This window comes from Pteropus medius, unplaced genomic scaffold (assembly GCF_902729225.1).
Source record: "Pteropus medius unplaced genomic scaffold, Ma_sr-lr_union100, whole genome shotgun sequence".
Lineage (NCBI taxonomy): Eukaryota > Metazoa > Chordata > Mammalia > Chiroptera > Pteropodidae > Pteropus > Pteropus medius.
Genome location: NW_024342474.1, coordinates 974,555 through 1,046,643, shown reverse-complemented (window position 1 = coordinate 1,046,643; position 72,089 = coordinate 974,555). Strand labels below are relative to the sequence as shown.

Here is a 72,089-nt window from a genome sequence, read left to right as displayed (position 1 = left end):
TCCTACTATGTATCAGGCATAGCTCTAGATGCTGGAGTTATAGTGGTGGATAAGACAGGGTCCACCACTGCCCTCAAAAATTTGATAGTCTGGCAGGAGGAGTTGAACAACAGACATATAAAGAAATAAATGAATTAATTTTGTATACTGATAAATGTCACGGAGAAGAGAAAATATAGTAATGTAATAGATGACCAGGGAGGCTGCTTACCTTTAAAAAATATTCTTGAGGTAAAATTTATATAAAACAAAATGCATCCTTTTAACCATAAAGTGTGATGAGTTTTGATGAATACACCTATGTAACCACCACCTGTCAAGATACAGATCATTTCTCTCCTCCCAGAAAGTTCCCAGGTGCTCCTTTGCGGTTCACCCTCCCTCATCTCTGCTACAGACATCCACTGATGTGCTTGCTGTCACTATAGGTTCGTTTTCAGGCTACTTACTTTTAGAAAAGATCATTCTTGCTGCCATTGGGGAATGAGTTGGAATAAACTGAATTGGAGGGGTACAAGAGAAGCTAGTCTAGAGATGAAGAGAGAAATGTAATAATAATAGAAGTAATAATAACTAGCATATTGAACATTTACTCAGTCCCAAGCACTGTCCTTAGTGTTTTCTATGTCAAGCCCTTCTTGGGCCTCTCTTCAAGCTCCTTCTCCTCGAAGACAGAGGAGCCTCTGCCCTCTGTGGGCCTACTTTTTTCCTGTGGGACATCCCTATCTTTCCCCTGAGCCTCAGCAAATTCTCCAATCTCCAGTGGACTTCAACCTTAAAATGAGGGGAGGTGAAAGGAGAGAGCAATATCCAGAGTAATATGGCTAGTCACTGAACTATTGCCTGGCTAGACTGTTTGAGACATTCTTGAACAACAGCAATTAAATCAATGGGGGCTTGGACAGGGCGAGATCTCTGAAATGATGGCATCTTCCATTTAAAGCATGTAATAAGAGCATTTCCCAGGAAAGGAGATGGATAGGTACATGAATGCTATTTTAGACCAGTAAGATAAATATCTCCTACAACAAGGTGAAAAAGGCAGTTTATAAAATCATTTTATGGGAAAATTTAAATTCTGTTTAAATGTAATTCAAAAATTAAAAAGTTAAAAATAAAACATTTATATATAATAGTATGTATGTATATTTTATTGTACTAAATATTTATGATATGTATTTTTATTATATTAATTTATAATTTATAAATGATATATTATACATATTTAGAAAACTGGAAAGTTATGGAACATAAAATTAACCACTAACAGTGTTTTTCCTGGGTAATAGAAATGAGGCTAATTCTCCAGGATAGATCATATGGTAGGTCATAAAACAAGTCTTAGCAAATTTAAGAAGATCAAAATCATACCAAGTATCTCTTTGATCACATTTTTATGAAATTAGAAATCAATAACAGGAAGAAAGCTGGAAAATTCATAAATATATGGAAATTAAACAACAAACTCCTGAACAACCAGTGTCAGAGAGGAAGTCAAAATGGAATTTAAAAAATACCTTGAAACAAACAAAAATGGAAAATTGGAAAATTCCACATCAGAGTATATATCCAAAGAAAACGAAGACAGGATCTTGAAGACAGATCTCCACCCCCGTAGTCATTGCAGCGTTATTCACAATAGCCAAGATATGCAAACAACGTAAGTGTCCATCAGTGAAGGAAAGGGTAAAGAAGATGTGGTCTATACAATGGAATATTATTCAGCATAAGAAAGAAGGAAATCCTGCCTGGATAGACTTGAGAGAAATGGAAAGATGTTGGTCAAAGAGTATAGAGTTCCAGTTTTAAGATTAATAGTTCTGGGGATCTAACATACAGCATAATGATTATAATACTGTATTATATACTTGAAAGTTTCTAAAAGAGTAGATCTTAAATGTTCTCACCACCCAAAGGAAACGGTAATTACATAACTTGGTGGAGGTGTTAGCTAACACTACGCGGTCATAATTTTGCAATATATAAATGTATCAAATAAACACATTTGACAGCTTCTGGTGAAGATGGTGAAGTAGGTAAACTCTGTTCCTGCCTCTTCCCACAACCACATCAAAATTACTAAACTAAAGAACAACCATCATTGAGAACCACCCAAAGTCTTGCTGAACAGAACTCCTATAACTAAGGATATAGAGAAAAAGCCATGAAGAGACTGGTAGAAGGGGTGGTTAAAATCCACGTGTGGTGGTTAAAAAGCAGAAGAGATATCTCAGCTGTGGAGTTCCCCACCTGAGGAGCTAGGGGTTCCAGCCTCACACCTGCCTCCCCAGCTCAGGGTTCCAGTGCCAGGAAGAGAGCACAGGCAGCTGCCTATTCTAAGGGCCCATTCTAAGAAGCCTGAGACCCAACACACCTGGTAACTAGCTTCAGACCACACCAGAAAACCAGCCAACCACCTCTGCAAATGACATACCCAAAGGTACCAGAGTCTTGCTAAAGCAAATCCTGCTCCTTGGGATAGCCCATGCACAGCAGCTTGTCTGCTGTGGTCATGGCCAGTTCTCGCAGTAAATCAGCCTAAGGATTAGTCTCTCTCATTGATGTGCCAACAGCAATCAAGGCTCAACTACAACAGGAGAGTACACACAGCCCACACAAGGGACACACCTGAAGCACCTGGCTCAGGTGACCAGGGACTCCATACCACTGAACTCCATAGGATATCTACTACATAAGGCCACTCTACCAAGACCAGAAGACATGGTAGATCTATCTAATACACAGAAACAGACACAGGGAGGCAGCCAAAATGGGGAGACAAAGAAATGTCCCAAATGAAAGAACAGACCAAAACTCTGGGAAACAAACAAAATGGACACAAGCAATCTACCAAATATAGAGTTCAAAACACTGAACTTATAAGTTATAAGATGTTCAATAAACTTAGGGGAAGAGTAGATGAACTCAGTGAGAACTTTACAAAGATATGGGAAATGTAAAAATGGAAATAAAGAATAAAAATGAACTAGTCAGAAATGAAGAATACAATAACTGTAATAAAGAATACATTAGAGAAAATTAACAGTGGATTAGATGAAGCAGAGGATCGAATTAGTGATCTGGAAGATAAGGTAGCATAAAACACCCAGTCAGAACAGTAAAAAGAAAAAAGAATCAGAAAAAAATGAGGATAGTTTAAGGGGCCTCTGGGACAACATCAAGCATATCAACATTCACACTGTAGAGGTACCAGAAAGAGAAGAGAGAGAGCAAGGAATTGAAAACCTGTTTGAGGAAAACTTCCCTAACCTGGTGAGGAAAATAGACATACAATTCCAGGAAGCACAGGTAGTCCCTAACAAGATGAACCCTAACAGGCCCACATCAGTACACATACACATCATAATTAAAATGCCAAAGGTTAAAGGCAAAGAGAGATTCTTAAAAGCAGCAAGAGAAAAGCATCTAGCTACTTTCAAAGGAGCTTCCATAAGACTGTCAGCTGATTTCTCAAAAGAAACTTTGCGGGCCAAAAAAGACTGGCACAAAATATTCAAAGTGATGAAAAGCAAGGACCTACAACCAAGATTACTCTACCCAGCAAAGCTATCATTTAGACTTGAAGGACAGATAAGGAGCTTCTCAGACAAGAAAAATCTAAAAGAGTCCATCATCACCAAACTAGTATGACAAAGAGTGTTAAAAGTACTTCTCGAAGAAAGAGAAGGAGAAGGAGAAGAAAAAGAAGAAGAAAAAAAGATCAAAAATATAACTATCAGAATGGCAGTAACTACATACTTATCAATAATTGCTTTAAATGTAAATGGATTAAATGCACCAATCAAAAGATATAAGGTGGCTAACTAGATAAGAAAATAAGACCTTACACATACTGTCTACAAGAGACCCACTCAGATCAAAAGACACACACAGACTGAAAGTAAGGGGACGAAAAAAGATGTTTCATGCAAATGGAAACAAAAAAAAGCTTGAGTAGCAATATTTATATCAGATGAAATAGACTTTAAAACAAAGTCTACCAAGAGACAAAGAAGGACTCAGTAATTCTACTTCTGAATATTTACCCGAATAAACCCAAAACACAAATTCAAACAGATATATGCATCCCTATGTTCATTGCAGCATTATTTACAATAGCCAAAATATGGAAGCAACTTAAACGTCCATCAATAGATAAATAGATAAAGAAGAGGTGATACATACATACAATGGAATATTGCTCAGCTGTAAAAAGGAATGAAATCTTGCCATTTGCAACACATGGATGGCACTAGAGGGTATTGTGCTAAGTGAAATAAGTCGGACAGAGAAAAACAAATATCATGATTTCACCCACAAGTGGAATCTAAAGAACAAAATGAAAGAACAAACAAAACAGAAACAAACTCATAGATATAGAGAACATTTTGATAGTTTCCAGATAGAAAAAATGTTGGGAGATTGGCTGAAAAAGGGAAGGGATTAAGATGTGCAAATTGCCAGTTATAGATATTGATAAAACTCCCTCTAAACCCAGCTTTAGCTGCATCTTATAAATTTTGTTTTTATTTTTATTTAAGATATTTATTTTTTAATTTCCCACGTGATTTTTTCTTTGATTCAAGGATTATATAGACATATTTTAATTTCCAAATATTGGGGAGGGGAGAGAGAGGCTTTTAAATTTCTTCTTATTGTTGAATTCTACTTTAATTTTTCTATGGTTATAGAACCATCTTTATATGATTTTCATTTTACAAATTTTATTGAAACTTGTTCTATGGCCTAGCATATTATTTATTCTAGAGAATGTTTTTGTTGTGCTTGAAAATAAAATGTATTCTGCTGTTGGGTAGAGTTTTTTGTAACTATCAGGTCAAAGTGGTTAATGATATTGTTCAAGTTTCCTTATCACATTAATTTTCTGTCTAAATGCTTTATCAATACTCAAAGGTGGAACATTGAAATCTACAACTATAGTTGTTGAGTTGTCTATTTTTCCTTTTAATTCTGTTTATTTTGCTTCATGTTATTTTGAGGTTCTGTTATAAGTACATAAACATTATAACTTTTATACCTTCCAGGTGTAATGACATTATAGAATGTCCTTATCTGTCTCTAGTAATATTTCTTTCTTAAAGTAGATTAAAGTAGATTAATATAGCTGTTCAAGTTTTATAATTACTATTTGCATGGTATATATATATTTTGATCTTCTTACTTTCATTCTGGTTGTGCCTTTAGATCTAAAGTATGTCTCTTATAGACTACATATAATTGGATCTTGCTTCTATATCCAGCTCCACAATTTTTATCTTTGACAGGAAAGTTTACTTTATTTACAATAATGTAATTATTGATGTCATTAGATTTATATCTGTCAGTTTGCTATTTATTTTCTTTAAGTCTTATGTCATTTTTGTTCTGTTCCTCATTTACTGCCATTTTTTGTTTAAAAAAATTTAGTATACCATTTTAATTTCTCTCCTGATTAAAAAAAATTTTTTAATGTTGTTTTCTTAATAGTTTCTCTAGAGCAGTGGTTCTCAGCTGATATTGCTCCCCTATACCTGCTAGAGGACTTTTGGAAATGTCTGGAGAGAGTTTTGCTTGTCCCACTCTGGGAGGGCATTCAGGGTTCAGCTAGTTCTCAAATTAGTATTGGCTTTAGCTTTTAGTTTGGCTTCCACAGGTATCCCCATGCATGTAAGTAGTGTTGCGGTCCACTGGCTATGGATAGAGAGCTTATTCCAGCCCTTTGATGGTTATCTCATTTCCAGGATCTCGCTGCTTAATTTCTGATTGGTCTGCTGCTTGCTCCAAGTAGGGCTACAAACTCAGACTAGAAGAACTGTGAGTTTTCCCTGTTCATGTCCTACCAAATTTGCTGTGATGTGTTTTCGCCTTCTGCCTGAAATCAAGCCTACCCGCTTTGGCAGCAAAGCTGCTGCTTTTCTGGCCAGCTCTGCCCTTCTTATCTGTTGAGCTCAGGTGAAGGTGGGGAATGGCCCGAACAAGGAGATCACAGATTCCTGCTGAAGAGATAGCAGTTTTTCATAAATAATGATTCTCAATTTGTTGTCTAAAGTCTCAATTTCCAGAGACTTTAAACTATTGTTTTTGACAGGTTTTTTTTCCAATTTTACACTTGTTTTTGGAAGAGAGGATTTGCCGACCTCTTCACTTCATAGTTGGAAGTCTCTCCCTTACTTTGGAGTTAAAGTTTGCATCATAAAACCTGGCAACTTTAGGATAGCCATTTTCACCCCTGAAAGGGTAAACAGTATCCTTGAGAAAATATGCGTCCACATTTCTCTGTTAAGCAAAGAAAAGTAAAGGTAAAGATTCTCTGAAAACTGTCGGCCAGCAGTCAAGCAAGTATTTTTGACTTTTAATTCAGAACAACTGGTTCTGAGCCACAAACAGGACTCTGATCCATGGCAGACAAGTCCCTCAAAGCTGGCCAGTTTGACTCCAAGAGAATTAGCTTCCTAAGGGCTTACACTGTGGTATTTGCATTCCCTAGCATGTTAGCCCTCTCCATTCTCCCATCTTCCCCACTACACATGTGTGCACATGCATGCATGCACAAGCGCATACACACACACTCATGTATACATAGATATACTGGCAATTTGCTTTCTAGAACAATTCGACTCTGGCTTCAGTGAGACCAGTGAGCTATATCTGAGGTGCCTCAATGTAGGCGCTGGATGGGGCTGAGGTAATACCTTATTTATTCATTCAATTGATTTGTGTAAGCACCTACTGTGGAGCCCAGCACTGTGCCAGGGGCTGGGAATGTGATGGTGAACATGCCGCAGTTCCTGCCCTAGAGGAACTTTCAGTACCAAGGAACAGACACAAATAAATAAGCATTTATAATAAAGTGTGGTGAGCATAATAGCAGGAGAGGTACAGGCTGTTAATAGGAACTCATAACACAGGAGCACTTAGTCTAGACTTGGGGGATCAAAGAAGACTTCTTGGAAGATGTAATGTCTGAACTAAGACTAAAGAATGAGTCAAAGTTAGGCAGGAAACTATTTTACATTGTGTATTATTCACAAATGTTCAAACCAAGGCAAGTTTAGCTCAGCCTCTCACGCTCTTACCATACTTCTTGATCATCCTCTACTTTACCTCTTTGCCTCATCTTACTTATGTAATTTGGCTTGTGATCTTCCAGGAGTGCCAGCTTATTTTAATATTTATTTAAACCATATAGATTTAGAAAGGGAAGTATGCAGCAATAAAAATAATCCTTGACCTGAAGATTGAGAAACAAAATCCTAAATTTTCTGGTAGGGTCTGAGCATGATGTATAAAACCAGTTGACAGGGCATCTCTAGAAGAGATTCATGGCCCCGATGGGGATTGGACTAGATAACCTTGAAATTCTACTCCTGGTTTACTATTGAGTTACTGGGTGATATTGGGCAAGTTTCTTACTATCTCTAAGCTCCCTTGGTTTTTTATTAGTAAAAAGAGAGGGGTCAGACAGTCCCAGGTTGCTTTCCACCTCTATTATGAAATGAATCAAGTTATTTAGCAAAGCTAAACAGAAATGATCTAAGATGAGTGGTGTCATAGAAAGCAAGCTGAGTGCCCTGCTAAAATGAGAAAGATTTTACCTACAGTGCCAGGGTAGAATTTAGGACTAGAATTAGAGGGCTTGCAATCTACCCCAGCAGCTTTCTCAGGCTTACCCTGCACTTCTCTCATAGATCCCTCTCCCTACATGAGGCTGAAGAAGGCTTCCATTGTGTCCCTATAGATTGTGCCTATTTATAAATGTTATGGATTGAAGCAAGTCGATCTGCCTCTAGGTACAGACAGCAAGAGGCACACAGTGACTGTTTCATATGCCCGCACTTAATCCTCTGACAAGTTACATTATATTCCTCTCTCTTACTAACTTTCTTGGAATAATTTCTGCTTCTAACTGGTACTAAGTAAAAATCTGTAGTAAATGAGGGAGACCCACTCTCAGGCCAACACAGGGGTCCAGATGCTTTGGAAGTTTAAACCAAACACACTGGTACCACAGTAATGCCTGATAAATCTCACAATGAATATGATTCAGTAGACTTGGCCGAATATGCAGGTCTTGAGTACACTTGAAGAGTCAACCCAACATTTCTGCTTTCTGATTTCCAGTTTTAGAATAAATGGCTTCCATTTTAACATTCCTGCTGGGAGTAGAAAATGGTAGACTAAACCTTTCATTCAGTGTAAGTTCAAGGTTCTTGTATGACCCAAGGAGCAGGGAATGGATGTCTCAAGGTTATGAGACATGCACAGCCAATAGAGTGTGTGTAGCAGGGCAGTGAATGTCAGATTGGTTTTCATATCATTTGTGGAAAATTAAATGTGAGTGACTGAGCTGTAACATAAGTGACAAAGGCACAAGGGAAATGTTTACTGCAGACTCAGTCTAACCTGCCAATGGTGATATCTTTTTGACTCTCCAGTAGAAGAGAAGAATACCTTAAAGTAAGTGTCATGTCACTAACTTTTTCACTGTCCTAGGTTTGAAAGGCTACAATAAAATACAAAAAAAAAAAAAATAGAAGCTCTTTCTATGTGCCAAGCCCTTACATACATATATTTATATACATTATCTCCTTTAAAGCTTACAAGGTATCATTTCTTATGTTTTGTAAAAGAGGAAGTAGACTCAGAGAGGTTAAATAACTTGTCCAAAGTCACACAGCCAATAGCCCTGATCTGAGCCAAATTTGTCTCAAGCATGTCATTGAACATTTGTCTCTGGATGACATTCTATACTTTGATCATGAACAAATAAATACAAGGGTCACTGCCATCAGTCAAGGAGGACTGGTCCCTCAACATTGCCTGCTCATGTTACAACTCCGCGGCCACTTGTGCCATTTCATGAGGGCTCATGACATTTCCTCTCCCCAGATTGTCAGCTGGATGTCACTGTATGTAATGGCAAGATAAGGATAATTATATCTTGCTTCTTAGAGTTGTTTTGAGAATTAAAAAGACAATGTCAGTGAAGAGTTTTCCTCAGAGCAAGGCATCATGATAAACTTGGGATAAATGACAGTTTTAAATAGAACAGTCCTTGTGTCCTCCACCTTTTATATTTCTAGCTCTACTTTTTTTCTCTAAGTCAATTCCTCATCAAAGTATAATCCCCAAATTTTTAAAATTGACCCTTGGGGTATGCTTTTAAAAATCCAGGTAATTTTATCTACTTGATTATTATATATGCACATCGTCTAACCGCTGCACTCTTCTAATTCCAGTTAAACCAGAGTTATTTACAAATCCACAAACATGACTAGATGTTTGTTGTTTCTGTATTATTTATTTGTTTTTAAAAACATTGTAGATGGGAACTTGAGGAGACTAGCTCAGGTTAGAATCAACCTCAACTTTCTGTTTCTGTTTTAGAGCTTGAAACCTATCCTAGACATTTCTAAAAGGGGAAAGCACAACCTGGAATGTCCTCCACATCTTCTCTCCACAAACAATTCTTATTAGTTATTCAAGGCTCCCCTTAAGCATTGTGCCCTCCAGGAAGCCTTCTCTGAATCCCTTCCATGTGAGATGCCTGTCCTCAACTCCCAAAGCTTGCATGCTTACCATCCTTTAATATCATTTATGCCTGATGATCTTTCTCCACACACTCTGTGCTCCTTAAAGGCAGGCACACTGTTTTCATTTCTGTATCTCACCCTTTTGCACTATGCCCTGCTCATTGGAATGTTCAATAATGTTACGAATTATTTGCTTCCTGAGAGAAAGGTCCATTTGTCAGGCATATTTGCCCCTTATATCAATGTTGTTTATGTTGTTTCTGCACAGATATCAAAGAGAGTGCTCAATTATACATTTAGTAAACCTAACCTGCTAGATGAGACCCTGAGGTCTCATCTTTCCTTAAACAATGAACAAACAAGCAAACACACACACACACACACACACACACGCACGCACGCACGCATGACTGTACCCTTTTATTGTTTTTCCTTATTATATAAGCAATATATGCTCATTGTAAGACATTAGAACACATGCATAACAAAAAAGGAAATAATAATGAGCATAATTCTACCACTCAGCGATGACTACTGTTAATGTTTTTTTGACCATACATGCAGACTTTTCTTTATGCATGTATATGCTTTAAAAATGGGTCACAGTGTTCATATGATATTTTTTCTCTTTATACAATTTAATTACTAAATATATTTTATGTCATATTTAGATTAAATAGTTTATTGTATCAATATGCCACATTTTATTTATTCTTGGCTGGCTTCTTTCTTTCCAATTTTTAGCAATTTTTATCCACATTACTGCAAGGTGGTTAAATGCTTATGTTGTTATTTCATTATTACCTTAGGATAAAATTTTGAGACTAAAAATGCTGGTCCAATGGCTATGCATAATTTACGTGGGCTTAATAATTTTTATGAGCTACCAAATTGCCCTTAGCCACCACTGTCAGTGTATGAGTGCCCAGGTCCCTGAGTTCTTGCTAACCCTTGGACACTTGCATTAAAACAAAACCAAGCAAACAATACACTTGGTCATTGCAGAGTCATTCTTCTTCTACTTGGCATTTCTTTAACCACACTGAGAAGACCGTATTTCCTTTCATATGTTTATTGATGCTTTTCTCTTTTGTAAAGTGAGTATTCTCACCGTTTGCTTAATTTTCTGTTGAGTTACGTTTCACGTGGGAGTTAGATCAGTATCCAGAATCGCTTGGAACTCAAGGCCCATTTCATAAGATAGATGTTAAAGGAGGTTTGCATGTGTGTATGTAAGTATGTGTGTGTTCCTGAGCAAGGCATTTATGAGTAGAAAAGATTTCTCAGTCTACTTTGATTATTAAAATTAATGTTTGATTTACTACAGTTGCAATTAAAACATATTTTCTTTAATAATTTGTTCATTTTATAGACCTTATTTTATCCATAAAAGTTACCCAATTTTATCAGTTTTTAAGGGGAAGTTTGATTAATAGTTGCTTCAACTAATTAAACTCCCTTGAAAAATTTAAACTGCATTAGAAATTTAACATATTTAACTTTTAACTTTTTAAAAGTACATTTATTGTGACTGATAAACAAACCTTATAGGCTTAAATAAGCCTATAAAGATGCCAAAATCAAGTTACCTTAAACTTTCTAGTACAATTTTTGAATTTAGCGCAATTCTTGAATTTAGCACAATTTTCTTTTTCTTTTATCTTAAAATCACGTATCTAACAAATACTCATTAAATATTTTAAAACTGGAACTATAAGGTAGATTCGTTAGTCTATTACGCTAAATTGTTCTTTAATATGCCAAATTTTCTTACATATTTTAAGTATTTAAAATACTATTTAGCTATAGAGGATTTCCAAATTTAATTCAAAATAACATTAATTCAGGGTTTAGTTTACTTGGCCATCTCTATACTTAATTGTAAATCTCCCCAGACATTTACCCACACAGGAGGAAATTATTTTCTCTCAAATAATTTGTCATTAGCCATTAGGGTAAGTGAGGTTGTACATAGACCTGAGAATTTGGTTGGGATAAAAATATTTATAGCTGTAGATCTTGTCAAATGACAAAACTAAAAAAATTTAGTAATGAGTTTGATGCTATATATTCAGAGAAAACAATCCATAGATTGGGAGAATACGGTGTCTCACAAGCAGTGGAGCACTCTTCTGAGGGATTTAGGGAAAAGGTGAGTTTTGTAGAATGTTAGGAGTTCCAAAGCCAAAACAAGGTATAGTTGACTGGGGTTGCATATCTAATTTAACTTGGAAAGATTGAGAAACAAGGAAATCAATGTAAAGTCCAGAGTTGGCATGATGTTTGGGGATTGGCTGGCTGGATACACTGTGTTTCTAGTCAAGCAGAACATTTACAGGAATTCAAAAGTTCGGTTTGCTGACATGACACCACAGGTAGTAGCGGCTCCACTTTGGGCCTAGAAGTTTATTTCAACAACATCTAGGATGAGTTTTCTCACAAAGATGGAGGACAAGTATTACTAGAAGACTCTTTCAATGTCCCTATCCCTATCTTACACAATCCCTTTGACCCTGAATTTATTTGAGTGTGTGACCTCTAATGTTCATGTCTGATTGAAGCCTGCAACCCTCATCCACACTGCTTCATCAACTGATTGAATCCAAGAAATCATTTCCAGTTATAGTCAAAACTGAATTGTTTTCATATTCTTCCTTTTAAGTCTTACAGATATTTAAATGACAACTGTTTAGGTTCTGTCAAATCTATGTCTGTCTGATTCAAGGGTCACAATTCTAAGGTCATTCTTGTGACAAAAGATTATACTTTTTTTCTTTGTCAAAGCAAATAAAACAAGATAAGTACAAAGTTTTAAAGTTGCTTGAATAAATAATCAGTGGCAATTAGCCAGATTTAATTCAACCATAGAGACCTCCCTTCCTTCTTTTCTTTCTTCTTTGGCAAATCACCGCAATCATATATTATCACTTCATTCATAAATGTTGAAATCTCCAGTTGGTGCATAAGGCAGCCTATTGATTGGCTCTAAGTGGGGAGATGATCTCAGAATCTGAGAATAATATTAGAAGTTGTATTACTGTCTGAATGTGAGGTAAGTCATCTTAGAAGTAACCCTACCCAAGAGATGGTTTACTAGTGTCATGCTGACGTGTTTTGAGAAAATCCTGAGTTTCTTCAGGGCAAGAAAGCAGTCCTGAAATGCGATGTGTGTACAATTTTTGCATGCACTTGACACACTGCAACAAACATGAGTATGACAGGGTTCTGACAGAGGGGTGGTGAATTACATGGCGCCTAGGAGAAGGTAGCCACAGAAGAGGTAGCCTGGAACCAGCTTGTCTAGGACTGAACCCAGGCTCCACCACTTACTAACTATGTAACCTTGGGCAAGTAACTTAATTTCTCAGTGCCTTGGTTTCCTTAACTGTAAAATGGGTTGTTGTGATGATTAAATGAGATGATTCACAAAATGATTAAAACTGTGTCTGAAATATAGGAAGATAATAATTGTGGAGTAGCTTCTCAAGAATTAGGTAGGAAAGAAAACCAACCAGTAGCTTGTTAAGAAGATTACATGAAGAATGGAAGAAATGCTTAGCTAACTCTTAAGTCTATAATCTTTTGTGAGTGGTAAAGGCACAGACATTTATTTAAGCCCATTCAGACAGAATTTATTCATATTAATCAGGAAATGCTTACATAGCACTTATTAGGTGCTGGACATACTGGTCTATGTACATTACAAATACTAACTCATTTATTTAATCTTCCTTAACAACACTTTGCTGTTATTAATATTCCCATTCTACAAATAAGAAACTGAGTGAGAGGCAAGCTGAGGTTGGAACACCAGAGACGTGTCCTGAACCACTGTGGAAAGCTGCCCATCTCCTGGCTTGAGACAGGATTGCAACTGCAGCATAAGTAAACTGAAGAGACGGGAGCGCAACACTAACAAACATCTCTCAAAGGTGCAAAACATTTCTCACCTGTTTGTTTTGTTTAATTTTTTTCCTTCATCAAATTGGTATAAAAGAAGAAATTATGGCTTTTTTTTTTTTACTCAAATTGCTTTAAAGTGTGCAGAATTTAATTTTCTTATTAGGATTATAAAATTGGAAGAAATAAACCATCTGAGGTCACCAAGTCACTGAGTTTCCCCAGCTTTATAATGAAGTCACACCAGGGATGACTAGGTCACTCTTGTTATATTAGCCAAAGTAAGGTCTGGAAGCACTTATTATACTTCACTTTTTTTTTTTTTTGCTGGTAGCAAGTATACAATAAGAATTAAATTTGATCAATTCCTGATTTGCCTGTAATGTGTTTCATTTTAAATGTGTATTACTGGCCTTGGCAAAGTTTCTTCTCTTTCTAGAACTTCTGGAGCTACAAAGATTGTTTCATAACTGCAGTGTTAGTCTGTTAATAAGAAAGGAAGGAGGGAGACTTCTCTAGGCAATTAAAACTCCATGTTGCTTTAACCTCTGTCAGCGCCAAGTCGATCGAGAAAGGAAGGTTTTGGTTGTGAGACACCCAGTTGGAAGAATGCACAAGGGGCTGACATGAGAATGAAAAGGCAGACACTGACTTTATTGTGGGGAGCGCGTTTCTATTGCCAGGAGTGCAGTTCTATTTCAGGGAGTGTGCTTCTGCTCTTCTTCTCCCCTTCTTGTGCTCCCCTTCTGCTCATCAGGGGACCACATGGGCTCCACACATATCAGAGTACAATAGTGGCATTCAGCCACACAGGCATGATACAATAAGCTGAATTATGTTTACATATTTTAGGCGCAGGTGCCCTACTACACTAATGTAACATTCTAAATCCAAGGTCCTATTCCAAGCCAAGAGCCTGGAACGCAGCCAGATCTGGGACCTGCCAGGCCTGGGACCCACAATTTCTACTAGAGTAAGTCTAACCTGTAATAGAATTAAAGGGCAGGGACTGTATCTTTGCCTCTATGTTCTTAGCATCTTAGCATAATACCTGGCACATAGCAGGTTCTCAGCTCATGCTTGTTCCATTCGATTGAATCTTGGGATGCAACAATGTTTTAGGTTAAATGCTTGGCTGGGAGAAAATACACTGAATCTTAACAGCTGATATCTTAACAGCAATTATCTTTGGGTGGTGAAATTCTTGTACCTTTTATTTTCTTCTTTATACTTTTCATATTTTCCCCAAACCACAGCTTTAGTCTTTGCAACAGATGATTGCTTATAGAAATAAGAGAATTCTTCTCTTTTTCTCATTCCTTTTTAAATCGTGGGTTTTTATTTTTATAAAATTGTCATTTTTACAAAAATTATATGTGCACACGGACAGTAAGTTCATAGTTGCCATGAAAACCAACAGGATCCCCTTTACCTTCTCTCCTTCCGTTTCCCAGTCCACTGAGGATACCACTTTGGATTCTTTGAGTCGATTATTTTGGTCTTTACTTCCACGAATGCAAACAATATGCTTATGCTGCTTGATTTTGATTTGGGTATTTTCTATTCATTCTTATTGTGGAGGATGAGACTTGAACCTGTTTTGTCACTACTCCCACCCCACCTACCAAGTACATCCTAATTGCCCCCCACCCTTTCAACTTAGTTGTGTGGTAAGTTAGCTGGATTGATACTCAGTGCTTACATTATGCTGACTATGCAAATAATTACTTTCGATTTTCTGCAGAACATGTTATTTTCTCTAGAGTGAATTACTCTTTTTCAAGTTAACTCTGTTTTTTATGTCCTTATCGCTAAATTGACCTTTCCCCTTCTTACCCCCAATTTTATAAATCACTTCTCAGTATGTTCAAATACCTTAGGTATTCTATAATTTCATCTTCTGAAACAATTTCTTGGACCTCTAGAAGCCTCCTCCAATCTGGACCGATTTCTCTAGGCATGCTGCACAGCTGTCAGTTTGGGATTTCCTTTGACTGTGAGATTCCTTTTTCCTTTTTCCTATGGTTTAATCCACTATTGCCTGGATCCTTGTGTCTTTCTCTTTTTTGGTTTATCCCTCATTTTGGAGTAGCTTCTTAACAATGGTTGGACGGGAGATATTTTCGAGAATTGCTATGCCTAAAAATGTCTTTAGTTATTTTATGTTTATGTTTAGTTGATACTGGCTGGGTGTAGAACCCCAAGATGGAAAGTCCTTACGTTCTGAAATTGTGAGGCATAGCTGTCTGCAATTCTAGCTTCCATCATTGCTTTTGAGGACTCCGTTGCCATTCTGATCATTTGCAAGAATCATGCTTTTCTCTCTGGAAGTCTGTAGGCTTCTTTTTGTCCCCATTGCTCTTTACTTCCACTCTAATATGTGCCACAGTGAGGGGCCTGCTTTCACCCATCATAGCAGGTACCCCATGAGCCCTATCAATCTGAAAATTCATGTCTTTCATTTCTAGAAAATTTACTGAGTTTTTCTTTGATAATTTTACCCCCTCAAGTATTTTTGTGCCCTATTTCTAGAATTATTATTTGGAGATTGAGCTTCTTATATTTTTCACATCTGCATTCCGTGTCTTTGCTTTTTGTTTTAAGGAAGATTTCTTGTCACTTAATATTCTAGCCCTTCCATTGAGTTTTCATTTGTGCTATTCAAATTTCCAAAGCTCTTTTTTTGTTCTCTGAGTGTTCCTTTGTAAATAACAACCTCTTCTTGTTTCACGTATACAATATTTTCTCTTATCTCTCTGAAGATATTGAGATTGCTTTGTGTCTGTTTCCCCCTTGCATTTTCTGCTTCCTTTGTTCTATCAGCTGATTTTGGTCTCTAAATTTCATATGTAAGGTATTCTCTGCTGATCCTTAACTATTTGCCCAAATTTAAGAGTGAGTAACTAATGAACCGCAAATTGCTGGCACTTGTCAATTATGATCTTCACTGTTTTGCTCTGACTGGACTCTTTCAATGGATCTTTGGTATCAGTGCTTAGACCTTTTTATCTCTTGGATTTGTCAAATTCCCCAGAGAAGCTTTTCCAGTCTCTCACCTGGAGAATGTCTGGCGGCCATCGTTCTGATTGCCAAATACAGGAAGAAGGCTGAGCCCAGGGTTTCAGCCTTTGTTATGTACATTTTCACTCCATCCCATTTTCAGTACAACATACATGCCATCAATTCTGCCAAATGCCTCCCCTCACCCCCCGCCCCATGTAGATACTCATTGTTTTATGCCCTCTTCCCAGGTGTAAGAGGGATAGTTGCTGTACATATTTGGGAGGGGTCTGATGGTCTATTTCTTAAGGAGGCTTTCAAACAATTCTCCTTTTCTCAGATACCCCCTTTCTAAAGATATCTAGTGCCCTAATTCTTAAGCTTTTCAATTAAATTGAGTTGCTTCTCAGGTTCCTTACTGTTGGCTTGTTATTCAATATTTCCAGTTCTGTTAAATCATTTGCCACTTGTCTATTTGCTTTCTATCTCTTAAAATTTCTTTGCTGTAAGTTTCTCTTTTTCCTTCTAGGTTTATTGTCTTATTTTAAAAGGTATTTACTATCATTCTAGTAGATTTTAAGAAGAGAGTAGACACAAATTATGTGCTAAAGCTGCAATTATTTATTGCTTTTCTTACTAGACAATCTCAAAAATCACAACGCGTGCACAAAAGGTTCTGGAAATCTGCCTTTGAAAGTGTTCGTGACATCTGCTCTGAGCATGTGAAAAAGCAGGGAGGTGCTGCTTATAGACTCTAGTACCTTGCTGTTCAAAATATGTTCTGTAGACTATTATCACAGGTATTACCTGGGAATCTATTTTAAAATGCAGAATCTCAGGGCCTGCGCCAGACTTACTGAATCAGAATCAACATTTTTAACAACATCTCAGCTAATTCATAGCCAAATGAAAAGTTGAGACGCATTGGTTCATAACAATAGCCCTAACGTTCCATTCAACAGTATTAAATTATGTTTGGAAATCAATTGGCCAGGATCTTTGATCTTAAATCCACACAACTATCCTTAGGGATGTGACCTAAGGGAAACAATGGTTAGTCACACAAGTTGAGTGATGATCAAGAACAGGTCCTGAGACTTCAAGTTCTGTGAATAATTATGCCAATTATCAGGGTAAAGACTGTCTAAATAACTCAAAAGAATGCCAAATACAGACATAGTTTATTTTAGTGGAAAGAGTGTAAAGTGATATATGTCTTACTCAGCTTATTGGTAACCATATTTTTAAAAGCAAGAATTGATTCTTGTATAAGAGCCTAGGGAATGACTGATATTGACAAAGATTAGAACAGTCAATTCGCCTTTGCCTTTGTCAGCACTTCGACTTCAAAGAACTAGAAAGAAGCACCTGCTGCCTTGAAAATAAGGTCATCTATTTTCTCAAATCTAGGTCCATTCCAAATCTAAGATATTACACTTCAGAAGAAATGCTCACAGATTACAATTTGATCATTCAGTGCAAAGAGTAGCAGGGAATATGCTCTGGGAATTTCCTGGGACTGGAAGGACACAGCTATTGGCTTTATGCCATTTAGGATTAAGGGATTATGGCTACCAATTTAGTGAATTGACTTTAAATGAGCAAGCCTGGCACCTGTGGGCCAAAGGCTAAATAAGATAAGCCAATTGTCTGGGAAAAGGGAGTTTGTCAGGTTTGCAGAACAAGTTAATGCCACAGGGGCAGAATTCATAAGAGAGTCAACTAGCTCAGGTGAATTACTGTAAATCAGGGCTGCAGTAGAGAGCAGAGTTAAGCATTCATGTAGAGTCAGCCTGGAAAATACAAGCAGGGAGAATGTGTGAGCAGGAGTGTCATCATATAACTACATAGGGACATCGTCAATGTCCAATTCTGCCAGATCAGCTGGATGAGTCCTGAGCTGACCTTGGCAAAAGGAGCTTTGGTTTGAGATGTCAGAGTTTGCACGAACAGAAAAAGAACCATGTCATTTGTAGGAGAGTGCTAAGGCCGGTGCTAACATCAAGTATTAAGTCAAAAAAGTAATGCCTCGGTGCAACTGAGTAGATAAGGCAAAGATAAGCATTAAAAGTCAGTGTTCAAGGAATGTCAGAGGAGTGTTGGGTCAGGTTTCAGGAGCAGAAAGAAGAGATGTACAGAACAAAGACCAGGAATGATTTCTCTTGTATACCCTTTAGTAGCTGCTTCAAAGAGTTGCACAGGGTCAGATAGTTAGCTGGTAGGCATTTCAACCAGACAAGCTCCAGGGAAAGAAGGAGTGCTTTCTTAGACAGGGTGTGTAATTAGAATAGACAGAAGTTTGGTAAACACAGCTCTGAACTAGCACCTGAAGTTCAATAAAGATATTTTTCAGAGTTAGCAACTTGTTCAAAATAGAATCTTTTTCTCTCTTGGAAAATGAAAACAAAAAAAATGAGTTCAGTTCTCACTCAAATGAGACATAGGATAGTTTAAGAGACTTCTGGGATAACATCAAACATACCAACATTTGCATCATAGGAGAATCAGAAAGAGAAGAAAAGAAAGCAAGGAATTGAAACCCTATATGAAGAAAGAATGATGGAAAACTTCTCAAAGAAAATAAACATATAAGCCCAGAAGCACAGAGTATCAAACAAGATGAACCCAAACAGGCCCACACCAAGACACATCATAATTAAAATGCCAGAGGTTAAAGACAAAGAGAGATTCTTAAAAGCAGCAAGAGAAAACCATCTAGCTACCTACAAAGATAAAAAAGGAAAACCATCTAGCTACCTACAAAGGTAGCTGACAGTCTAGCTACCCATAAGACTGTCAGCTGATTTATCAAGAGAAACTTTGCAGGCCACAAGAGATTGCACAAAATATCCAAAGTGATGAAAACCTACAACCAAGATTACTCTACCCAGCAAAGCTACCATTTAGAATCAAAGGGCAGATAAAGTGTTTCCTAGACAAGAAAAAGCTAAAGAAATGCATCAACACCACACCAGTATTACAAGAAATGTTAGAGAGACATCTTTAAGAAAAAGAAGATAAAAAATTAAAAATATAAATAATAAAAAGGCAATAACTACATACTATCAACAATTACTTTCAATGTAAATGGATTAAATGCTCCAATCAAAAGACAGAATAGCTGAATGGATAAGAATACAAGAACCTTATGTATGCTGCCTACGAGAGACTCACTGCAGATCGAAAAACACGCAGAGACTGAAAGTAAAGGAATGGAAAAATATTTTATGAAAATGGAAACAATAAAGAAAGCTGGGGTAGCAATACTTACACCAGATAATATAGACTTTAAAACAAAGGCTATAACAAGAAACAAAGAAGAACCCAATAATTCCATTTCTGGGTATTTACCTGAAGATACTCCAAACACTAATTCGAAAAGACATATGCAACCACATGTTCAGTGCATTATTTACAGTAGCTATGATATAGAAGCAACCTATGTTCATTGATAGATGAATAGATAAGGGAAAGGTGGTACATACAATAGAACATTACTCAGCCATAAAAAAAAAAATCTTGCCATTTGAGAAACATAGATGGACCTAGAGGGTATTATGCTAAGTGAGATAAGTCAGACACAGAAAGATAAACATCTTATGATTTCATTGATATGTGGAATCTTAAAAAAAAAAATAAGTGAACAAATAAAACAGAAACAAACTCATACATACAGAGAAATTTTTCATGGTTGCCAGATCGTAGCAGGTTTGGGGATATGGGGAAGCAGGGGAAGGAATTAAGAGACATAAATTGGTAGTTTCAAAATAGTCATGAAGATGTAAAGTATTGCACAGGGAATATAGTCAGTAATATTTTAATGACTATGTACGGTGTCAGATAGGTACTAGATTTTTGGGGGTGACCACGTCATAAGTTATATAAATGTCTAATAACTATGTTGTATACCTGAAACTAATACCATATTGTATGTAACTGAAAAATATTTAAATATTTAAATAAAATATTTTTAAAAACAGGGAAAAAGCTTTTTGACATTGGTCTTGGCAATGATGTTTTTGGATATGACACCAAAAGAAACAAAAGCAAAAGCAAAAAAAGCAAAAATAAACAAACTAAAACATCAACTAAAAATTTTCTATACAGCAAAAAAAAAAAAAAAAAAAAGAACGAAATGAAAAGGCACTCTACCAAATTGGAGAGAATATTTGCAAACCATATTTCTGTAAGGGATTAATATCCAAAATATAAGGAACTCATACAACTCAATAGGAAAAAAAACAAACAATCCGATTTAAAAATGGACAGAAGATCTGAACAAACATTTTTCCAAAGAGGACATACAGATGGCCCATTGACATGAAAAGACAGTTAATATTACTAATTATCAGGGAGAATCAAATAAAAACCACAATGCGATATTACCTCATACCCGTTAGAATGGCTATTATCAAAAAGACAAGAGATAACAAGTGTTAGTAAAGATGTAGAGAAAAGGGAACTCTTGTTGTATTATTGGTGAGAATGTAAATTGGTGCAGCCACTTTGGAAAACAGTATGAAATTTCCTCAGAAATTAAAAATAAAACTATCATATGATCCAGCAATGCCACTTCTGGGAATATATCTAAAGGAAATTAAATCGCTATCTTGTAAAGACATCTGCACCCCTATATTCACAGTAGCCAAGAGATGGAAACAAATTGTCTATCAATGGATGAATGGACAAATGAAATGTTTTACACACACGCGCGCGCGCGCACACACACACACACACACACACTCTGGAATATTGTTTAGCTATAAAAAAGAAGGAAATCCTACCATTTATAAGATAGATGGACCTTGAGGGTATTATGCTAAGTGAAATAAACCCGACAGAGACAAATACAGTATGATCTCACTTATATGTGGAATCTAAAAAGGGAAAATTCACATAAACAGAGAGTAGAATGTGGTTGTCAGGGGATGGGGAAAATGGGGATATATCGGTCAAAGGGTACAAATTAACATTATTGTAATCATTTCACACTGTATATAAATATCAAATCATCACATGTACTCCTTAAACCTACATAATGTCATATGTCAATTATATCTCAATAAAGCTGGGGACGAAATAAAAAACAGAACTACTGCTTAACAATAAATAATATGGTTAATTAAAAATAAAAGATTTCTTAACAAAAACAGCTAAAAGATTAAGAAATTATAAAATTTATAAAGTAAAGCAAATGTCCTAAACAATAAAGATAAAAGGAAAGAAAATTAAAAGATAATTAAATGATGGAATTACTTTTTAAGTTAGAGGGAAAATAAAACATAAAAGATGATATAAAAGTCAAAGTTTAGCATGCTGATACAGTTATAAAAATAAAATTAAAAGAGAAACAAGATGATTAAATTCAGAAAAAAAATTTTAAATAGTGGAATAAAAGTTAAAACAAGAGAAATGATTTATAATAAGCTGATTAGACATAAAATATACAATACAATAAAAAAGGTAAAATTTAGACAAAAATTTAAATTCCAGCTGATTAGACATAAAATATACAATACAATAAAAAAGGTAAAATTTAGACAAAAAGACAAAATAAGTTTGAATAATGCAGAAAACAGATGAACAATTTTAGAGTCTAAGAAATATAAAATATAAAATTTCACCAAATTAAAAGAGATAGAAGGTTATGTGCTTTAAGTTAACATCTCGTTTCAGGGTAAGCAGGGTTTCTGGGAAAGTCAGTTTCCTTAGTTGGAGCTAAGTAAAGAAATCTTGACCATTCGCCTTGCCTTTAAGGGCAGCTCACAATGCCTACACCTCAAAGACACTAAAATACCTGTGGAAGAAGGATGAATATTCACTGCCAAAACCCCTGGCAGAAAGGTTGAAATCAGAGGTAAACCTGCCTGAGCAGGCTGCCTACCAGGCTGTAATTGATAGTCAAGGCTCCAGGTTGGCTAGGAGACTAGCTTGAAAAGATATCTCTGCTCTTTATCACCTCCAGAAAAAAGTCCAAAAGTTGCTTAGGTAATAATCAGTTACAGAAAAAATATTATAATGATTATATTTAAGTGTTTCATGTTGACATGGAAAAATACGTAGTTTAGACATACTATTTTATAAACATGTTAAAAGAAAAGTGAATTTAAAGTCCACTATAGAAACTGCATAACTGAATGGAGAGAGTAAACAACTATAAAATGGAAGGCAGTAAAATGTCTCTCAAGTAGAGCATTAAATGTAAATGAATTAACTCTCATATAAAAAGAAGAGTTGTCAGGGATATTTTTAAGATATCCAATCATTAGCCAGAAATGTGATACATTTAAAAAGACATTAACAAGAATTAGGAGATCTAAGATCTATCATGAATATAATTTAGGAAAGTCAAGTGTTATCACCGTAATATTAAATCTCAGAGCAAAATCATTAAGGAGAAAAACAGGATCACTCAATAATGATAAAAATAACAACAAAAAGTTAATAATTCTAAACAACTAGATACAAAATACAGTTTATAAAGAGGAGAGGAACAAACAGAAAGCAGGTAGAATTATAATTAAAGATTTCAATGTTTATCTATCAAAACATGATATTTAATAAGAAAAAATTTTAACGAAAAATCTAGTATAAACTATAGGGTTCTTGTTTTATGACCACGAGTTATATATTACAATAAATAACTGACAAATAGGATAAAGAAATGCCATTTCTTTTCAAGAAGATATGAATGTCACAAATTTGATCATATACTGGGACACAAAGATGCACTCCAAAAAACTTAAAGGCAGGGTGTTTTATTTGTACAATGTGTTAAAATGAACGGCAAAGTGTTACTGTGCAAAGGCTCACTGCCTAATGTGCATAGAAGCCAACACTATGACATAGGCTTTTGAGAAAAAAAAAAAGCTTTAATTGTGGGTTGACTGGCAAGGAGACAGGAGGCAGGATCAAATCTGTCTCTCTGATCCCCAACTCAGGGTGGGACTTTAACGAGATTCAGCACTGGATCTTGCACAATGGACCCTTAGCTTCTGAAAGGGTTCGGGGTCTTATGTTTAGGTCATGTCCCAGTCCTTTGGTTCCGTTGGAGGGGAGCTGTTAAGGGTTCACAAGTGTTACGCCTGAGTGGTATAAATTTTGGTTCTGGGTTTTGTTGGAAACAGGATAGGACCAGTTTGAGCTGGTTCTGTGGTTACGAGAGCAGAATAGAAAAATGCCAAACGACAGAATATATATTAAATATTATCTAACTCAGGGATGAAATCCAAAGCCAAATAATGATTTAGCTTCCAAGAATATTAAATACCTCAAACATATGCACTTTTAGGAAATTTGGCCCAAACAGAACATAAAGTTGATTACACCAAATGGTGCAACTTCTTTGGAAACCAGTTGGACAGTTTCCCCAAAAGTTTTACATAAGGTTACCATACGACCCAGCAATTGCACTCCTAGGTATATATCCAAGAGAACTGAAAACATGTTCACACAACACTTGCACATAAATGTTCATGTAAGCATTTTTCATAATAGCTAAAAAAGTAGAAACAACCCAAATGTCTATCAATTGATGAATGATTTTTAAAATGTGGTATATCCATACAATGAAATATTATTCAGCTATAAAAGGAATGAACTACTGATATATGCTACAACATGGGTGCTAAGTGAAAGAAACCAGACACAAAATGTCACACATTGTATGATCCCATTTTTAGGAAATGTTCACAATAGGCAAATCTATAGTGATAAAAAGTAGATTAATGATTGCCAGGGACTATGGAAGGAGAGAATGAGGCAAGTGACTGCTGATGGGTATAAGGTTTCTTCTAGGGGAGATGAAATATTCTGGAGTTGGTGGTAATGGTTGCATAACCTAAAAACCACTGAAATGTACACTTTAAAAGGGCAAATTTTATGGTATGTGAACTAAATCTCAATAAAAAGTTTAATCATAAAGTTTCATAAAATAGCTACTTTAGAAATAAAAATAGAAAAATAATGAATAAAGAATTGAAAATCTATGCCTATAATATAAGAGAGAATCCAAAACTGCAAGTAGAAGTGGCAGGTGGAAGCCTTTTCAACTGTATGAATAAATTAGGCGATCAGATAAAAAAGGTCAATTACCTGTCCTAACCAGTACTTAGCAGTTGCGTAGTTCCAGAATAAATTGGGTTATAAAACAGATATCTAAACTATTAGTTTGTAGCTTAATTAAGATAGTTATTTCTCTCTCTTCAGAGCATAAACAGTCCAGGATGGTAATGGCAGCTCCGAGATGTCAGGAATCCTGGCTCCTTAGACCTTGTTGCTAATTTCTAAGTGTTGTCCTTGTTCACACGGTCCTATATAACTCATCATCAGTCTTAGTTCCAACCAACAGAAAAGGGAAAATAGGGAAAAAGAGGACATACTCCTTTCCTTCAGGGTTGTAAATTGTAAGTTGCACAATTAATTTCTGCTAACAGACCATTACCCAGAATTTAGTTGTAAGGCAGCATATAGATTAAAGGGAGGCTGGAAAATGATTTCTTTAGCTGAGCAATGATTTGCCTAATGCTGAAAAATCTTTTCATTATGAAAAAAGGGAGAAAATGGACATTAATTTAAACCTCTTGTTCACGATGATTGCTTCAGGGATGGGCTTATGATCTAAGACAAGCCAATGAGAGTCAATTCTGGGACTTATGTTGGGAGTATTAGGAAACTTGCAATGCTGGTAGAATGTGGGCCTAATTATTAACCATCCTGACCATCACAAGGGGAGAGCTTGGCTGAGAATGACAACACAGAGAGAGTGGAACCAAGAAATGGAAAGAGACAGTGTCCTAATGACACAGGTTAAGATCCTGAAATTTATCTGGGCATTTTCTTCCTTAAATGTTTTCTCTTTGAACAGAATACTATGTGCCAAAATGTTAATGTTAGAGTTTCATCAATGGTTTCTCCATTCTATTTGCAAAGAAAAGCTCCTTAACAAAGCTGGGAACCCTTCAATTTGCCAAGAATTGCACAACGTGGTAGCCTCACTCAGCAAACCAGCAAACCAAAAACTTGTTCTGTGGGATACTAGCTAGAATTTGCAAAGTCTCTTCTCAGTAGATGTTTATTACATCCTTCTTCCATGTGATTGTATATTGATAGTATGTGGATATCTTGCTACTCCCGCTGTTTTTACTTCCACTGCTCTGGGTGGAGGTGCACTAACTGCTGGCCTAGATGCACATGATTTTGTGTTCTGTTGTTGCTGTTTGCCTAATGTCTCTTCACATTGAATTTCCCAATTATATGAGCCAAAACGTTTTCCATTTGCTTAAACCACTTTGAGTTGGATTTCTGTCACTGGCAAACGAGTCCTGACTAATGCTCCCAGTAAGTCTCGTTCAAGGAAGAGGATAAGTGTAGTCTCAGTGGCTTTTCTTAAAATAGAGAGTCAAACTTAAAAGATTAATGTATATATTTTGGAGGAAGGAAGATATGTATGAATGAAAAATTATTTTAAGTTCAGAAGGATACACACCCAGACTAGTAACAATTGGTTACTTTTGAAGACACAGTAAACAGAGTAGAATTGGGGATAACAATCAAAACAGCCTTTAATTTTATTTTTTATGTTCTACTTTAAAAAATAAGAATGCATAGATAATTGTGATATTAAAATTAGTAACCAAATAACTATTTTTAAAAGCAAGGTTTATTTTTCCTCTTCTCTACCAGCTCATTCCTGAATAATTCAGTCCTAAAGCAAGGTAAGCATGCATGCTGGGTGGAACTGGTGGTGTGTGACAGGAGGCATGATGGCCAGAAAGAAATGTCAGAACCTAAGCAGGTTGAAGAAGGAGTCCATGAAGGAAAGCTGCCTGGTATGGGGTGTCAGAGCCCAAGCGAATTATAAAGGAGATATGCACACAAGAGAAGGCAATGGGAAATTTGTTATATACAAGGGTTTTGCTCAAATAAGTAAATCTACTAAGGAATGGATCCAGAGTTTTCACTGAGAAAGAAGTAAAAAATATGGAAAAGAAAACTAGAATGAGCCCGGAGCTGTTGGATTGAAATTAAAGATATCTGTGCGAAGTCAAAGTTTTCAACAAATAGATAATAGATGATAGATGGTAGATAGATAGATGATGGATAGATGATAGATGATAGATAGATAGATAGATAGATAGATAGATAGATAGATAGATAAATATTTAAAAGTAAATATATTAGTGTGAACATAGGCATATGTTCCCTAACTCTCTCGCTGAGAGTGGCCTGGGAGCAGCAATACCCCAGTAACAATGAGAACACATAGCACCCTGATCTTGGCTTCTAAATACCATTCTCTGCAAAAAAGAAACAGGATAACTGATTTCAGTTCTGATTCAGGGAAAGCACAAGACAAGCTTGGAACACATTTTTGTGTGTGTGTGCCAGAAAGTACAGAAATGCTCTAAGAATGATGAGGACATGACAATTGGACACAGAAGCTGATTTGAATGGGATCTCACTGGTTAAATAGGTTCCAAATTTTTGAACAGCAAAATAAATATTAAAGTTAATATAAAATAACCAATTGAATAAAATAGGAAGCCATGAGTTCATAATGATATTAATTAATTAGTTAATGAGTAATAGACTATTTATACAGATTCACAGTTACCTCCCCACAGATTACTAATTACCAAAGGAAATAAAGTAACTTTACAGTGGAGAAACTTGGCAGATACCACCTAATTTAAGTGATGAAAGTGAACCTTGTCAGTAATGGTACACATTGAAATCATGCACCACCTGAGAGAATTAAATGAGAAGAACAGTGTGATATTCCTAGCATAGATAGCTTGAATCCAACCATCAGAAAATAGCAGATACACCCAATTTGAGGAACATTCTACAACATAACTAGTCTGTAATCTTCAAAAGTATTTAGGTCATGAAAATCAAGGAAAGACTGAGGAACTGTTCCAGACTGAAAGAGATTAAGAGATATGACAACTAAATACAACATGTGATTCTGAACTGGATCTTTGCCTACAAAAAGCAATATTAAAACAATTGGCAAAACTTAAATAGGGTCTAAGACTTAATAGTAGTAATATAACAATGTTAATTTCTTGATATTGATGGCTGTATGGTGGTTATGTAGAATGATCTTGTTGGTGGGAAGTACAGCTAATGTATTCAAGGGTGATGTGGCATCATGTTTGAAATCATCTCAACATAAAAACAACAAGGTACATAACAGAATGCACCACAAAATACTATTTATGTTTCCCAAGAAGTTAGCAGTAGCGATCACTTCTAGGGAAGAGAACTGGAGAACTAAGAGACATTCTGAGGGAAAGACTTTTCATTGCACACCTCTTTTGTTGAATTCTTTTTTTTTTTTTACCATATACATGTACTTTCTATTAATTTTTTAAGTTAAAATTTTTAAATAAATAAATAATAAATATGTGGCAAAAATGTGACCAGAAATTCCATTTCTAGGGTATGTACTAGAGAATCATTTGCACATATCAATAATGAGACGTATAGAAGGACATTCACTGTAGAATTCTTTATAATGATGGAAAATAGAAAACAAAGGTCCATTGACCAAAAAAATGGCATGTCAATTTAATAGAATACTGTGCAGAAGTTAAAAGGACAAAGTAGAGCTACATATGTTAATATGGGTAGATTGTTAAGCTGTATTGTTGAATAAAAGCATGCTGCAGAATGTGAACAATAAGACGCTTTTTAAGTAGAAAAAATCAACTGTACATATTCTGAGTATATGTGTGTTTGTGAGTGTGTAAATTAAAAGCAAAGATTTGGATGGATGCACATCAAACCAGTAATGGTGTTTATCTGACAAAGGAGTGACCAAGGGGCCATGCTTTAGCCTTGTTATTTATTGCTAAATTGTTTTATAGAATCATTAAGTCAATTTATTACCACAACAATGTATAAATATACCTGCAAAGTGGGCAGAGAAGGATATAGACCTGCCAGGTAGGAGGAAAAGAAGAAATTAGTGGGAAAGCATAAAGTAATCTATATAATAAAGACCTCGGGGTGGAAAGTGGAAACTGGAGAAGACTGAGAATAGAAGAGGGAATTCGAAACAGGAGATCAGAAGACAGAAACACTAAGTGAACAAAGAAAACTGCACCCAGCTGAACCCAGTAGGAATACACACACACACACACACACACACAAACACACACAAACACAAACAGCAGCCGTGAACACCTTTCCAACAATCAAAGAGAAAGCACTATCTATGAGGAACTTAATAGGAAGTCACCAAATTCTGCAAAGGGGCTCCTTTTAGTGGCTGATTTAGTGGGTTCAGCCATCACTACATCTTCCATTCAACCATCTGGCAAAGCCAAGAGTACACATGAGAAAGCCACAAAAGAATTTCCAGCGATGATACAGAAGTTAATTGAAGAACAAACCTATACGTTGCATCAAAAGTTCAATTTGTATGAAACAGCTATTTATTATAAATTCATATCTCAAGGGACCTACATTTCAAAGTCAAAAGATCATGTTTCAAGATTTAAGGCTAAGAAAGATTGCTTAAGTCTGTTGTTTAGCTTCTGAGCCTAACTGAGGGCAGTGAGCCACACTCATCCATATCTGGTATTAGCACATTCCATCACATTTCAGAAAATTCTCCTTCCACTTTACAATAACTCATAGGCTGTAGTCCTGCTGAGACCCACTTCTACAGGCAAACTTCAGGTCTTTCTCAAAGCGAGATGCCATATTTTTCCTAGTATTTATGTATTTTTTAACCATTTGACATGTGCAAAACTGTGTTATAGTTTTCATTAGATTCCTATCTCTTTAAGAAATGTGCTTTGGAAAAGGTTTTTAGCATTGCCCCTAAACATACTTCCCAATTTTGCATAATAACAGTGTTTTTTAAGGAGGCATATATTGTTATTACAGAACTGAATGTCCCTGGGTGGGAAGAAACACTATTATCATTTTGACAGATTAAACAAACACAGTTAATGCTATTCCAATCAGAATTCAAATTATATTTATTTTGGATCTTGACAAATTGATAACAAAGTTAATCTATAATAGGGTTTCTCAGCCTTGCTACTATTGACATTTGGGGCTGGATAATTCTTTGTTGCAGGAGGTTGTCATGTACATGTAGGACTTTAGCAGCATCCCTGGCCTCTACCCAGCAAAGACCTGTTATGACCACCAAAACGGCTTCCTGGAGGGCAAATGTCAAATGACAGTGCCAAATGTCCCCTGGTGGGCAAAACTGCCTCCTTGAGAACCACTTACGTAAAAGAACAAATTTGGGGGAAAGGACAAGGGGAAGAAATTGCTTTATTAAATCAAAACTATAAAACTATAAATATTAAAATTGTATGGTACTATCTCAGAAATTGACAGATACCTCCGGAGAACAAAATAGAGAATCCCCAAATAAACCCATATATAATGAAAATGCAGTATATTACAATGGTAACATTTCAAATGAGTGAGAAAAATTTCAGTTTTTTTCAGTGAATGGTGTTGAGACGAGCTATTCAAGTAGGAAGAAAGGGTTGAATCCTGTCTCACACTATACACAAACATAGCATTCAGATATATTACAACGATAACTGAATTAAATTTATAAAAGAATTGAAAATTCATATAGGGGAAATTTTTATATAGTTTAATGTATTTTAATAGCAAATTTACAGGAACAGCACAGACAGACAACATTAAAAACATGTGCTTGCATGTAAGACAACTCAGAAAAGTATGGTGAATGGATGGAATCTGTTGTATGATAAAAATGCTACAAACACCATTTAGTTGCCATCAATAAGAAATTTACTCGTTTTAAAAATGCTGGCATTGTCCAGAAAAATTTAACAGGCTTATTTATAATTGTTATAAAGTTGAACTGCCGAAACTGGTTCACTGAAACATTTTGACTTTCATTAACATTCTATGACCCTGAATTTATACAAAAAATTCACACACAAATGAAATGGAAAAACTACCAATACCTGATTTCTGTCTCCTATTTTTCCACTTTCAACTGTATACTTAGATTCCTTTTGACCTCATGCGGGGGCGGAATTAACGTTCGCAACTACCAATAACAAGAAGAGAATTTTATTTTTTAAGAATGAAATGTTTCCCACTATAGTGGATTCTTAAGCACGTTCTCCCCGTATGTGGCGTGCTAGCTGGATGTCTTTTGGCATAATTGTTAACACGTTTGGCATGGATAGCACACAGGTCGGTGTCTTCAAAAAGACCAACCAGCTAGGCCTCACTTGCCTCCTGCAAAGCACCAATAGTTTCACTCTGGAAGCGCAGATCTGTTTTGAACTCCTAAGCAACTTCTCGCACCAGACGCTGGAAAGGAAGTCTGCGAATCAGAAGTTCAGTGGACTTTTTGATGACGTCTAATTTCACAGAGTGCCACAGTACCAGGCTTGTAATGATGAGGCTTCTTCACCCCGCCCCGCCCGCCCCGCCCGCCCCGCCCCCAGGAGCGCGCGCACTCTTGCGAGCGGCTTTTATAGCCAGTTGCTTCCTCGGTGCTTTACCACCGGTGGATTTGCAGGCAGTCGCTTTGTATGAGCCACGGTATAGAGACCTTTCTTACCTCCCTTTGCCTTCGGTTGGAGCTCGGCGAGCTAGAGACAGCACTGGGGTTAGAGCGACGGTGCCGCGGCAGCGGCGCATGCGAACACCTAGAGGAACATTTTTATTATTTTGTGGTAAAGAAAGCATTTTAAAGCATTACACAAAACACACGTGAAATAAAGAAAATAATCTAAAGATGGACTAAAAATTTTAATCTTCTTAATTAACAAAAAACACTTTAAACAAAATAAAAAGAAAATTAGGAGAAAATATTTCAATGTGTATAATAGAGTTAATATCCCTTACACACAAAAAATGCACATAATAAATAACTCATGGAAATTTTCCCAGCTATCAGCACAATTCATACAAAGAGAAACATCATTAGTAAGTAAATGTGAAAAATATTTAAACATTTTTGTTATCAAACAATAATGATAGTATCTTTTACTCATTAATTAAATATTTAAGCATGACCTTGCTTGTTCATCCAGTTAAAAATTGTGGTTTATACATATAATGGAATAATATGTCATCATCAAAAATACAAGAGAAAAATATTAATGACATAAAAGTGATTCTGATTGTTAAATGAAAAAAGATAGTCATAAAATTAATATGTACAATATGATCACATTTTTATTTTTTGAAATGTTTACAGAAGGGTGGAGAAACAAAAAAGTACAACAAAATGTTAACTGTCGTTATCATTAGGTGGTGAGATTTCTTTTGATTTTATTTCCTTCTTCATCTTTAACTATGGTTTTCATAATTAGCACAATTAATCACATCCCTTCTGGAGGATCAAAGGCAAACCAGACAGCAGCGCACCTCTCTGCAATGCCATGGTCACAAGACCCTGAGAGGAAAGAAACACTTGCAGCAGAAATGAAGCCAGCCCCTCTGGACTCTCCTGTCTTTGCACAGCTAGTCCCTGGTAGATACTGTCAGTGTCTTATAGCTGTTTCCCAAAAGAGTCTCCTTTTATCTTATTCAGAGGACTCACTCACGACTTTCTAAGTTCAGTACAGTCTAAAGAATCCTCATTGCTTCCCCTGCTCCAGAACTGCCACACCCTCTGCCCTTACCGCAAATTCTGCCCCAAATCAAGCCTAAAACTCTGGCTCAGGTCCACACCAGGCCCACCTCAAATCTTCTCTACCACTCCTGCTCTTTCTTCTCCCCACATAGAGCCAATTGTGTGTCCTTCCCAATAAACCAGAATGAGGTATGGTCTCTCACCCAAACTAAAACCTAACACTTGGAATGGCACTGCTGCAGAAGCAACTGGACAATGAATGGAGCTTTCCCTCTGTGCTCCAAAGATCTCATGAAGTCTTTGGCCCTTCACATCCCAGCCCTTCTGATTACAACCTGGCCTCCTATGAACCAGCCTCTATCCTTCTAGGAACATTTTCCCCCAGCAATGGTTTCCAGAAGCAACCACCTAGTAGGGGCTGGCTCACGGTATCCAAAAATCTCTGGCACAGATGCAGTTTCAGAACAAATTTCCAGAGATATTTCTTCCTTTCTGCTTCAACAAGGTGTTCTAAGTTCATCTTGTACACTCCTAGCACCTGTCCTGAAATCAACTATTTCTCCAAGTAGCCCTGTTTCCTTTTAGTGGAGAAAGGTATTTAAAAGTCAAGATCTAGCTGCTAGGTGTTCTGATTGCTATATTTATTGTGTCACTCTTTCCAGGCCCTTTCAATGAACAGGACTAGGGAATATATGCATGTGTGTATATGTATGAATATGTGCATGTGTATATGTATGTACACATATTTAAGTCGATTTTTATTTCTTATCTATCTATATTGAAAACCATGAGTTCATACCAATACCTCCAATTCTAATCCAAAATCACAGTCTTCATTAGAGTTTCTGCCTTTCTATATTTGTAGCTCCCTTCTCTATAAGTGAGAAATCTTGCTCCCATTATTCTTATATTTACTCATTCAGTCTGTTCTCTTTTACGTAATCAATTTCTTACCACTGCTGCAACTCCTTTCCATGTACAAACACCCTCTTGACTCATACTGGGCTCCAATAAGCCATGTGAGGCAGCCCTCCTCCATGGTCACAATATTCACCCACGTGGGGTTTGACAACTGCACTAGACAGCCCTTCTGCACATATAGTCTCCTCCCCCAGATCATGCTCAGACTCTCCATGACTACAGGACACCCCACCTTTAACCCCCTCAATGCCAATACCTGCCTTACTTGACCCAACATTATGGCTTTAGGACTGAATTTTCAGAATGAAATGAAAAGAAGAAGAGACATGTATCTTGATTTTTTAAATGTTATTTTATTACCACATATTAAATCATAATTCATATCTACATCCTTATTTATTTATTTATTTTAGGCAAGGCAACCCTTGGTTGACCTCACAGATTGCAAGGACCTTGTCAGCTTACAATCCCTTATTTTTTGTTTTTTACAACTACAGTACCTAATCTTCCTAGGTGGTCTCTCATCCAAGTACTAACCAAGCTTGACCCTGCTTAGCTTCCGAGATCAGATGGGATTGGGCTTGTTCAGGGGGGCAGGCCGTAAACAACATCTTTATTTTTTTTAAATTAGAACATTATACATAATACTAAAATCTCCTTTGATGATCAACTTCAATTTTGGCCTGTTTTTTTTTTCTCTCTAGTGGTAACCCCTACCATTTAATGTATAATGTATATCCTTCTAAACTTTTTTTCAGTAAGTTTACATTCATATGTATAAATGCATAATATACATCTTACATGGTCTTCCTCCCTCTCTTCTTTTCTCCTTTTCTAGGATTGGATGTAGAACTTAAGAATACAGTATATTCTGTCTGCTGTCGTCTTGAAATCAAGAGCTGTATTTTACTTTTCTTTATAATTTCAGCTCCTAGCACAGTACCTAGGACATAGTAATTAATAAAATGTTGCTGTCGTTATGTTTCTTAAGCCAGATTTCCAAAAGTAAAATTAATTATTCAAAGGATTGAACAAACCTATGGGGCGATATTATTCTTTAAGAGGTAAGTGTGGCCCAGAAGACTCTTCATGGTCTGGCCTTTCCCTCTCATTTCCCATCTCTTCCTGTGTATGCTCTGTGCTGCACCATGCTGAACTCCTTGTAGGTCTCAGGAGTGTAATGCTACTCACCACTCCATTCATATACACGCTCCTGCTGCCTGGAATATCCTCTCATCCTTGTCTACTTTTTGAATTCTTACTAATCCTGCAGGAAGTAGTTGCAAAATCTCTGCCTCTGGAAGCTGTTACTGTCTTTATAGGCAGTGGGTTATCCTTTTTTTTTTGCAGCCTCATTAGACTGTGTATGTACTTCTGTTAATGGTACCCACTACACTGCACTGCATTTGTTTGGTTACCTCCCTGACTCCCTTCTCTAGACTGTGGCTCCTTGAGGGTAGGACCAAATTTTAGTTAATATGGAGTTCTCAGCACCTAATGTAATGCCTGGAACCTTGTAAATATTCAATAGATACTGGCTAAAAAAAAAGAAGAAATAAAACAAAAGTTCTTCTCTTTCTTTTGAAGGGGAAGAAGTTCCCCTCACCATGTGGCTGTACCTGGTGACTATTGTAGGCCTGTACTTCCTTCTGTGCTGGTACAGGGAGAGGCAGATGGTGAGTCACCTCCAAGACAAGTACGTCTTCATCACGGGCTGTGACTCGGGCTTTGGGAACCTGCTGGCCAGGCAGCTAGACCTGTGAAGCCTAACGGTGCTGGCTGTGTGTCTGATGGAGAAGGGGGCTGAGCAGCTGAGGGGCCTGACGTCAGACAGGCTGGAGACAGTGATCTTGGACGTCACCAAGACAGAGAGCATCACTGCAGCCACCCAGTGGGTGAAAGAGCACATGGGGAATAGAGGTATGGCCAGGGGGATTCTGTCTATTCAACACGATGCTTTGTCCTCAATGTTTTAGAATTACCAGGTAAGGTAGCAGGTGAAAAGTCTTGGGGATCAGGTTAGAAATATATTAGGAATGTGTTTTCATTACATGAAGACTCACTCATAAAATAAGTGAATAAATATTTATATGTGGGACTGCCCTAAAAAATATCAGGTTGTATAGAACATATATGTATCGGGAAGGAAGAAGGAAGTTTACCTGTTAAACCTATCTTCTCACTGACAGTGAGAAGATAGGTTTAACAGGTAAAAGATTGTGTCTGGAGGGAAAATAGATGAAGGATAGAAAGGCAACAAGGGAAAAGAAAGAGGTGACTATGGTGTAGAAACTCTAATTTGCAGGCGTGGTAGCCTCTGAAAATTCAGAGTGAAAATGTTAACTCCAGTTCCTTTAGGGCAGAATGACATTATGCTGCCTATGTGCCACTGTACATGTCTTTTCCTGAAACAGTATAAGCTGGTTTTTTTCAAGTCACCAGATCATGAGCATCAGAAAGACCACTGTATTCAGGGAAAGTTCTGGGAATATATTGTTCACTAGTGCCCATGGGTAAATTTATGATGAGGTAATTTTAAGAAAATAGGTGAGATCAAGATATACCCAAACTCTGGTCACCAAGAACTGAACAGTATCTCTGTGTGTTGTCCCCTCTTATCAGCCCTGAGAAGAGTTTCTGAGGAAGCCCAGGCACGTAGCAGAAAGGGCTTCCTTCCTGTGAGCCTAAGCAGGTGTCTGACCTTTGGCAAGGCAGCAGCTCAATTTCCCAGTCCAAGGCAGACCATTTGGGATCTGGAAGTGGAATATTCACCAAGGACAGCTGCAGTGAGCATCCTGATGACTAGTAGCTGTTGGTATTGACGCACTTCCATCCTTGCACTCACCTGGAAGAGGCACGAATGCACCTGGGCAAGAACTCACCATGAAGGAGCCACTGTTTTCTCTGTAATTCATTCTCAAGTTCTCCTGCATGTTTTTTCCTTGCAGAGCCCTCCCGATCCCAGTTCTTAGGAGGAAATCCAGAATTAATTCTCCCTGCCCACGCTGTGGGTCCTCCCATTCCCAGTGGCTTCTGTCCCTAGCAGCACTGGAGGAAGTCAACACTCCAACATCATTTTTGTGTAAGGCACTGGGCCCCTTTTCTTGAGGGGAAAGTTAAATGTCTTCCTTTGTGGCTCTGGCAAAAAAATGCTTGTTCCCAATTGCTGAGAGCAGCATCATTTTCTAGTTTAAACTCAACGAGAAAACTAGTTAAATTTTTTTCTGAGTTTTGTAGTTACTGAAGCCCCCAAAAAGAGGATGAAATATTGCCTTGCTTCAGTCTGGACTCTCAGGATATTACTGTGGAGGCCTTGCCCCACACATTATACCAAATGCACTGAAACGCATCCATACGCACATAGAAAAAAAAAAAAAAGATTTTTCTCTTAGTTAAAAATAAGGTGAATTTCAAAATAAAGTTTTGCTTAAAACTTGAGTTAAAAATAAAACTATCCCAACTATCCATGATTTGTCTTAATTGGTGATTGCCTATTGCTTTGTACCAATCATCACACAGGAATTCAGTTGATGTGGGAAATTTTAACCCCTACATTGTTTACAGAACAATAAACCATTAATGAGATGGACACATATTTGGTAATTTATTTCAATAAGTGTTTTATATGGACATTTTATTTCAAGATCCAGGAATGAATAAAGACTTTTTGTTGCCTGAAGCAATTCCATACATACCTGAAAATTCCTTAGGCCTCAGGAACTGTGTCTCCTGCAAAGTTTTACCTTCCCTTCCCTTTCCTATAATAATAATCAGAGAAAAATGAAAAAGGGCCTTCCTTGGCTCTTCCAGGGACAAATCTACATGTGTTAATGAAAGATTGAAGCCTAGAGACTCCCCCATCCCCCAAGCATTTCAAAATAAGCCACTTAAAGTTCAGGAGCTAAATTTGATGCACTTGGGGACTGCTGATGCCTGCGGTTTCCCAGGGTCAGTTTTTTCTTCTTTCTGCATTGCTGAATCAGAGCCTTTATACTAAAGGTGAACCCCTAGCATAAAGCCTTCTTTGAAAATCTAGGTACACATACTTTTCTAACTCTTTTGATACTTAGGCTTGGTAGTAATAATTACCAATATATTCCCTTTTCCTGATACAACTTTTATGGCAGGCAGTTTGAAATCCCTTGAGAGGAGGACTGATGTCTTAAAAGACATTTACATATGTAGTATTTATACATGCGCTCTCCTAAGAGACTAAACAGAATCAGTGAGCATCTCCTGTGTAGTGTCTGCTGGCACAGCTGCAATGCCAATCCCTCACTCTCTTCTTTTTGAGAATAAGGCTCTCTGTAGTGGGGAGGGGATACTGTTGGGGTTTTGAGCGAAGGGCACAAGTTGTGGTAGATACTGCCTTCTTGTTCTGGTAATACACACACACACACACAGAGCCCCAAAGTTCTAAAAAATGAAAATAGGGAGGTTAATTATTATAAAAGAAAAAGTATAACTGATATTAGAAGATGCTACCTGAGGGCTTTTAAATAACAAAAATTCAAGTGAGTACATTTTAAAGATAAAATTGGATTTATTGAACGAGTTATGAACTGGGAAGTATCCTATCCCAAATAAAAAAGAGCTTTTTTATTTGCAAGCTGCAAAAAAGGAAAGTTTTTTAAAGGCAGAGAGGGAATGAAAAAAAGTAATTTATTAGCAAAAAAAAAAAAAAAAAAAAAAAGCATTGTTTCAAGCAAGGTCACCCTCCTAAGGGAAACAGGAAAGGATCTATCAGCATATTACCTCCTAGTGCTGAACAGGAAATTCTAGGTTGACTTACATTCCTGGGGAAAGTTGAAAATATAATTAGATTAGGTATTAAGTCTTGGTTTGCTGCAGCGAGGCCTAATACAAGTGACAACATCTGGATCTATGGCCCTGCTACCCTGAGCAAGCCAGATCCCATCTGATCTTGGAAGCTAAGCAGGGTCAGGCATGGTTAGTACTTGGATGGGAGACCACCTAGAAAGACCAGGTGCTGTAGGTGGCAGGGAGGGAGAATGGGAGGGGGAGGGACAACATTTGTGGATTGTTGCCTCCTTTTCAACAGTGTCATCCTCATAAACTAACAGTGAAAATTCCTTTCTTCCAGTTTTTTGGATAATAAGAGTTGTGGTAAGAAGACCAGGCATTGTGAGACAATGAATGTATGTGAACTGTAAGACCACCCTTTTGTGTGTGTGTGTGTGTGTGTGTGTGTGTGTGTGTGTGTGTGTGTGTTTGTAAATTGCAATCTGTTTTCCCAGACACTTTTCCTTGAGTTACTGTCTACTGCCAGAACCCAGTCACCTGAGCCAGTTCACCCTGCATATTGCCCTACATCAGCAATTCTCATTCAAGGTGTGTAAAAGCACTAGACTGTCAAAAGTCATGGAGAGAGCACAGCAATTTACTAAAGTAATATTTGAGTTGCAAAGGTTGTACAGTTTCCCTTCCAATAAAACATTAGAAAGGAGTCAAGATTATCTGTGATCTAACTCTCAGTGGGTCACTCACATTCTTATACAGTTTTTAAATAAAAATGAAGGAAAAGGATGGCACTTAACACTGCCAGGAATTGCACATTTATAGCACTACCTACCGTCATCTGCATGAGCACAGCCCTCCTTCTGTATAAACACAATCCATCCATTTGTGCAATAGAGCATATCTCCTTTGGCCTATTCAGCATACCTCTCCAGTAATTCTATCCTCTTTCTCTCCTAAATCATTAATCTTTTGTTCTCCACTACTTACTTCTCCTGTCTTGCCATCCCCTCACCACTACTAAATCTTATTCTGCTTGCCACAAAATTCCTCTATGGACTTGTCTATACTCACTGTCTCTTACTCCTCTTCCTATTTTCTATTAGAGTATCTTCAATTGTGCACCCACTCACCACTCTTCCCAAACTGCTTTTATTGAAGTGTCCAATACCTTCTCCTTCTACATCCAAGGGTTAATTCTCAGGCCTCACCCTGTTTCACATAGAAGCTTTGACCACTTTCTCTCTCTCTCTCTTTTTTTTTTTTTATTGTAAGTTGTTTATTGTAAGATAATTTACAAATACCTTGCTGTCTTTTGTAATTTAAACAATGGACCAATAATTTATTCTGACCAGGACAGCAGTTAAGCTAAAAACAAAATCAGGTGGCTGAATTTTCCTTCTTTACCTCTTGTCTGCGGATGAAACTTGATTTTTATTAATCCAGAGCTTCAGCACCAGAGATGATTTCAATCATCTCTTTTATGATGACAGCCTAGCGAGTACAATTGAAAGTCAAATTCAATTTGTCAATCATCCCAGAAGCATTCTTGCTAACATTGTCCGTGGCCATCATCCTAGCACTTTGCTCACCCATGGTGGATTCCTTTAGAGAGTAGTAGATGATGTTGGCCAGATTGTCTTCTGGGTAATTCTGCAGCATATCAGCATCAATATCATTATGCTCTCAGCATTCGCAATGATATTAAGGAAATAGATGAGCTTTTCTTCTGTCTTGTAGGAAATGACAGACCTGAATCAATTAAAGACGATAGATGCTTCATCAAGTTCATATCCAGAATTTAATAATTCCAGGGCAAAGACTAATGCAACTCCAAAATTAGGGGGTTTTCTTCCTACTTCTTTGTCACCAGAAACTGATCAGACAGAATGAGTCCTATGAAGTATATCCCTAATTTTATCATCAACTCCAACAATCTTAACTTCTTTCCCAGCTGCTGGGAGTGTAGCCACCTCACTTTTCACCTGTTTAGCAACTGAGGAATGAATTGCACCACAAAGCCCTCTATCTGAGGACACACTGATAAGAAAGTGTTTCTTCTTGTCTTCAGGCACCTTAATATCAGCTTTTTCATACGGAGCCAAAGATCCTGTTCCATACATGTAAGCTGGTTTCAACTCCCTCTCAGCTCAGGAATATTTTGCTGCTGCTACTATTTTCATAGACTTTGGTAATTTTCTGGATGTTTTTGATTGACTTTAGTTGCCTGGTAATATCTTTCAAAGTTGTCATATTTCGAACTTGGATCCATCGTGGCTGCACAGACCAGGCTGAGACCTCACGATGCCCACCCAAGAAAATATGGTAGTACTGGACCTGCCAAAGGTCAGTCAGACAGGGCTTGTCTCCCTCCTTCTTGAAACACCCGTTTCCCTTGGCTTCCAGGACATCCCTCTCTTGGAATTTATTTCCTCTTATCTCAATGTTTTCTCTCGGTTTCTTTTGCTGGTTTCTCCACTTTTCCCAGATCTTTAATGCAATGTGTCCCCAGGACTCAACTCTTGGACATCCAGGGTATGTACATTTATATTTCCAGCCCATAACTCTCTCCTGGGCTCCAGACTCAAATTTCCAGTAGCCTTCTCTACATTTCCACTTGAATGTCTGGGAGAAACTCAAATGTAACCTTTAGTGAACTGAACTCCTGATCATTACCCATCTCCGAACCTTCTCCATCTTTCGGTCTTTCACCATTGAGTATAATAGCTGTCATCTTGTCATATATGACGTATCTTATGTTAAGGTATGATCCTTCTATATGTACTTTGGTGCTTTTATCATAAAATTATCTTGGATTTTATCAAGTGCTTTTTTCTGCATCTATTGAGATGGTCATATAAATTTACTTTTTTAGTCTTAATGTAGTGTATTGATTTGCATATGTTGAACCATCTTTGTATCTCAGGGATAAATCTGATTTGATCGTGAGTATGATCCTTTTAATGTGCTATTGAATTCAGTTTGCTAATATTTTGTTGAGAATTTTTGCACATATATTCATCAGGGATATTGGCCTATACTTTTCTTATAGTGTCTTTATCAGGGTAATGCTTGCCTCACAGAATGATTTTGGAAGTGTTCCCCCCTCCTCAATTTTTGGAAGATTTTGAGAAAGACTGGCATTAATTCTTCTTTAATTGTTTGGTAGAATTCACCAGGGAAGCCATCTGGTCCTTGTTTTCTTTTTTTTTTGTTTTGAATTTTTGATTACTGATTCATTCTCCTTACTCATTATTGATCTGTTTTCGATTTCCTATTTCTTCATGATTCAATCCTCATAGGCTGTATGTTTCTAGGAAGTTATCCATTTCTTCTAAGTTATCCAATTTGTTGGTATATAATTGTTCATAGTAATCTCTTATCATTCTTTGTATTCTTGTGCTATCAGTTGTACCGTCTCTTCTTTCATTTCTGATTTTATTTAAATGTCTTTTCCTTTTTTTCTTAGTCTACCTAATGATTTGTCAATTTTGTTTATCTTTTCAGTAAATCAGCTCTTTTTTTTTAAATCTTTTCTATCATTTGTCTGGTCCATATTTCGTTTATCTGCTCTGATCTTTGTTATTTCCTTATTTCTGCTAACTTTGGGCTTAGTTTGTTCTTTTTCTCATTCTTTGAGGTGTAATGTTACATTGTTTACACGAGATCTTTCTTTTTTCTTAATGTGTGTATTTATCTCTATAAACTTCCCACTGAATCCAGGGACATTCCTAAGAAGTTTTATTTTTCAAAAGTCTTAGTATCAGGCAATCAAGTCATATCTATATTCCAATTACTGAGGCATGATCTGTGGTTTCCTGGGTGTTATTTCCTACCTATCAGTTGTGAGGAGAAGTTTTGAGGCAGGCCAAGGAATTAGGTTCACAGATACTATGTGAACCTAACCAAGGACCAACTTTAAGAGAGAGCCAAGTATTACAGTTACCAGGATGAAATCCCAAAGCAGGCCATTGAGACCAGCTACAGTCAATTTCCACATGCAAGTTTTACACATTTCTTTCATTTGTCTTTTCAGGTCTTTACTCTTTTATCCTTACACCAACCTGGCACAGGCCTCTGGGCCAGCCAGCATCCTGAATAAGTGTTCTGAGGGGTGACGAACAAAAACTCCACAGAGGGTCTTGAAGCTAAAAGGTGTCCTAGCCCAATCAGCCTGAGACCTAAAACAGCCTGTAGTCCAACAAAGCCAGGTCTTTTGACCTATTGCCATGAGGGAGACCATACACCAGGGAACCCATACGTCATCTCACCAAAGAGTAAGTATAAGATTTAGAAGTGAAGTGATATTTTGATAGGCTCCAAGCAGAGTAAGGCTGTGTGGAAAGGTCCATCTTAGGTCTGAACTGCAAAGTGGACTCACAGTCTGTTTCTTTAGGTAGTACAGTTAAGATAGCTGTGAAATGTTGGGACTAGCAACCCCTTATTTGAAGCACTGCACCTGAGTCATATATTGAAGCTGCTTCTGTGTCAAAGTGACTCAGAGGCAAGAATAGGATATTCATTTTTACTAATATAATTTTAAACAACAAAGTTTTTTGATAGTCTATGCTTTCAGAGAACACAGTTTCCCAATAAATGACAACGCAGAAGTTACTCAAAGAAAGGGGTTTTAAAGACAATTTATAGTTGCAGCATATCCTTCAGAGAAACATTTGGCTAGAGATTTGGCAGAAATTTACTTCACAAGTCAAGTTGATATTTACTTTCTCAAGGACCAGGGACGGGACATGGTGGGGGAAAGACCGGAGTGGTTGGGGAGAGGAACAAGGACTTGGTTGAACTTTTGCTTTCTTTGTAATTCACTCTGTAGTTATCTTGCAGTTTCCTTCTAATCATATTTCTACCATGCTGAATTTTGAAAAGAAAATAGGGAATTAATATTTTCTGCCCGACCTTGTAATCTTCTCATCAATAGCTTGGGTCCCAGGCTGACTACTACAGAAAAAGAATATTTCAGGCCTGGGGCTAAATCTGTTTGAGGAAAGTAAAATATCTTCCTTTTGAGATGGGCAGACAAAGCCTTTTACAGCTCTTGACAGCCTTTCCTGTAAAGGCCACCTGACACTCCTATGATAATTCTAGCGCATGATCCTGTTCAAGATCTTTTAGTACTTACCCCCCTAACGATGAACACTTTATGTACTTAATTAATATGCCTGTTATTTCAAGCAAGTTGTAAACTTTTTGAGAAAAGGAATGATGCCATAAATATGCATACGTGTTTAATATGCATTAGAAAATATTTTGGTCCTTCTCAGGAGCCCTCAGTGGTGCTGAGCACATAAGAACCAGCAAGTATCTCCCGGCCAGGTTTGTGCTGACACAGTACCAAGACCATACCCCTTGTCTTTTCCCATCTGAGCAGAAAACTCTAATTGATAAGAGGTCAGGGGAAGTGTGGAGCCAAAGACATATATTTTTCAAGATGCCACCTTCTTAGCCTATGAATCCTTCCTTAACTCCTAAAAAGTGAATACAGGGAAGGGTAGCTAATTTTAAACTCAAAGCAAGTCTGGGGGTGGCAATCACCGTGGGTGTTCTCCACCTGAGCCGGAGTGCCTGTCCACCACCTGGTCAGTTGTAAGGAGGGCAGATGTCTGGGCTGATTGAATGTATGTGAAGATTAGGATCAGGACTGATCTCCTTTTGTCTCTTACTTTCCCTTCATCTCCTCTTTCTCCCTTCCACCTCCACTTCCTCCTCTTCTGCTTGTTCCTTGCTGCTGCTGCTGCTGCTGCTGCTGCTGCTGCTTCTCTTCTTCTTCTTTCTCTTCCTCCTTTTCTTCTACAGCTTCGTAAATTGCAACCCATTTACCCCTAAAACTGTTTCCCAGAATCACTTACCCAGCTGAAGTGTCACTTAATAACGTCCACTACCCTATTTCCTGGGCCAGTGATTTACACTCTCTGCCTACAGGCTCTGGAAATGCAGTATGTGCTGTATTTAGTTGTTGGAGTGTCAAGACATTGGTTAATAAAAAAGTAGGTAAGATATCAAAGCTTACAAAGAGTTTAATTACAAAACTACAGGAAGAGGCAGACTTATCTCACCAACGACATCTGTCTCATTTGCTTATAATCTTTCTTTCTTTCTTTCTTTCTTTCTTTCTTTCTTTCTTTCTTTCTTTCTTTCTTTCTTCTTTCTTTCTTTTTGAGATTGTGAAGAAGAAGAGGGGTACAGTTATATAGCTAGGAATTGTACATCCATGCATGTAGGTAGCACATGTGACCATCATCTCTTAGAGAAAAAAGTCAAGATCCAAGGCACATACAGCCTCAGGAACTGCCTTCAACATCTATTTTTAAAGCAAATAATCTGCCAGCATGACAGTTATTTAAATTTCAACTAATTTTTTCTCTCATTCTGGGTCCAGAACAAACTTACTCTGAATTGGTAAACCTTCTGGAAGGATGGTGGGTAGCACATGCCAGAGAAGTGTCTCCTCAGTGGTGATTTCCCTCAATCTACTGAGCTCAGTAAGAGTCTCACAGGATCTGCCTCACTCTTGACAGCAAACACAGGCACCCTGGAACCATTTCTTCCTAGGCTACAGAAGCCTCTGCAATCTTTGATTCATGAATCCTAGTTCTTGACTATTTTTCCAGCTCATTCCTTCCAGTGAATATTTTTAGATCCCACCAGGATCTGCACTCAAATTGGTTCTACTGCCTCTTCACTGTGCCTCATCTTAATGCATTCACTCTGATTTTTATCCAGCTTAAATTCCAAGGGCAATCGTTTTCATCACTCATTTGTTTACATTCGACTCACTTGCCTATTCCAAAAAAAGTGTACTCACTCAGCCAAACCACAATTCTGGTTGAATCCAACACAGCTGAGCATGGCTAAAGAACAACTAAGCTGATTTGTATTTAAATTAATAAACTTCTGTTAGGCCCAGACTGCTGTCCAGTAATCATGTTATACTTTCTTAGTCCATTCTCTCTCACTTTTTTGGGCAACTAATTTACACCTTCTCCCCTCTCTTCAAACCTCTATACTTCTCCCCACCTCACTTTGAGTTAATGATATTGCTTCCTATTTGACTAAGAAAATTGAAGCATACTGAAGAGAACTTTCACCACGTCCAGCAGCACCACATCACTTACTCAACCAATATCTACAGTGTCACATATCCAGCCTTTCTACCTGTCCACAGCGAAGAATTCTCTGTGTGCCTATCTGGAGCCAACACTTCCTTCTGCCCATGTAGCAGGTCCTCTCTTTGATCTCACTCAATTCTCTCTCTCCGGCTCAAGCCAGCCCATCAACACACAAAGATACTGTTATTTCTAAACTACATATATATATATATGTATATATATATATATATATATATATATATATATATATATATATATCAAACAAACAAGAAAGAAAACTTCTCTTGACTCTCTAACTCCCTCTCCAAATGCCACCCCATTTCTTTGTTTCCCTATATTGATCACTCTTTCAAAGAGTGGCCTATACATGCTGTTTCTGGTTTTTCTTTTCCCATTCTTTCTTAAATGCATTCCAATCAGTCTTTGCCCCACTACTCCCTTGTAAGTGCTCCTGTCAAGGCCACCAATAACCACTGATAAATCTTATAGTACATTCTCAGTCTTCATCTTTTTTGACCTATCAGAATTTGACACAGCTGATCACTCCCTCCTTAATATACTTTGTTTCCTGAGATCCAGGACACCACACTTCACCTGGTTTTCCTCTTTCCTCCCTGGTCTCTCCTCAGTTTCTATTGATAGCTCTGTCCCTTCTCCCCATCTCTCAGCTGGACTCAATGTTTCTCCATAATGCCAACTGTTCAGCTGGACATTGGAAAAGAAGTCACATCTATGCTTGAGAAGTTCATGACCTTCAGAGGAGACAGGCAAATCAATGGTTAATTACAATGCCGCAAAGCCTCACTATCTGAATCCAATTGGGCCCACAACAAGAGTTGCGGCTCAGAAGGTAACGATACTGTGACCTCTGACTTATTAGTCAGTGAAATCATCTCTCTACAAGTGGGTCTGTGACTTTCCCTTAAAGCTGGACCAAGGCCTGGCATAGGGGTGTACACCAAATGCATGTTGAAGAAATACAGAGATATGTGTATATATCATGTCCTTAGAGAATCAGTGAGGAAGACGCTTAATCTCCCTTGGGGCAATAGGTCAAGGAAAGGCTCACAGAGGAGCTGAGCTGTAATCTAAGAAATAGATAAGGAGAAAAGGGTGTTCTAGACAGAAGATGCAGACTGTGCAAAGAAAGGAAAGAGAGTTTAAAAGAGCTTGATTGTCCAGAGAACAGCATGAACATGGCAGTCACAGAGGATGGGTCTGTGTCCGTGAGATCCGTGTGAGACTGGGCTGGAAAAAGGCAGCACTAACACCTCCCTCTGCCTGAAGCATCTTCATATCTGGTAAGAAAACTCATTTCTACTTTATGCCTTTGAGTTGTAGCATGGAAATCTTCCCATCTGCCTGGGGTTTACTCTTTCATATCTTTTGGAGGATAGATCAGGCCTGGTCACAGTCATGCCTAGGTTGCCCTTGGTACACACTCTCTTGCCTTGTGTTTCATAAGAGACCTTAGTCCTTTCAAAGTTCATGTGGCTATCACAGAACCAGGCAACTCCAAAACATGTCTCCTGAACCCTGACAACATACAAAATAAGATCTAAGCATCTCTAGCGGTAAAGGCGAGTTAAGAGACAAGTTCTTTGAAGGCTACGATTTCCCTCCTCAATTGCTCAAGAACAGGATGACAAGTATATTTGTTCAAGCAACATTTATTGAGCATAGTTTCCAGGCTCACTTGCTGCTCCTCTCTCATGCCTTCACAGGCCTTCTTTTCTCTAAGTCTCAACACTCAATACACTTAAGCTTCATGTCAGGCATTGTTCTAACCATTTTATAAGAATAACTCAGTACATTTTCACAACAACCCAGCAAGGTAGATGCTATAATTATTCCCCTTTTGTACATGAGAAAACTGAGGTAAGAGATGTCGAGTTTCTTGCACAAGATCACCCAGCAAGTCAGTGGCAAAGGCAGGAATGAAATCCAAGTATTTGCTGTACGGCCTGTGTTCATAACACTTTGTGTTGCTCCCTCTCACTACAACCCTCTATCAGCCGCCACCCAGCCATTAAACCTGGAATAATAATAAACCTCTTTTCCTTCCCTGCTCCAGAGGATACATTTGTTGTTTGTTGTTGTTTTTTTTTTTTATTGCTTGCTTTCATATTCATGTGCTAGTACATCTCTCCTGACATTTTCTTTACATAACAGCTTTCCAAGGTCTTAGTAAGTTTATTTCGCAAATCTAATCTCTATGGAAGAGCTGTTAATTCGTTACTTTTCTTGAGTTAAAAGTAAAGATGTTCCATAAATAGTTGAGTTTTTAAAAGAGTCTTCCTGTTGGCTTTTGCAAAAAAGACATCCCTTTCGAGAAGCAAATGAAGAAGCTAAATCATATGCATCAGTGTTGCTGGCTTTAAATTTAACTTCTTTTTATAATCTTGGGTTAGGTGCCTATAAGTAAGCAGATCAGAGCAGTTCCAGCCAAGTGAAGCATTACTTCTCTTTATGATAAGCCAGGCCTTCCTTCAGTGCAGTGGTCTTCTTCCCCTATTCACCATCCAGTCTTTAAGCTCGCACATTAGGATTCACAAACTTCCAGACTTGTGTTTGAGACATGTCTAAAAGTGGAACGTTAACTAGTATCATAAACAGAGTGCAATCAGGAACACAGACTCCGGTTTCAAATTCTATCCAATTTTTCGCTAGTGGTCTAGTGGTTAGGATTCGGCACTCTCAAATTCTACCCAATTTTATCACTTAGTAGCTGTGTGACCTTGGACAAACTATAAAACTTCTTTGAGCCTTAGTTGCTTTGTCAGTAAAATAGAGACAATAGGCTCTACCCCAAAGACCCTTGGAAACATCAAATTAACTGATCCATAATGCCTGACACAATAAGTACCCCCAAATTAGTTAGTTTATAAAAAAAACTATTCTCCACTCAACAAGCTAGAAATAGAAAAAAGTACCTCAACAAAATTAAAGCCATATATGGAAAATCCACAACAAATCTTATACTTGATGGTGAAAGACTGAAAGCTTTTCCTCTAAGATCAGGAACAAGACAAGGAAGCTTGCTTTCATTATTTCTATTCAATATAACGCTAAAAGTTCTAGCCAGAGCAGTTAGTCAAATAGAAAAAATAAAAAGCATCCAAATCGGAAAAGAAGAAGTAGGATTATCTCTGTTCACAGATAACATGATTTTTATATGTAGAAAACCCTAAAGATTTCGCACCAAAAAACTATTAGAACTAATAAACAAATTCAGCCATCGCAGGATACAAAATCAACACAAAAAGTTCAGTTGTGTTCCAATACATTAACAATACATAATCCAAAAAGGAAACTAAGAAAACAATTCCATTTACAATATTGTCAAAAAGAATAAAATACTTAGAAATTGACTTAACCAATGAGGCAAAATACTTGTACATTAAAAACTACAAAATGTTACTGAAAGAAAGACACAAAAAAATGGAAAGACATCCTGTGTTCATGGATTGGAAGACTTAATATTATTAAGATGTTAATACTACCCAAAGAGATCTACAGTATCAATGTGATCCCTATTAAAATCCCAAAGATGATTTTTACAGAAATAAAAAAAAAATTCATCCTAAAATTCATTTGGAATTTCAAGGGAGCCTGAATAACCAAAACAATCTTAACAAAGAATAAAGTTGAAGGTCTCATACTTCCTGATTTCAAAACTTATTACAAAGCTATGGTAACACAATCTGGAACTGGCATAAAGATAGACACCTAGACCAATGGAATAAAATAGAGTGTAGAGTGTTCTGTCCAGAAATAAACCCTTACATATATGGTCAAATGATTTTTGATGAAGGTGCCAACACCATTTAATGGAGGAAAGGACAGTCTTTTCAACAAATGGTGTTGGGAAAACTAAATAGCCACATGCAAAAATGAAGTTTGACTTTTACCTTACATATACTATATACAAAAATTAACTCTAAATGAATCAAAGACCTAAAGAACTAAAACTATAAAACTCTTAGAAGAAAATATAGAGGGAAAGGCTTCATGACATTAGATTTGGCAATGACTTTTTGGATATGACACCAAAAGTACAGGTAACAAAAGAAAAAAATAGATACATTGGACTTCATCAAAATTACGGACTTTCATGCTGAATAATATTCCACTGTACTCCTGACTTCCTGATTATTTATCTTGCTGCTAAAGTGAAGGGTTTGGGGGGTTAGTATATTCTTTGATGGTGGAGTCATGTTGGCAGCTGCTGTGTTCATCACGAGCACATGCTCTCCACTACAAAAGAAGAATACTTGTGCAGCCAACTATCTTCAAATGACTTGAACCCCTTCTCCAACGTTTCTCCCTCAGATTTTCAGGGAAGCATTTGATTAGTTTACTTATAATAAATCAACCCTATAATTAACACAATACCAAAAGACAAATACCTTAAACCAATACTGCAATATATTAGCCAAATAGCATTTGATCAAAGCATAAATGGAAGTTGATGATCAAAAGCTTTCATGTGGGGAAATTAGTTATTTTTCTGGAAATTATCCAATGGTCTTGACGAAATTCTATTTCCCTAAAAAGTAGTCAACTTACAAGACGTAGTCAAAATAGTGGCAATCAATATAGTTTTTTCTAATTGCTATGTATATTTCCTCATGTTCCAAATACAGATCTCCATGTTCTCCTAGTTCACTCTCATCTTTCCCAGACTCTCTCATCTCATTTAAACAAGAAAAAGATTATGACTTTGATTTTATCACCTAGGTTAGGCAAAATGTTCCCTGAGTTTCCATCAAGTTTTGATTTTGTTAAAGAAACATAATCACAGTTCTCTTAAAAGCCTGTCCCAAGTGGTAGTCAATTCAAGTAGTCTTGAATTTATTGACCTCCCAGTCATCTTAAGGTTTAGTCAGCACAAGTTTCTTTGACTCATCCTTATTTACATTTAATGAAAAGTCATGCTGTTCAGTTTCTGGAAATTGATATGAGCCAGGACCAGGCTCCATTGAAAGTCATGGATAGCAGAACTGGTTGGCTCTGGAAGACCTCTGAATTCCAAAGAGAAGGCAAATGGAAGCAGGCCTAAGGCTAACCTAGAAGAACAGCCTGTATCTTGGAACAGGCAAGTCAACAGTTTGTGTGCAAATGGCTCTGTACCAAAGTACAATCACTTCTTTGGGAGATATTTTCTTTTTGGGGTGGGAATGGGGGTAGGGAGATACTTTTTTCCTTTGACCCTTTTAATTTATATCCCAGAGCCACAAATGGAACATGAGACTTACAAAGATTAAGTCAACCACTGCATTGACTCAAAAGCACAAGAAAGGACTTGCACTTGAGAAACCCTAGGAAAAAACAGCTGAATATCCAGAGAGGACATATAGATGGCCAACAAACACATGAAAAGATGCTCAACATCACTAATCATCAAGGAAATAAAATCAAAACCACTGTGAAATGTCATCTCACACCTGTCAGAATGGCTATAATCAAAACATCAACAACTGATGAGTGCTGGCAAGGATGTGGAAAAAAGGGAATCCTTGCACACTGTTAGTAGGGTTGCAAATTGGTGCATCACTATGTAAAACAGTATAAAGTTTCCTCAAAAAATTAAAAATAGAACTACCATTTGATGCAGCAATTCTACTCCTGGGTATTTTATTCAAAGGAAATGAAAACACTAAATCAAAAATATATACACATCCCTATGTTCATTGCAGCATTATTTACAATAGCCCTGATATGGAAGCAGCTTAGGTGTCCAACAATAGATGAATGGATAAAGAAGAGGTGGTACATATATACAATGGAATATTACTCAAGCATAAAAAAGAAAAAAAAACTTGCCATTTGCGACATGGACCTAGAGAGTATTATGCTAAGTGAAATAAGTCAGAGAGAAAGACAAATACCGCATGATTACACTTATATGTGGAATCAAAAAACAAAACAAACAAACAAACAAAACAAAACAGAAACAAACTTATAGATACAGAGAACAAATTGATGATTGCCAGAGGGGATGGGGTTGTGGAGAAATAAAAAAAAGTGAAGGGGAATAAGAGATACAAATGTCCAGTTATAAAATTAATAAGGCATGGAGATGCAATGTGTAGCAAGGAAAGATAGTCAATGATATCGTAATAACTTTGTGTGGTAATAGATGGTTATTAGACTTATTGTGGTGATCACATCATAAGGTATATAGATGTTGAATCTATATATGTATAATATGTTGTACGCCTAAAACTAATAGTGTATGTCAACTATACTTCAAATAAGTAAGTAAATAAATATCTTTTAAAAAATAAAGACATCTCTTTAATTCAAAGGATAATATCTCTGCCCAGAGCAACGTGACCCATGACTATGGAAAACATCTATTTTGATACATTTATCAACACATCATCTTTGTAAAAAGACATCAGTGTTTTTTAAGTGTTATATAAATTGAGCTAGATGTTTTCCTAGCTGGACTTATTGAATTTTGTCAGATAGTTCATATTCTAGCCTAACCTCAAATTATTTATGTTTTAAGAAACAGAAGCAAAGAAATTGGTTTTTATGTGTACACACTGAGCAATTTACAAAAGGGCAGAATTTATATCTATAAGGTGAGAATCATGACATTGGTAAAAAGAAACACTTTTTCATCAAAAAATATATGGTAAACACCTGATTACTGATATTTGTGATAGGATCATTGCACTTGATCCATCTTAGACTTCTGGAATCCTTTCTCACCACTTTTTATTGATAAAATAAAACAACAGGCCTAAAATGGAGTTACTTGGGTTAGGCCCCACATCAGCAAACCAAGACTTAATAACCAACCTCATTGCAGTTTCAGCCTCTCCAGAAATGTAATTTTAACCAGTTACTCTGTAATTTCCTGATCAGCACTAGGAGGTAATCTGCTGATAGACCTCTTTCGCTCCCCCTAGAAGGGCAACCTTGACTGAAATAGTGCATTCTTTGTTAATAATGTCCTTTTTCTGCCCCCTCTCTCTACCTTTAAAAACTTTTCCTTTTCTACAGCTCCAGGAGTGTTTCTTTCTCTTTGTTAGATCGGATGCTACCTGATTTTTAACTCCTTGAATAAAGCCAATTAGATCTTCAAATTTACTCAGCTGAATTTTCGTTATTTAACAATATAATCGGTCACCAAGTTCCACTTATTCTTTCTTCACAGTGCCTCTAGAATTCATCATTTGTCTCCATTTTAAAATAGGATAATAGATTTATTAATGTTTTCTATAAACTGGAAAATACTATACAAATGCAAGATATTATTACTGTTCTCTCTATGATCTCCTTACTCCAGGCCATCTTTACCTCTTCTTTAGGTCCCTGTACCCTTCTGAGTCTCCTTTCTCCGGTCTTACTTCTTCTTATCACCACTAATTTGACATTAAAGACCATAACTATCTTGGTCACAATTACATATCCTCTCTGGACATAGAAGCTATAGCCAATATGACAAGCAAATACTTAATAGTTAGGTTATATAAATGTTCACACATGTTCATAGACAAAAGCATCAAGGCCCCATTAGATAAAAGAGCATGGAACTATGTATCATGGGACAGAAAAGAAATGGGTCTACAGAGACTTCAGGTGTCTTTGCTATAATTTAAAAAAGATTTTTTCTATTTTCAAACTGCCTGCTGTGGAACCATGAAAATAGATGTTTATGCTCTCTGACCTCCTCCCCCAAAAATAATACAAAGAACAGCAGACCTATAGTTCCAGTAATGCTTACTGAAACATTATTTACAATCATATATTTTAAACAACTGAAATGTCTAATTACTAGAAGTTACATCAATTATGAATTATAACACATCATTAAAGTATATAAAGGTTATATAGAATGATAAACTATTCAGTGAAGAAAGAACATTGTTTTGACACTATAAAATCTCAAAATTATGTTTGTATAATGATAAGAACTAAAGGGAAATGTAGAAAAATCAGTCTGCTTCGTTAAGTGACTGAATTCACGTTGATTGGCTTCTTAGCTTTCTTTTATTTTCATTTCTATGAACGCTGCTCATGCAAAATTTTACATTGTTTTTAAAGAATCTAGCTATTGACAATTTGAAAACAAAGTGATTTTACCTGAGACCCTATTATCCCCTCTGTAAAATAGGGATAATAATAAAACACACCTCGCAGGGATGTTGAGACTCAAAATTAGACAATGTTTTCACCAGCGTTATAAAAACTGCCCGATATTAGGCAACTGTAAAATCACATGAAAAAACTAGTGAGATATGTTAAATCATCATAATGTATAGTTTAGATATCTTATAATTTTATATGTCAATCATACCTTGATAAAGCTGGAAAAATAGTGAGATACAAATATGAGAGGATAAAACTAACATTCATTGAATACCTACTACATGCCACTGTACTTGGATCTTTCTATATTTGTGCAACACAAGTGTGTACACATACAATCTCGTTTAATCTTCATGCAGCTCCTGCTCTTTACAGGCCCTGTTCTTTTTCATTCAACTTGATTTCCCACCAGGGTTTCCAACCATGAACATTCTCTTTAGGGAAGATCCTATCCTGCCCCCCCACACACACACCTGCATGGACCTGCTCATGCACTTTGACTCATGTAGTCCAATTTAACAGGTACCTATTGAACAGCTACCAAGAAAAATAACATAAGCATATAGAAGATTGTATCCCTTATCTAAAAGAGCCATAAATCTCATTTGAGAAACCAAGTAGAGTCTAAAGAACTATATACATAAGGCAGAAAAGTTATCTACCACTTGGAACATATAATTTATCATCCAAACCAATTTGTTTGTGAAGGGGAGTATTAATAATTATGCTGCAACAATAGGAGAAAACTGGGCAAAAATAGGACATATGACCCCATAAGGAGATCAGATCTGGGTACTGAAGGACTCTTTGTTTGCTGAGCACCAAGAGAGACATGGGTTTGCATAGCTGGGACAGGAAGTGGGACCAAGCTAAATCAATCTGCATGATGAAGAATTTGATGTTCTCAGGGGAAAAATCCCAGAGCAATGGGAAGAAGTCAAGAGGCCGGGTGCAGGTGGAAGAGTATCCAGGAGAGAAGCCCCTTTGATGATGGTGGCAAAAGGAGAGTTTGGGGGGATGAAATCACTCAATTATTGATTTTAAATGTCTTGCTTTGAGGCATATAAACACCTCTGGCTTCTCCCAGACAAACTCCTCTGTAAAAGCTATGTTATCCACTACTACTGCTATGTAAGTGGATCCTTAAGAAGAAAATTGAAGACATTCTGAGTTCTGCTTTGGGGTTTATGTGGGGCAAAACCAGACATGGCTACCAGAGCTAGAGCACAGGAGACCCCTCCATCTGGGTTAATCAATATAAACAAGTCTTTTTTCGTATATCCTATATGTTAAACACTAGGGGCTTTATATGCATTTTCACTCATGTTTAAACAAGCTTTAGTCCTTGTACAATGCCAAAGAGTAAGGGGGGAGTTGGGGTACAGGGGACAAGGGGGCTCAGCAAGTACTAGCTAACTTGAAAAAGGATGATATGGACTTTGGCCTCCTCTATTCTCTCTGTCATCTATTATTTGTCATTTTCTATTCTTTCAAATGGAAATGTCACTGGCGCCCTGGGTTCTTGCGATCTCCCAAGATGGAAATCAAGAGAGGTCATCAGACAGCAATGTAGACAAAGAGAAAGTTTTATTACGCTCTGTGCACAAAGGAACCAACGCTGTGAAAAAGAAGAAACAGGTGGTTCCCCAAGGGAAGCTGGGGCGAGGGCTTTTAAGAGTGTTAAGCTGGGGAAAAGCTATGTCTAGGCATGTAAAAGGGGAGGTTTCTTGGCACATGAGCAGTGTGGCTAGAGGTCTCTTCATGTGTGGCATTAGCATGTCTCAGTAGCATGTTAAATCTTCACCCCTGAGTGTGATTTTTAGCATTATAATGTTGAAAAGGTTACACAGGCACTTTTGAGCCTTACTGTACCTGTGGAGCCAAAGGGAAAGTCCCTCAGCCCTTTGTAAGTAGATCCTTGTTGATTATTTTCCCTAGGGCAGGTGTCTCTGGGGGAACTTAGCTAAGTATTAGCAGCTGGCCCCTGCTTATTCAACCCAACTGACTCCACAGAAGGAAGTGGCCTCCCCGTCTCAAAAGCAGAAATTTCTCTTCCCCACTCCCCTTTCCACGTGGAGCTTCCATTCTCATTTATTTTCTCCTAAACCCCTCAGTAAAAGACCAGCCTGAAAACCTTCAGGAGAGTGACAGCATAACTTCTGACTTCCAGTTCTTGAAAACAATCTTTCACAAGGTAGTATTTGATTCACTGCTCACTTCATGCTTTGTCAGTTACTGTTTGCAAGACCTTTCTCTTTGAAACTCACGCGCATGCACACACAGTTTATTCGGCAGCAAATTTCTGCTTCACTTTCATGGCTTGTCTCATCTGTTATGTTCTCTGAGAAACCTTCCCTTAAATTCTTTCCTTTCCTCTCACCTTTCCTCCAAGTAACTGCTCCTTTCTCTGAGCTCCACTGTCCCAGTACTAGCCATTGTCACACCACATTGTGTGGTAGTTGATTGCTATAGTCTAAACCGTGTGCTCTCCAAAAGCAGGGGTCCTGCTTCCTTACCTCTGTGGTATAGTGCCTAGCTCAAAAGAGCACAGTGGTGTTAAATGGAAGCCAATTTGAAACATAAAAGCAAAAGGAATATAAGAAAAGTTTAGAGGACACCAGATTCCCTTGGGTCAAGGCTAAAGAGACCTCAGCTCTTGGTAACTTTGTTATATAAGATGTTATATAATGTGATGTTATATATCACATCAGAAGTTTTTCATGGCACTATTTTCCATCCAATTGCCTCTGTGTCCTGTATGCTCCACATAAAACCACCATCTTATTACCACTTCCACCCACGCCAAAACACTGCAGCACACTGCAATGAACAACTCTTCATATCTGCAAAGCTCTGAAGTGTCTGTCTCTGCTTTCTCATTCAATGAATATTTATTAAGCAATTATTATGTTCAAGGAACAATCATCTCTTTTGACATCCCCTGCAGTCCCCTTGAGACCGACTGCCAAAGATAAACAATGGCACTATTATAAATGTACACCTAGACATTGAATAAGATGGGCGAAGGTGCATCCAGCTTTACTTCTGCAACTCATGATTTCAAAATCATTACATCCTGTACTTCCTTTATCCCAGCTTTCCACGTGCCTTTTAAACTTATACAACTTGGGCTGTTGGCATGATACAAGCCATCTAGAAACATCTTTTAAAAGAAAGGCTGTTAAAGTTTAGGAAAACTATGCTGTACATGATATATTCTCATTTCAGGCTTCTATAGTTAATGAGAAGGGACTATAATACATAAGAAGTGTGTCCTCAGACTAGCAGAACTGAAGAACTTGTCTGCTATAACAAAATGTATCACTCTTCCTCATAAAATTAAATTGCAGAGAAATAGAAGTTCAGTTTCTAACTCCATAAAGAAGTTTACAAAGTTGCCTGGGGACACATAGAGGAAACGTCTTCCTGAGAGGAGACTTAAGGTATGGTATTACAGAGAAGTTTTTCAAGAAAGGAGAACGGGCAGAAGGCAAATACTATAGCAATGTCAACTGAGATCAAAACTGACTAGCATCCATGAATTTTCTCATCTGGAGGTTACAAGAGCTGTTGTGGTGCTGGCAAAGAAAAGAGCTAAATTGCAAAAGGTTGAAGAGGGCATGAGAGTGAAAAAGTAAAAAGAATAGTGTAAACTCTTTTTGGAGATTTTGAATTCAAAGGGAAGAGCAAGACAGGGCAGTATCTAGAAAGGGATACTAGGGTACAAAGGGAGTCTTTTCGAGATGGCAGATGGAAGTGTATCTAGGCTTGCGAGAGGAAGAGCCAGTGGTCAAGAGGTTGAGGATACAGGCTAGGGAAGGAATATACTAAAGGACATGAATAAGTATAAAAATAAGGATTCTAGATAACAAGTGTTGGAGAAGTTGTGGAGAAAAAGGAATCCACATACACTGCTAATGGGACTGTATATTGGTACAGCCACTATGGAAAACAGTGTGGAGGTTCCTCAAAAAATTAAGAATAGAATTACCATATGACCCAGCAATCTCTCTTCTGGGTATTTATCAAAACACTTGAAAACATTTATCTAAAAAGATATGTTCATCCCGATGTTCATAGCAGCATTACTCATGGTAGCCAAGACATGGAAACAATTGAAGCATCCTTTGATAGACGATTGAATAAAGAATATGTGATATATATATACAATAGAATATTACTCAGCCATAAGAAAAGATGAAATACTGCTATTGTGACAACATGGATGGATCTTGAGATTATTCGGCTAAGAGAAATAAGTCAGATAAAAAACGTTGAAAACCATACGATTTCACTCACACGTGGGATATAAAACTGAAAGCAACAAACAAACATGACAAACAAACAGAGACACACGGACACGTAGCAGATTAGTAGTTAGAGGGAAGTGGGGAGATGGGAGGTGGATGCGGTAAAGGGGGTCAAATGTATAGTGACAGAAGGAAATTTAACTTTGGGTGGTGTACACACAATGCAATATACAGATGATGTATTATTAAATTGTACACTTGAAATCTGTATGATTTTATTAATCAAAGTCACCCCAATAATTTTAATAAAAAATAAATAAGATTTGCAATTTATCTCATAAAAATAATAACTTGAAAAAATTTACAATTGGAACATCTGCTGTGGCAGCTACCTATTGGTTAATGCCAAAAAAATCATAGAGAAAATTATGATTAATTTTGGTACTCTTGAAGTGCTTTATGAGAGACTAACCTAGAGGTCGAGGAAATGACACAAATGAATGATAGCATATACAGCGGTACAGTATGACATTTAGCTGCAGAACTAGATTTGTTGTTTTGAATTTTTAGCCTTTTAGGAGAAATGACTCTAACAATTCTTTTTCTTCTACATGGTGGTTGATACGGTAACATACACAGTGTAGATATTGTAGATCATTTACAAGTCTGTCTCCCCCTGCTAGAATGTGAGCTTCCCAGCAGAGTGAACCACCCTGGTGGGGAGGGGAGGGGAGGATTCTGGTTAGGCTATTTTAATGTTGAAATAAGGAATATAAAGATTTTATGATTTAATGCTCACAAATCTGTTACTATCTTTAAAGAATCTTACTTTTGTGTAAGTACCGCACGTAAACTGATTGCGCCACTGGAGCTCCAAGAAATCTTATTTCTGAAAATAGATTTGAGTAGAATTATTTATTATATGTATTCTGATAAATTAAAAACTAATTTAATAAGTATGTCAAAAATTATATAATTTTAAGTATTTCAGCACTGCTTTTCATTCCCCAAAATGTTTCTACAATAAATTATTTGGTCACTCTATATTTGGGATTACATACTATTTTATATGTGTTTTCTTTTTCCAATTAACATACCTTTAACATTTTCTCATGTTTGAAAAATCTTCAAAATATCTCATTGAATTTTCTATTTAAGCTGTGCCTGTCCACCTCTCTGCACTTGTTCCCATCCTTCCTTGACAAGAGTTTAAAATAAACAATTTGTCTTGAAAGTAAAAATAGAAATTTAATATATTTTGCCATGTTCATATTTGCTATCCAATTTGTTGTATTGGTAGTAGGAAATAGTTTACATCCACTCATTCCACAAAATGAGACATAGAAAAGCAGATTCAAAGTACTACTACCTATTGAAAAAACATGGTTTGTCTTTTACAGTCAACAAATGCTTTTTGACTGTTTACAAAAAGCATAAGTAATAGGTATATACAGAGATAGTTCCTATAGTTTGATACACAGATGAAATTCTTTACATTTTATTTTTGTTATTAGATATTTTAGTCCTATAAAATAGTACAGAGAATATTATTTAACACCTACACCTATGTATCTAAAACTCAACTTAAGAAATACAATATTACTTCAATCGACACCTCCAATATGTCCTTCCTCAAACCCCAAAGGTAACTACCAACAGGAATTCAGTGCTTATCACTCTCATAAAGTGTTTAAATATAAACACTTTGCTACTTTTACTATATATACCTATAAACAAAATATAGCACTTTCTGCAAGTTTTAACACTTTAAACAAAAGATATCATATCACCATTCATATTTGCTGAAACTTTTTTCGTTCATTTTATTCTTAAAATTTATCCATGTTGACACATGCAGCTTAACCTTATTCATGTTAACCATCAGAGAAGAGGATGGATGGAGTACTAGAAATGTGTTATGCAACATAACTACAGTTCATACTGCTGTATGATATGAAGGAAAGGTGTTGAGAGTAGATCCTTAGAGTTCTTATCACAAGGAGAAATTTTTTTCTTTTCATGGTATGTATATGAGAAGATGGATGTTAGGTGAATTTACTGTGATAATTATTTCACAATATATGTAAACCAAATCATCATGCTGTACACCTTAAACTTATACAATAATGTATGTCAATTATTTCTCAAAACTGAAAAAATAAAATTTTTAATTAAAAAAAACAGTTTGTGTTTACCTATGATGCAAACATTTCACAATTGGCAGCTTGTCTTTTGACTTATGCAAGGTGTATTTCATGTTGAGAAGTTCTCGATTTTATAGTAGTTAGACTTACTACTCTTGTGTTTTTGTTTAGCCTTCTCGATCCCAGGCGTAAAAATGTCCTCAGTGTTTGATTTTATTGTTTGTTTAGCCTTCTCGATCCCAGGCGTAAAAATGTCCTCGGTGTTTGATTTTTCTAGTTTTAAAGTTTTACTTTTCACACTTAAGTATTTGTTCCTCTGGAAATTCATTTTTGTGTGTAGGATGAGGTAGGTATCAAATTTTATTATTCTCTAAACACATAAAAAAATAATAATGGTCCTATCATGATTATTGGATCATTTCCCCACTACCTCATTATAATACCTCTGTCATGTCAAATTTCTATCACTCTATTCTTTCATCTATTTGTCTATCTTTGCTTTGCATCTATTTGTTTATATTTTTACAATTTTATAGTAAGTTTTAACACTTGAGGATTAAAGTTTCCCTTATCCTGTTCTTCAAAATTCTCTTTACTCTGTATGTCCTTTTTCTCTTCCAAGTAAATCTGAAAACCAGCTTCTCAATTTAATAAAATACTGTTGTGATTTTGTTTGGATTAGAATAACATTGAATTTATAAATTATTTGGGGAGAAATTGATATATCTTTTTCTCATCTTGATATTCCCTGTTAATGAATATTATAATTTTTAAATTTACTTAGGCCTTCTTTAATGTCAAACAATAAAATTTTATACTTTTCTATGTGAAGATATTGTGCATCTTTTTTTTTTATTTATTCCTAAGTACATTATATTTTTGTGCTTGCAAATGGTAACATTTTTTAAATTACAGTTCCTATATGGTATATGAGATTTGCTTCAAAATAATCCAGGTTTGACTTAAGAACCATGTTAATGTTTTATGTATTTAAAAATAACATTAAATCAACTAGCATGCAGGGGGAGAGAAAGCCAAATTAAATACTAACAGGAAAAAAAATAAAACAAACTATATTTCAAATGAATAATAAAAATACACTGAATTGGAAAAACAAAGAACTAATATTTACAAGAAATACTTTGATTGTCTATATGTTTTAATTTGAAAGACAAAAAGAACCACAAGTAAATACTGAACTCCAACTAATAGATTTGATTTTTAGTATAGTGGTGTGGGTATAGGAATTTTAAAAATATGAAACACATGCAGACAGAAATCATTTATAATAAAACAAGAATCTATGAGTCTATTCTTATAGTAAATTTTTAAAAAGATGAAAATTTCAATCTGTAAATGTAGATGGAATGATGGAGTTAAAAATTTGCAACAATCATAGTAATAACTGATTTTAAAAAGAATCATTAATCATTATAAAATTAGTAGGTAAAAGTTTGATGAGAACGGGACATTTATATAATCTCAAAATATCCTCACAAATTACTTATTGTTAAGGAAAAAAAATTACCCTTACAATGGAGAAGCTTGGCGGACTCTACTTTAATCAAGCATTCAAACATACCATCAACAATAACGGTGTAAACTGACATCTGTGCCTACTGATATGATGCACTAAGGGATACAATCACTTCTGTGGCATATCTGCCAAAATTCATAACCTGGTTTTGATCATGAGAATAGATTATACAATCCAAACTGGGAGACATTTTACAAAATACCTGGCCAAAACTCTTCAAAAATATCAGAATCATAAAAGATTTTAAAAGGTTAAGAAACTATTATAGATTAAATAAGGGAAATGACAACTAAATCGAAGCCTGATCCTGTTAAAATGGAATGAATAATGTTATGATCTATTTAATTATCTAGAAAATATTGATAGTGAGACATCTGAGAGAAAAACTAAAAAAAAATTAAAGCAAATAAAAAACTTTGCAAGTAAAAAAGCAAGGCAGTAATTAACTCCAAGGGAAAACATTGGTAATAAAACAAAAAAACATTCGACTAAACAGTATGATAATATTCATACTTAATAATGCAAACTCTATTAATTTAACTGAAAATGTGATAAAAAAATATTAGAATTATAGGGATACAGGAAATGGTCAGGAAAGTGGTATAAAAAGCTAAATTCTCATTTGCCCTAACAGGAAGTCAATCAAGAAATAACAGTATATTATTTAGAAATACAGAGGTAAATACCAGAAGAAATAGCTAAAAGTTAAAATCATTTGCCTCTGAGGAGCAGCAATGAAAGGTGGGGAACTGTTTTACACTTTTAAGCTTTTGAGTGTTAACTGAATTTTTAACTATATATGTATATTATTTTGATTTAAAAAATTAAAATCATTTCTTTTTAAGGAAGAAGTATATTCAAAAATAGCTGGCAAACAGGGATGAGAAAGCAAGATGAAATATTTATCAAAAGACCAATTTAAGTAAGGATAGATAAACACACCCACATATTTCTCAGTAGTTCCTGAGTAATAGGTTATCACAGCACAGAACCACTATCCACTTACATAAAGAACATCAAAACAAGTTAAATTGTTTTCAGCCTATCTGTTTAATAGAGCAAGGAAGAATGATGCATTTGGGAAACAGTCTCATCAAAAAATGGTTAAAATGCCTACGGCTATGCCACCCTGAACAAGCCCAATCTCATCTGATCTCAGAAGCTAAGCAGGGTCAGGCCTGGTTAGTACTTGGATGGGACACCACCTAGGAATACTAGGTGCTGTAGGTGTAAAAAATAAAAAAATAAGGAATTGTAAGCTGACAAAGCCCTTGCAATCTGTGAGGTCAACCAAGGGTTGCCTCACCTAAAAAAAAAAAAAAAAATAGTTAAAATAATAAAGATTCATCGCCTAAAGGAGTAAGTTTTGGTTAACTGACATATAAACTGGTTAGTTCTAAGATGACACCAGATAAATTAATTTAGGCATTAAAGCTTACTGTTATAGAAAGTCTAGTTCTAAATAAGGATTACTGAAACACTAACAATCAATTTCAGACTTCCATCTTCTTCACTTCAAGAGCCGCCAAACTAGTTTTCTTTAGACTGCCTGGGCTGATTTGGGCCAAGAGCTGGTCAATATATAGTCTGCCAGTGACGTAGGTAAATAAGAGAGAGGGATGAAATAAAATTGAGCATGGCCTCCAGCTAAATATCGAGTGCAGGGATACACAGATGTCAGAGCATGTTCCATGCAGGCAGTGACCAGGTTCAGGTTTGTGTTACCAGTCGACAGCAGTGTTTGGATATTATTGCAATCTGTATACAAAAAAAGAAACGGTGGTCAGCAATCTTACTCCTTGTATTTTTCTTTTCAGATTATCTTGCATGCAATCACATAAATCTAAATACATCTAATTTCTACAAGGGTTAAGTCAATCAGATCTGTGCTTCCCAGTATGGTAGCCACTTCCCAAATGTAGCTATTGAGCACTTAAATATATGGCTAGTGTGACTGAAAGTGAATTTTAAAATCTTAATTAATTTAAAATTTAAAACTCAATATTGTTATTGGAAAACTTTTAAGTATCTTTGGAGCAACATAGGTATGTGAATCTACTTTATTCAGTTGGAATTTTTTTAACATCTTTATTGAGATATAATTCATGTACCATATAATTCAGCTACTTAAAGTGCAAAAATCAATGATCTTTAGTATATTCAGAGTTGTGCAACCATCACCACAAACTAAGTTTAGTAAAGTTTTACCATCCCCCAAAAAAACCCCATACCCGTTAGCAGTCACTTCCCTTTCTTGTCAACCAACCTAGCCCTAGGCAAACACTAATCTACTTTCTGTTTCTATAGATTGCCTTTTCTGGACATTTCATATAAATAGAATCATACATTGTGGTCTTTTGTGACTGGTTTCTTTTACCAAGCAAAATGTTTTGAAGGTTTATTCATATGTAGCATGTACCAGTACTCCATTCCTTTTTATTGCCAGATAATGTTCCATTGTATGGCTATACCACATTTTGTTTATCTATTCATCAGTTGATAGACATTTGAGTTGTTTCCACTTTGGGGCTATTATGAAAAATGCTGTTGGTAACTATAAATTTATTAATTTAAAGTATTTCCTATGAAAACATAAGGTCCAAGTTGAGACGTGCTGTAAGTATAAAATACACACCAATTTTCAAAGAATAGAAAATATCTTATTAATAACTTTTACATTGATAATAAATGTTGAAAGGATAGTATTTTGAATACATTGTCTTAAATAAAATATTTTCTTAAAATTCATTTCACCTTCTTTTCCTTTTTTACAAGTGGCTGCTAAAATATTTAAGATTACATATGCAGCTCTCATTACATTTCTGTTGGATAGCACTGATCTAGATCATTCTAATCCATAGACAAATATGGACAATTTCAACTACTTTTATACCATGAAATACATATTTCCCTCCTTTTACATATAGTCACTTAGTAAATTCTATTTTCCTATTGATTTCTATTATCAAACTACATATACCCATGAAGGGTAAAAAATTCCTTAATATACAGTTTAAAACTTTAGGTGGGGAAGAACTTAGGACAATGGCTGGCCCCTGGCATACTGGGAACTGTAGTTCCTTAGCTAGCCATCAACAAGCCATCCATGAAGGCACTGGAATCTTCCCAAACCACACCTGCACTGAGAAAGCTTTGCTTAAGAAACTTTGTTCTCAAAGGATCTGCCAATCATTTTCCATCAACCCTCTTTTCCCCTTCTCAAGCAAGGTTGTCCATCATCCTATCAAAAGAAAAGCTTACACTCATCAAAAAGCTTCTGTCTATAGGTCTCCTTAATATGCATAGGGTCTTCATTGCAGATTTGCCTTGCTATTTTTAAGAACGCCTGGGTGTCTGCCATTCAAGTTCTGAAGAAGCTGGCTTCAATTATGCTGATCTTCACTCCAAAATATTGAAGTTCACGCCTGAAAAAAAAACACCTCAAGTTAACTCCTTTGATTGAAGAACACCACAATTTCAATGCTCTCAGTGAAGAACAAACAAAACAAAACAAAACAGTTTACAAAAACATCTTTACCGAATATTTTCAAGGATAATAAAATAGAGAGGAAAAAATTATAATTTTAAACATCCCTAGGTCCAACATTGGGACATGATTATACAAACTACCATAACCATTCAAGTCTACATCTACTCTTTTGATAGAGTTATTAAGTACCTACCATGTACTAGACACTAGAGGCATGAAAAATACAAAGAATAATAAAGAAAATTAGCATTTTTATGGCAGCTCCTATGCTAAGTGTTTTACATGGGCAATATCAGAAAATTAAGACTCAGTTCCTCACCTCAGAAAGCTCACAATTGGTGAGTTCAACAAATAAGTAAATAATTGCAGTACGATTCAAAAGAATTATAAAGGAGAGGTATTCAAAGGGCTACATAAGTAGAAAGGAGGATGCAGATAAATTTTCTGAGAGAGTCAGGAAACACTTCAATGAGGAGAAAATATTTCAGTTGAGACTATACGGTTAAGGAGGAAATTTCCAAGTGAAAAAATGGAAAGAGAAGAATATCAAACAGTGGGAATTACACACACAAAAGCATGGACCTGTGAAAAATTATAGTGTGTTCTAAGACTATAAGAGACTATTAATAGAATATGATGTGGGCATTAAAATTACAAGTTATTGGTCATTCCAAAATATTCAAATTAGTCCAACAAATAGTTCCAGAAATACTTATCAGGGGCTGAGTATGTACCAGGCACTGGGCTAAGTGCTGCCTTCACCAAGTGAAGTAAGGTGATATTGTGCACCATGGTAGAGATATATCTAGGTAGTCTGGGGACGGTGATGACGGGTGCTCTCTAACCTATAGGTTTAAGCAGTCTTGCTGGAGAAGATGAAACCCAAGCTAATGCCAAGGAGAAATGTTTGAAACGATGGTCCATTAGAAGGCAAAACACAAAGCATCATGACCCTCTAAAGTAGTGAGCGATTTTCAAAGTGTGAACCCCAAATCAATAGCATCATCAGCATCTGGAAACTTGTTAGAAGGGCAAATTATTGGGCCCTAGTCCATCCAGGCTTATTAAATCAGCAACTCTGGGGGTGAGTCCCAACAATCTGTTTGAACAAACCCTCCAGGTGGCTCTGAGACATGCTAAAGGTTAAGAACCACTGTTCTAAAGGAAAACCCTCCTTTATCAAACCCAAATCTAAAACCTTCCAAGTTAGAGCTTCAGAAAAAGATTCTCCAAGTGCTTGTATATGCTCTGGAGGAGGGGCTATGCAAGCCAGGGGTGCCTCTGCCCTCTAAATTTCACTTCCCTTTGCAGCTTTCTCACTCTGATTCCCATCACACAATATCTCCATTCCCCTTTAAAATTCCAACTCAAATGTGGGACAACACTTCCTTTTCCTGTTTATCATTAGCAAAATTAAGGCAAACAGAAATTTTCTAAAGACATTCAGTAGTGATTTGAATGTGAAAAGGACATAAATTTGCTCTTGGTCTGGGAATGACTCAAGGAGTCTAAGATACCAGTTGTGAGTGGTGGTAGATCAGCAGGCAGCAGCCCCATGCGGGGAGACAGGACACTAGGTAGGCAAGAAGACAGGAGAGGTAACTGTTCATGGTCAAAACTCTTGTCCTCAGTTGTTTCTTTAGTCTCTTCCTAGGCAGGTAATAAAATATGCACACTATAATAATATATACCAGTCATGGAGTGTGGTAGGTTAAATAATGGCCTCCAAAGATATCAGGTCGTAATCCCTGCAATCTGTAAATGTTACCTTGTATGGCAAAGACTTTGCAGGTATGACTGAGGTAAGGTCTTGAGATAGAGAGACTGTGCTAGATTATCTGGGTGCGCCCTAACTGTAATCACAACTATCCTTATAAGAGAGGCAGAAGCAGATTGAAGACCAACAGAAGAAGAGAAGGCAATGTTACCATGGAGGTAGAGATTGGAGCAATGTGGCCAAAAGCAAAGAAATGCTGTCAGCCACCAGAAGCTAGAAGAGGCAAGTAATAGACTCTCTCCTAAAGCCTTCAGAAGAAACATGGCCCTTTCAACAACTTGATTTTGGCCCAGCGATATTGATTTCAGACTTCTGGCCTCTAGAACTGTGAGAGAATAAATATTTGTTATTTTAAGTCATCATAAACCATAAATTACGTGTGGTAATTTATTACAGCAGCCATAGGAAATTAATACATGGTGCCTACAATATTCACAGCTCATTTTCAAATGAATCTGCCCTAAGGTCAGCCTCTGCTAGTTTCTGTAGCAATATTTTATACCATTATAATTAGAAATATACTAAGAAAGAAAGAGTCACCATGGAGAGATAAGGATAGGTTCACTTTAAGGAGAAAAGAAAGTCACCCTCTCTTCAGAAATGAAATTTTATCAAGAATAAATCTTGAAAAGTGTGATGTGGTGGCAGGAGACAAAGACCTGGGGTCAAAACACAGATCTGCCAAATCCTGGTTGTGGCAGGTGAACTTTGAGAAAGATACTGAAGTCTGAGCCTTGGTTCCCTAAATAAAACAGACTAGTAATAATATCTACATATCAAGATTTAGGGAGTGATAAAATAAGATAACATAGGTAAAAACAATTAGCACAACATCTAAGACATATTTAAGTGCTCAATAGTTGTTTTTATTTTAACTTAAGAGCATTACCTCAGAACATCGGAAAAAGCTTCTACTCCATACTTGGAGATACAGTAGGCTGCTCCATAGAAAGCAATTCTTCCCTGAACGCTGGAGAAATTGACAATCCTCCCCTGTGCTCTCCTCACCAAGGGAGAGGTGGCTTTGAGCAAGGGAAGCATGCTCAAAGTCACCTCCATCAAACCAATGAGGTTCACTTTAAGGACATTCACAGAGGTCTCCATCTTCACCCACTCACTATAGCCAAATGAGGTAAAAATGCCTGCGTTGCTGACCAAGCCCCAGAGTCCTAAAACAAAAATCAAAGCAGGAGTTCAATTTCAGACAAAAATGACAGACTGTTTAGCTTGATCAATTTTCCCACTAAAAACAACTAAAAATACTACACAAAATATATTTTTTAATCTTACAAAATATATCTATTGGTTAATAAGAAAGTTCAGGACAAAAAAGTAAGACAGGAATCCAGAGAGAATAAACAGAACACTGATGCTGGCTTTTGATTTGAGGAAATTTGCCAACCAGTGTGCACCTGAACTTCAGTATTTACAGCCTCAAAAAACATAAGTCCAGTATCTATCTCAGGAAGGGAGTCCAATAAAAAACACTTTCTTCATTAAACAGGGATCCTAAATGGCTACACTACAAGTTTAAGGGTGAGACAGAAAGTCTTTCCAAAGGACTTAAAGTAAAACTGTCTGTCTTGAACTGTGGTGTTGGAGAGAGGGGGAATTAATCACCACAAAATACAGCTCATGAGAGTTTATAGCCAAATTCACACTATCTTGGTGGTCCAAAAAATCTCAAGCCAAGAATTAGGTTTAAGGTGGCCATGGCTTCCGAGTTCCCCCTGGCACCTGCCAGAAGCAAACATACATCTTCTCTGGAGAAATCTTTATGTCAGGCCTCAAGGAATCACCAGAGGGTTACTAAGAAAAACAGCAGTTCATTGTCACAAATCACTACATATACAAGGAAACAAAATATCATTTTCAAGAACCAGCAAAACAAGACAGCAGAAAACGACCCACAAAGACTTTAGATACCAGAATTGACACATAATATAAAATATGCATGCTAAATATAACTTTAAAATAAAGGAAGGGATTGAAAACATTAATAAAGAACATGTCTATTCAACCTTTGGTCCATTTTGAATTGGTCTGTTTTTCTCACAATTAAGATATGTGTTCTTTGTATGTTCTGAATACAAGTCTTTTTTATTAGATAAAGGTTTTGCAAATATTAAAGAAGACAAAAATATTAATAAATACAAAATATTATAAAATTGATCAAGTAGATTTAGAAAAGAACCTAACAAAACTTCTATAAATTAAAGGTTTAACAACTGAAATTACGTAGACAGATTTTATAGCAGATAGACATAGTGGAAAAGAGAAAGTAGTAAGCTGAAACATAGAAAAAGGAAAATATGCAGAATGCAACACAACGAAAAAAAGAGACGAAAAATGTGAAAGAGATCCAATAATAAAGTAAAAACATCTAACGTGTATCTAATTAGATGCAGAAAGAAAGAAGAAGGGAAATGGAACAAAGGCAATATCTGAAGTAACAAGGGCCGAGAATTTTCCAGAATTCATAAAAGACGCTAGTCCATAGATTCAAGAAGCCAACTAAATTCCAAGCAATATAAAGAACTTCACATCTAGACACACTAAAATAAAGCTTTAGTAAAACCAAAGAAAGAGAACATCCTTAAATGAAAAAAAAGACATTATTTACACCAGGTAACACAATTAAACTGACAACTGGCTTATCAACAGTAACAAGAGCCACAAGAAAATGAAATATCTTCAATGTGCTGAGAGAAAATAATTATAAAGTTAGAAAGGCTTATCTAGCAAAAATATCTTTCAATAATGAGGGCAAAATAAAGACATTTTAAGAAATGTAAAAGAAAGAAAGAGAGAGAGAGGAAGAAGAAGAGAAGAGAAGAGAAAAGAAGAGAAAAGAAAAAAAAAGAGAGAGATTTTGCCCCAAACACCACTTCTAAATTCTAAGGAATATATTCAGTTAGAAGGAAAGCAATATTAGAAGGAAGATTCAAGAAGGAATGATGAACAAAGAAAATGGCAAATGGGGGATAAATCTAAACAAAGATTATATATTGTAGAGCCAAAAATTAGAACTAAAATAAATAAAAATAATGAGTAATAAAAAAATAGAATAGCAATGGCAAAACTGTTAGAGGGTTGATTGAAGTTCAAGTGTTCTGAGGGCTTTGGATTGATCAAGAGAAAGTAAAGTTATTAATTTTATACTTTGATAGATTAAAACGTGCAGTAAAATTTCTAGAAGAACTACTAAAGAAATAGAAATAGAATATATAACTTTCAATCTAGTAATCAAAAGGTAGAATAAAAATTCAATCAATTTAAAAGAGAAAAGAAACAGGAAAAATAGGACAAATTAAAAGCACAAAATAAGATGGTAGGAATAATGAACGTATCAATAATTAAGTAAGTGTAAATGAATGAATTGTTCTAGCTATATGCTATTTATTTATTAGAGAGCCATATAAAAGATGATGATATGAAAAAATTGAAAGTATAAGGATGGAAAGTCTCTGACGTAACAAGTCTTTATAACCAAAGGATTAGAAATATACTACTCTGAGAGAAGGACCAAAAAGAAAAGCAGATTTGGTGAAGAGGAGCTAGCAAGATAAGATTCTTCCTTTAGATTTCATGAGTTTGAGGCACCAGCAGAATTTCCAGATGAGAAATCCAGCAAGTAGTTGGAAATTCAGGTATGAGGAACAAGAGATAATTTAGAAAGCAAGGGCATAAAGGTAATTGATAAAACTATAAGTAAACGGCATCCATTCAGCATTCGTTGAGCTCTTAACAAGTACCGGTCAATATGTCAGAAACTGGAAATACAATAATGAATAAGAGAGGCCCATGTCCTCAAGGAGCTCACACTCTAACAGATGGAAAAATAATAACATTAATAATAACAATAAAAATGCAATTTTAATAAACTGCTATACACGAGACAGAGGTTATAAATACCCAAAATTCCTGACTCTGCCTGAGGTATATCCTCAGATAGGAAGTAATATTTTAAAGTAAATTTTAAAATAAATTTCAAATTAAAAGTAAATTTTTAAAAAATTATACATTCTGCGACCTAAAGAAAACAATTGTATCACTAGTTTGCAACTCCCAGAGAGAAGAGATATTTAGGAAGTCTAATTAATAGGATCTATTGAATCATAACACAAGAAGAAGGGAGAAGAGGGGATCAAAGAGGACTTGGATAATATCCACAGAAAATGGAACTTACAGAAGAGGATTTATCTATAATTGTCAAAAATTGAAAACAACCAAGACATCTTTCAACAGGTGAATGGATAAAGATACATACAATGGAATGTTACATACAATGGAATATTATTCAGTGATAAAAAGAAATGAGCTATCAAGTCACAGAAAGACATAGGGTACTTTAAATGCATGTTGCTAAATTAAACAGGCCAACCTAAAAGGCTATATACAATATGGTTCCAACTATATGACATTTGGAAAAAGGCAAAACTGTAGAGACAATAAAAAAGATCACTAGTTGCCAGGGTTTGGGGTGCGGGAGGAGACGATAAATAGGTGGTGCACAGGATTTTTAGGGCAATGAAACTATCCATATTGTACTATGATGGTGGATACATGATATTTTACATTTGCAAAACCCATAGAACTATACAATACAAACTGGACCCTAATGTAATCTATGAACTTTAGTTAATAATAATGTATCAATATTAGTTCTTCAAATGTTATAAATGTATCACACACGTAATTAAATGCAAGATGTTAATTACAGGAAAAACTAAGTGAGGGTTGTATATGAGAACTCTGTATTTTCTGTTTAATTTTTCTGTAAACCTATAACTGCTCTAAGAAATACAATCTATTAATTAGAAAAAAATTTAAATGAAAAAGAAATTTTTATAAAGAAGAGGAACAAAGGCTGACTTCAAGGAATGCCTGTATTTTAAATGATAGCCAAGGGAAAAATAGTTGGTTTCTTAAGAATATCTTGAAAATTCTTCAAACATAAAGAAGTGTGGTTATAAACACTCCACTTGTAAGGTCAGATAATGGCCTCAAATCTATTTGGCTCATTTTTCAATGTAAATATTGTTAAGGAAATGAAACACTGCAAAAGATCATAACTGTCCTTCAAATGACAAAACCAGCTTTTTAAGCCCAGCTTGTGAGATTGATTGATTGATTTACAAGACTTTAATATCTTCATGCCTAAGTCATGAAAAAAGAAAAATAATTCTCCATACCTCTATCCCCAACATGCTCCTTCACCCACTGGCTGCAGTGATGCTCTCCGTCTTGGTGACGTCCAGGATCACTGTCTCCAGCCTGTCTGACGTCAGGCCCCTCAGCTGTTCGGCCCCCTTCTCCGTCAGACACGCAGCCAGCACCCACAGGCCTCGCAGGTCTAGCTGCCTGGCCAGCAGGTTCCCAAAGCCCGAGTCACAGCCCGTGATGAAGACATACTTGTCTTGGAGGTGACTCACCATCTGCCTCTCCCTGTACCAATGCATAAGGTAGTACAGGCCTATGATAGTCACTAGGTACAGCCACATCGTGAGGGGAACTCCTTCCCCTTCAAAAGAAAGAAAAGAGCTTTCATTTTATTTCTTCTTTTTTTTTAGCCAGTATCTATTGAATATTTACAAGGTTCCAGGCATTACACTAGGTACTGAGAACGCCATATTAACTAAAATTTGGTCCTACCCTCAAGGAGCCACAGTCTAGAGAAGGGAGTCGGGGAGGTAACCAAACAAATGCAGTGCAGTGTAGTGGGTACCATTAACAGAAGTACATACACAGTCTAATGAGGCTGCAAAAAAAAATAAATAAATAAAATAAAAGGATGACCTACTGCCTATAAAGACAGTAACAGCTTCCAGAGGCAGGGATTTTGCAACTACTTCCTGCAGGATCGGTAAGAGTTCAAAAAGTAGACAAGGATGAGAGGATATTCCAGACAGCAACTATGTGAATATGAGTGCAGTGGTGAGTAGCAT

The 72,089-nt window shown here is 36.5% G+C and overlaps 1 protein-coding gene and 4 pseudogenes across 1 annotated transcript; 2 read left to right on the top strand and 3 right to left on the bottom strand.

Annotated features, from left to right (window-relative positions):
* Nucleotides 1–30,204: 30,204 nt before the first annotated feature.
* LOC120604851 (histone H3.3A-like) lies at nt 30,205–31,094 on the bottom strand (annotated as a pseudogene).
* Nucleotides 31,095–37,835: 6,741 nt separating this feature from the next.
* Nucleotides 37,836–37,954, top strand: LOC120605100 (uncharacterized; annotated as a pseudogene).
* Nucleotides 37,955–39,150: 1,196 nt separating this feature from the next.
* LOC120604820 (ATP synthase subunit gamma, mitochondrial-like) lies at nt 39,151–40,392 on the bottom strand (annotated as a pseudogene).
* Nucleotides 40,393–61,985: 21,593 nt separating this feature from the next.
* LOC120605089 (uncharacterized) lies at nt 61,986–62,104 on the top strand (annotated as a pseudogene).
* A 73-nt stretch (nt 62,105–62,177) lies between these two features.
* On the bottom strand, nt 62,178–71,645 carry LOC120604931 (17-beta-hydroxysteroid dehydrogenase type 6-like). Its single transcript, XM_039865737.1, is given in 5 exon segments — nt 62,178–62,632; nt 64,136–64,299; nt 67,031–67,310; nt 71,337–71,369; nt 71,372–71,645. Coding segments are annotated over 5 exon segments (969 nt in total). The 3' UTR covers nt 62,178–62,414.
* Nucleotides 71,646–72,089: the final 444 nt, after the last annotated feature.